Genomic DNA, 72,089 nt, shown 5'->3' on the forward strand with positions numbered 1-72,089 from the left:
TACATTATTGTGCAAAGAAATTAAAAATGTTTGACAACTGAGTTTAAAAGAAATTTAGAATAAAGAATAATTATACAAACTACATGCAGGTATCTTCTAATTGTGCAGATCTGGTAAATGAAAGAAATTAAAAATTGCTGGACAACTGAGCTTAAAAGAAATTTAGAATAAAGGGCTTGATTAACTTATTAAAAAAACTTATTCCTAAAACTCTGTCAAACGGTTCACGTTCCTTATCTATGCTTAAACATTTTGCACACGTCTGCTAAGGCAGTTTCAGCTATATCATCTGCAAAATACCTCTTATCATATATTGTGTGATGGATATCCATACGCTGTTCCGTAGCTCCCATTTTCGCACAGGCTGTGAGGTTAAAGGGAAGGATTCTTTACACCTGCAAATTACATTTGCTTGAAAGTTTTTAGATACTTGTCAACAAACAGATTTTGTGCATTCCTTCAATCGTAGGAGATAAAGATTGTAGCTCAGTCACCACTGAGTTAGCTTGCTGCACTTCTCCTCGATTCCATGTGATACGCAGTGAGGAATAGACTTTGGAGTTCCCATTTTGATATGCGCTCGGAAATAAAAAATTACCACAAGCTGGGATCAAATATTTAATGACAATCACTAAAATTCGGGTGGGAAAAATGTTTGAATTTGAGTGTTAACAGAAACAGAAACGGACTCGGACTAGGGCAGATGCAATGGGCCCACAATTGTCACCTAAACGATCAAAGGCTTAGTGTGTGATGTTTAAGTCAGCCGAAGGAAATAAGTCTAAAATTTGCAATCAACAACCTGGATTGTGGAAATCTGATTCTTCTGAACATTTGTGGAACACTTGCAAATACTTTATTAACTCTATATTGAATTCCTCAATGTGATTCTGATTGGACTTTATCTTTGTCTACAACTGCAACCCAACAGGCTGGCAGGGTCAAATCTCTGATACCACTCTGAGATACCCTTACTGATTTCATCCCATGTCTTTGTAATATATTCCAAACAATTATAACAAACATTTGCAAAATGTCTAATGCTCCAAAAACAATATTTGCAGAGCAGATTTGGTTTGTAACCAGCTTGACATTTTATAAGAACTCAGAGTATTACAACATGGTGCACCTTATCAGACATGTCTTCCAACATATTTGCATTCAATCTTATTCAACTAAACAAAGATATTTGCACATTGAATAGCAACTAAATCATAATAAATGAACAGGTATTACTAGACAGATTTGTAGAAATAACTTTAATAGAGAATTTCATAAATCTAAGTTTGATATAAATATTGACCAATCTGTAGTATTGTGTGCGGATGATTAATATTAATCCCTACAAATATCTCACTTGGAAATGATGCAGAGATATTATGCACTTTGGCAGTGAAATGAACAAAAAATATTTTATTTTTGCCTTTTTTTCACTTGCTTGATGACAGAGTCTAGAGCTTTTGCGTAGACCCAGCCAGACTTGATCGAATCCGAGTCCAGGATCCTCTAGCCTCAGTAGAGGTGACCTGCCTTGGGACTTGCCGAGTCTGGACCAGACTCTGTGAGTCCTGTAACTCATAACCTGCCATCAAGGCATTTTGTCATACAACTCACATACCCTGTCTAAGCTTCCACATTAAGCTTAAAGGTTTGCGCAATGTACATATATTTGTAGAGAGTAATTTATTATTTGGGCTGAGCTTATACCTGATTCCTGTAGCTCATATCAATGGCAGGTTGCTATTGTGGTTTTGACGCTCTTACTGGTTCTCCAGTTCCTTCCTAGTTATGCCATTTTGCGCAGGGGTTTCCTAAACTCCTCTAGTCGCACCAACTAGAACATAATTACTAATGCTAATATACACATCCAAGAGACAACTTCATATTACCGACATCAAAGCTCAAAGATTGCCATTTAGAAGCATAAATGCCATCTTAAATGGTGGATTATATGATTGTTAAAAGTGGTTAATGATTTCCTATTGTTATACTGGTCTTAGTAAGTAATTGGATTGACCTAGATGAAATAAATGGTAAGACTTTTCGGTTTTGCTCATTTGTTAAAGAGAACACTTCCCACTCGTAGAAATAAGTAAAATACAGGTGCCGACTTGTATGGCAATACATGACCATAGGATTAAAGGTTTGTAATGTCTTCTATTTCTCTCCTTATGAGATGATCTGTGAGAATAATCCTATAATCCACTCAAAAATAAGCTCATCACTCTTCTAGCTTTACAGTAGTCAAAGAGTATTTGCAAGTGAAGTGATATAGTCATATCCTGGAATTAGCCGACTATTACATAAACATACAGTTGATGGACGCCAAAAACTATTGCATGGAAGCCATGGAGCCTATGTCATGCAAGTGATGCTGGATGCCATTATCTATTGCTTGTAGTTTAACGATTGTGGAAAGAATAAATAAGAGGCCAGTTGTCCCTTACGAGAGGAGGAGATAGATTAAAGAGTCGATGTTTGTTAGTAGTTTCTCCATCGAACTGCTGCAGGAGCATCCATGGTAATCAACATCAATCGAAAAAAATTTACAGTTTATGCTTGGTTTGATTTTTGGTATTCAATAAGTAAAGTATAAAATACTTTGACAAGGGTTGAAATAGACTTATGGTTGTAATTTCATGTAATTCGGTGACATTTCACATTAACAAAATTCAAAATTTGACTAGGTGGGCACTTCAAATGGAACCTAAATTTCATTCAAATTCAAATTCAAATTCTTGGTAATTTAATATTATGATAAGCATCTAATTTGAAATTGGGCTTACCAAATGAGCTCTGGTTTCTAAGTTTAAGGGTCAAGTGGGACTGAGAGTGGACGTGGACTTACATGGGTGACTAAACCTGGCATGTTGTAAGAGGAAGTGTAAAAAATTTTAATGGAAATTTCAAATGCAAATGAGTGAAAATTTGATTTGGGTGTACTATTTCTTGGTCCCCAAATGAAATGAAATGAAATGCAGGGGTTGGTATATACTTGTTGAATTTTAATTTCATTATGGATCGTTGCATGTGCAGTTTTGATGCTATACAGGGACACAACAACAACTCCCACTCTTATAGTCACACAACCAACACCAATGAATACTTAGAAAAATCAAGAAGACGCCACTAAAATCAGCAACACAATTTATTCTTCTATTCCAAATTCTCCAAATGAGTTGCATAAACTCATACAAAGATTACATAGATATTGCAGCATCATATCATGAATTCTGAAACCAGAATGATTAATAACAACTACAAAAGCTTGTTTCAACAAAACACCCTCACTCAAACCTCTAGCGGCTAGCCCCTGCAACTTGTTTCAACAAAGCACCCTCATTCTCAAGCCTCTAGCCTCTGCAACCTGCAATAACACTCTGCAAACTCTGAACCATGAACTCCCAGACAACTTTCTGTTACAAATACTTTAAAAAACCTACAAACACATACATTTCCAGCTCTTCCAACAAAAAGCTATTATGCCCAATCTTCCATCCTTCCAAAAATCTAAAAGTTTTCTTAACAGAAACCTTTCTTCCAAAACAATCAAACTCCCACTCCAAAGTTGCTGCCCAGAAAATGCTATCTTCCGCCCCTAAAAGAAACCCCAACAAAAACCTTAAAATGTCAATCCAACTACACACTTACAGATTTTTCAAATTTTGCTAATTTTAGAGCCCTTCCGGGACTCCCCTTTCCCAGATGTGGTTCCATTTTTAAACTCTCCATTATTATAAATTAGGAGCCGGCCAGAAGACATCAATACCCAAAGCCTAACGCCTACTACAGGAAGGGAAAATCTGAAATTTCAAAATGAGGCTCCCTCCACTTGGATGCCTCTGCATCAAATTTTGAGAAGAACATTTGAAAAGGAAGAAGGTCATGTTTAAATGCGATATGCTTTTCTAATTCACCAAGGTTGCAGGTCTATATCAGACCAATAGCAGATTAGGAAGATGTATTGTGAAGCCAATAGACTACCTAATTGTATTGAAAGGTTTTTTAAGTTTCAAGGAGGAATCCTCGAGTTTTGTTTCATCAATTTGTTGTTAGAAGGGAGAATATCAGTAGAAGATTATTTGCTGCTGTAGGAATTCATTTTGCAGGTCTTGAACCAGATTGTGATGTGGAGATGAGAAGCCAATAGACTTGGCTCGTTGTTTGGCAAATTTGTTCACAATTTCAATGATAAGTTCTCTAAAGTTTGTTTGCATAGTTTTGGTGTTCAAATCCATCATGTTTGTTTCTGTAGATTAAATTTTTTGACTGTTTTGAAGTGTGTTTCAGATTGTTATTGAGAGGGTAAATCAGATTGAAATGATGTATCAAGAAGCCAATAGGGTTGACTCTTTGTTATGTAAATTTGTTTTTCAATTTTGATAACAATTTTACAAATTTTGGGTGCATAAATTTGATGTCTAAATAAACTTATTTTTCTGATTAAAAATGAGATTTACATAAGTATCCAAGTGTGTTTCAGATGTTGTTGAGGGGTAGGACAGCCCCTTTCATCACGAAACCCCAAAAAACCAAAAAAAGAGTTTTTTCCCTTCTATTTTGTCTGTAGTTGTCTGACATGGAACAGCAAATTCCAAACTGAATTTTTGTATTTGATAGTTGATGCAATAGACTCTCATTGGATGTCTCATGTCAAAAGAAACCTCTTACTGGAAAACTGTTAAAACAAAATTGGTTGTTTTGCTCGCTGTGACTGCTGTGACTGTTTGTATGGCTGAACACTGCCGGTTGATGTGTTGAGGCATAATTTCGACTTGGCTCTACATTTGCATTCTGAAGGTTTTAATAAATTCCGGGTTTCTATTTTCTTTCAATTACTTTCAAGTTTCTGTCGTGTAACTCTGTTTTGCAGGAGTTTGTTGGTTTTTTCCTCATACAAACTGGAAAAAAAAACAATTTGATGCAAACAGATCTCTCAACCTGCAAGAAACAACTCTATTTCTATATCCATAGCCATAGCCACAACTATCTTCTGAATTATTCAGACTTTTTCTCATAAATTCTCCACTTTCATCGTCTTTGGATGCTCTGATACTAAACTGATGCAGACAAATCTTTGAACCTGCAAGTTAAATTCCAAAGATAACCCTGTCCTGGTAATCATTACTCAAGGCTATGGACAGTATCAAAACAACAGAACTAAACGAGGAAGAGTCTGTTAAAGTTAAACGCAAAGAACATACAGCAAAGTTTTAACTCGTGATCAATCATCAAACAAATGAAGTGAAAAAACGCAGGTTATAGGAAGATTTACTGTAGCAAATAATCTACATAAAGCACAGTAACATTCTGTTTAAATCTGAAAGTAGGAAGAAAGAAAAACTGTCGAACTCTTTGCCTTTTTCTCATCTCATGAAAAGCATTACTATATGTAGAAAAAAAGTCCACACAATAGCAAATTCCTAATCGAACTCTTTAAGATGAAAAAACTGTAATTTTTAATTGATATTTGTATCCCCTTCCCCAGAATAGCCCGCAGTTTCAACTAGTACTATTATTTGAAAGTCGATTTCCCTGATTCGGTGGCGAACAGCTTACATCACAATTTAGAAAGTTGACTGCAATGTGGAAGTACTCTGATCCTTCAGTGCAAGATCTCTTGCCCATCTTTTGCTGTTTACCATTTGGTAGAGATCATTATGATATAAAGAATCTGTTGTTCTCCCTTCAAACATGTCCTCAATACATTCCAACAACTCCACAACTTCTGCCATACTTGGTCGATCTTTAGGGAAATCTTTTGAGCACAACAGAGCTACTCGAATCAGCTGAACAAGACAATTGCATGTAGCATCTGTAACAGCTCCATTGCACAAGAGCAAGTGATCGTCAACCACCTCCGAAATCCTATCGGGAAAAGCCATACTAACCCACATGCGCAAGCTGAGTCCATCAACAAACATCTGGTGGGTTGGCCTCTTTCCTGTTAACATCTCCAATAACAGAATTCCGTAGCTGTAAACATCTCGCTTCAGTGAAATCCTTGCACCAACTCCATACTCTGCGTCAAACCCGTGTTAGTTTTCACCATTTAAAATAGTAATAATGAAATTGAAGCAACAGGGCAAATCAAAGAAAAGTAAGTCTTTACCAGGGGCAATGTAGCCTGGAGCACCTTTCACTGTTGATGATGATAATGAATGCATAGAATTTTTAGGCAGTATATGGGCGTTTCCAAAATCAGCTATATGTGCTGCCATATAGAAGTCCAGAAGTACGTTGTTGGGCTTCAAATCACAGTGAACAACTTGAATTGAACAATCATGATGGAGATAGGCCAAGCCATGGGCAACGTCCAAGGCTATCTGTACTAGTGTCTGTAAATCCAATTTATAGACACCCCCAATATTACACTTGCCAGCATCACAATGCAAATGCCTTTCCAGGCTTCCATTAGACATGAACTCAAAAACCAAACCTTTGAAGTCAAGATTAGAGCATGAGGTTATGACTTTTATTATATTTCGGTGTTTGGCTTTACTGAGCACTTGGCATTCAATGCTGAAACTTTTATGAGCTCCTTCATTCTCCAAATTGAGAGCCTTAACAGCTATCAGTGTTCCATTATCCAAAACTCCTTTATATACAGAGCCAACCCCACCAACTCCTAGCAAGCTGCCCTTGCCAAATCCATTAGTTGCAGTACTAAGCTCCTTATATGAGATTCTAGGATGTGGAACTTCTATTGATGGTTCCACATTTTTCTTCGGAAAGAAATATTTGTACAAAAACGAAACATATAAGCAGTATACGACTAGAAAGGAGATAACAAAAATAATGTATTTAAACAATTTCACATGGAAGTGCCAGGGGCCTCCAGATGACCCTCCAGATGATCCTCGAGGTGACCCTACTACACTTGGACATGCTGGGAATGAAAATATCCATTGTCCTGTCCCGCAGAGTCCAGGGTTCCCTCTTAATGATGATGCCGTGAGGTTTGTAAACGGAACTGTTTGAGGAATTTCTCCTATCAAAAATTTGAATGAAACATTCAGAAAGTTCGACAATGAAAGAAATATTCAGATTATTTCACACTATACTGCCACTAAGTTATTAACAGCAAAATTATAGAGATCTTAATAAGTTATTAACGATTAAAAATCACTGTTCAAAACCCAAAGATCAGTATATGCAGAAAAAGAAGATTAAAAATCACTGTTCAAAACCCAAATATCAGTATATGCAGAAAAGGAAGACTATATTAATTATGCATGATGAACAGTTGCAGAAATATATGTTAAATAATACTCTTACAATGCATGCTGCAGCTACAGAAAAAAGAAAATTTAAATCCTAAGCAGAAAAACATTATTGAAAAGTAATATTCATAAGGCCAAAAAAAGTAACAGTATTATGTCCGTTCAACATGCACAGAAAAAGAGATCATGCAGTACTAATTAAAGAATGATCAAACCACTTCAAGCACCTTTAGTGCCTTCACAGAACTTGGTATCGTACCTGATAAATTGTTGTAGGAGAGATCCGCTGTTCGCATCGAGAAATCTAAACCTCGAACTGGGCCTTCAAACATGTTATGAGAGAGGTTGAGATATTGTAGATTACCGCTACTAATACTTGGAATGCCACCAGATAATTGATTCCCTGATAGATCTATTCCTTGGGCCATTCCCATATAGACTTCAGCTGGCAAGCTTCCATTTAGTGAATTCCAAGACAGATTGAAGTAAAACTGTAAATTTTTTAGATCTGCAAATTCTGGTGGTATGCTTCCAGTGAGATTATTATGGGATAGGTCAACTAGTTCTAGTAACCAACATCTGCCGAGAGCGGCAGGTATTTTCCCAACAAATTGGTTGTTATCAAGTTGAAGGCGCCTTAGCTGAGTAAGATTGCCAATAATCTCAGGAATTTGTCCTCTAAGTAGATTAAATGAGAGAGAAAGTAGCCCTAGACTCTTACCAAGGGCACCAATCTCGCTGGGAATTTGTCCCTGCAATTTGTTTTCGCCCAGATACAATCTTTCCAAGTTCTGGAGTATTTCTAATGTAGATGGAATGGATCCAGTCAATGCATTACTGGTGAAATTTATCAATATTATATTGGTGAGATTACCAATTTCTTGAGGTATTCTGCCTCCTATAAGGTTTTGTTGCAAGGACAATACAGAGAGTTTAGTAGACAGCTTGCCAATGGAAGGGGACAAATCCTCAGCGAGATGGTTATAACCCAAGTATAAAGTTTTCAGGGAAGAGCAATTAATAAGAGCTGTGAGAAAGGGCAAAGTCCTTGAGCTGGTGAGGAAGTTATCATACAGTAAAAGACGTTGGAGAGAGCTCAACTTACCCAATTGCAGAGGCGCTGTGGCATTGAGATGGTTGAGGCTGAGGTCAAGAATTTCCAGTTTGGAACAATTTCCTAGAGATGTTGGTATTGGTCCACTAAGCTGATTCCCCCACAGACGCAGTTTTTGCAGATTGCTGAGCTTCTGGCCAAGCTCTGGAATAACTCCATGGAGAGAGTTATTGGAGAGATCTAACACCTCTAAAGAGGAAAGATTCCCCAGGAGAGGAGAAATACGACCCACCAAACCCGAACTCTCAAGATTTATTGAGGACACTCTCATCAATTTATTGCATGAAATGCCTGTCCAATTGCAGACGTTAGTGTTGGCATCCCAAGATGATAACACATTGTATGTATGTATCAGAAGTTATGGACTTCTTGAAGGCAAGGAGAACCTGCTCATCGTTGAAGGAACCATGTGCAGAGGAGCACAGTTGAAGGTAAAAGAGAATGAAATGCACAGCCAACGGAATAATTTTCATGGCTAATTGGTTTGTGACTGAATTGCCTTGTTAGAAGAACAATCTACAATCCCTCCAAACGATAGGCCTTGTAAAGACTAGAGAATATTAGTTTGAAACGTAATTGATCGAATGTAACTTTTCTATCACATAGTTGAAGATTTAGAAGTTGAAAAGAGCTTTGGAATGGAAATTTATCGATGATATTCTATATTTTTATATGGTTAGGATATTTGACCTTTGGAATGGAAATTTATCGATGATATTCTATATTTTTATATGGTTAGGATATTTGACCTTTGGAATGGAAATTTATTAGTTGTTTTGGTGAATGTATTTATTAACAACAGCTGTGCAGCTAGAGTCCCTGCCTTTTGCTAAAAAATTGAGATTTGTTTTATGTTTGTGTTAGAAAATGTCTAAGATACATCGAAGAGGTAATTATTAGTTTCATACTTTTGTGTATTAAATGAGGTCAATTGGTAGGTCATTTAGCATGTGATGTAATTTGTGCAACAAAGGTCTTAATAGAGAAATGATATCTTCAAATCAACTATGCATCCACTTATAAAGATCCATTCAAGTGTGAAATGAAACCGAGGAATCGAGAAGATAGGCTAATGATATGTTCATAGTAGGGAGAGAGGGAGAGGTGGAGTGGGGAAGAGTGAAAGAGGGGGGTAAGGAGATGGAGATAAAAAAAGGTATAGATAAAGATGAAAATGGAGGAAAGAAATATGGAGAGAATACCAGGAGGAGAGGAGAGAGATAAAGAGATGATAGAGATAAATATGTGGTATTAGACTTTTTTCTAAAATGAAAGTGTGGTACTCTAAGTTTAGAACTACTAGTTTTATAACTTTTTTAGCCTCTGTTGTTCGCACAACACAACTCATATTTTCTAAGTTAATTCTTTATTATTTCATTTTGCTATTCAAATGTCTATTTCTAATTTTATTTTTGATTTTTTCGCAATCAACATAATATAAATTTGTAATAAAAAATAGAAAATATAATAATCAATATAACCATTATATTATTTAAAAAAAAAAAATAGATTATGTAAATTGATATCCATTTTTTTTCATTTAATTTTCTTACATATATTTACCTCAATTTTATTATTATTTACATTTTACATTTATTATAACGTTTAAATTATATTTCTTTGACAATTATATTTCTTTTACCTAGATGTTTCAATACATATGAAATTTAGCCACAATGTCTTTTACCTAGATGTTTCGATACATATAAAATTTAGTCACAATGATATATATATATATATATATATATATATAACTATAAAATTTTATTTCTTTCACAATTATATTTTTTTTACCTAGATGCTTCAATACATACGAAATTTAGCCAGAGTGGTTTAATCTGTAAAAATATTATTGGACATCACATCACACACATAAAACAACCATTAGGTAAAGAAAAAACTATATTAAAAATTAACCACCCATAGGGATATTGGTGGTGTAATTGAATATGTAGTATTCATAAACTTAAACTGAAATTCCAAATTATGATATTAATGTTGTTGGATGCCATAATCCTTTTGGCTGAATGGATTACAGAGACTCGGGGATGACATTCTTCAAAACTTTGAAGATAAGTATAGCGTCCTTAAACTCTGTAAAAAAATTATCTGCTTTAACATCCACTGGTTAGATACTTTTTTTTAAATCCTGTTTTAAAAGGGCAAACAGTTAGTTGATATCGATAAATGAGTCTCAGAGTGTGATTGAAAATCCCATGCAAATTTAGGTTTTGATTTAGTTTCTTTAACTACAAATTTTTGGATAAAAACAACACCAACCAAATGAAATGTGGAAATTCTATTGTAGTTACTGATTATTAATCTCCTATATCATACAGATTATTTGCTTCTCAACAAATATTGAAAAATAACACAACTACAACTCCACAAAACACATAAAATACTCAACACAATGAACACGATATTTTCGAACAAATTGTCCCTGGAAAAACCCCAAAGGGAAAACCAGTATTGCAAATGAGAAATATATTAAACTTCAGCAAATTAAGAGATACAAAATTCCTTGCCTCTCACTGGCAGAACCCCGACAATCTCCCAATTCCTCCTACTGATATTCCTCCACTGCTATCTCCCACCGCTATCACTGCACCTCTTGCTAACACTGCAAGACTGTTTGCTATTACTGCAAACACATTTGCTAACACTGCAAATGCTCTCCAAGATGTGTTTTCCAAATGCCCCTAGACCTCCTTTTATACTACCTTCGTTGATAAACCAACGGCCGAGATTGATTCTCAATCAACGGTTGAGATTAAAACAACCCAACAACCAATAACAAAATCGATTTCTAGTTGCTTCCAAAAGTGGTCAATTAATTAACAAATAATTGTCCCTACTCTAACTAATTAGTTAGTAAAACAATTATTTACTAATTAATCACATCTGGACAAACAGCTGTCCAAAGCTAACAAACTAACACTCCCTCTTAGCGAGGAAGTTGTTCTGCATGACACCCAACTTCTCTCTGAAGAAGATGAATTTCGCCTTCCCCAATACCTTTGTTAGAATGTCTGCTACCTGCTGATCTGTAGGTATAAATTGTAGCTGAACAATCCCTCGCTGTACACAATCCCTGATGAAGTGATACCTGATGTCTATATGTTTCGACTTATCATGAAACACTGGATTCTCAGTCAACTTGATGCAACTCTGATTGTCGCAATGTATCACTGTAGTCTCAACCTTCTGACCAAACAAGGCTACTAGCAACTTTCAAAGCCATATAGCTTCACATGTCGCCATGCTAGCTGCTATGTATTCTGACTCTGCAGAACTCAGAGCCACAGACTTCTGCTTCCTACTGAACCAAGAGACAACCCCTGATCCCAAACTGAAACAACACCCTGAAGTGCTTCTCTTGTCCGTTGTACTACCTGCCCAATCTGCATCAGTATAGCCCATCAACCTGATTCCTTCACCTCGAGAATATCTAATCCCATACTCAATTGTACCTCGCAAATAACGCAGCACATGCTTTGCCACTATCCAATGCACTCTCTTTGGCTCTACCATGAACTGACTAAGAGTGTTGACTGCAAAAGCTATATCTGGCCTAGTGTTGACCAAATACATGAGAGAACCAATCAACTGCCTGTATAAGGTGGGATCTACATCCTTCTCCTTGGATGTGTCTACCTTCCTCCAATTTGTGATCATGGGTGTAGACATGGCTTTGCAATCCTCCATCCTGAATCTCTTCAAGATTTCAAAGCAATATTTCCCTTGTCCAAGGAAAATCTCTCCATCTGTCTGCCATACCTCCATGCCTAGAAAGTAGTGCATAAGTCCCAAATCCTTCATCTCGAACTCTGTTGCAAGGTCCCTCTTGCACTCTTCTATGAGCCCCAATGAACCTGTTAAAAACAAAACAAGTCATCCACATATAGAACAAGAATGAGTATCTCACCCCCAACTACAAAGTAGTAGAGATTAGCATCTGCCTCACTCTTCACGAAGCCCATTTCCTGCAAGTAACTATCAATGCGCTCATACCATGCCCTAGGAGCCTGCTTGAGTCCGTACAAAGCTTTCTTCAATCTGCACACGTGGGTCTCTTTGGTGTGTGCTACAAAGCCTTCTGGTTGTTCTATGTATACCTCCTCTTTCAATTCTCCATTAAGGAATGATGTCTTGACATCCATTTGATGGATCTGCCATCCCATCTGCACTGAAAGTGAGATCACGGCTCGTATAGAAGTATACCTAGCCACTGGAGCAAATGTCTCCTCATAGTCTATTCCCTCCTTCTGAGAGAACCCTTTGGCCACAAACCTTGCCTTGTATTTCTCGATGCTACCATCTGCACCATGCTTAATCTTATCCAACGTGATCCAACCACTGCTCTATCTGTTGGTCTAGGCACTACCTCCCACACATCATTCTGCATTATTGAGGTATATTCCTCAACCATCGCATCTCGCCACACTTGATGTTGTGTAGCCTCCTGATAACTAGAAGGCTCACTATCTACCAACTGACTAACTAACGCCACATAGTCATTGAACTTGGCTGGTTGTCTCCTTTCTCTTGTACTCCTCCTAGGAGCTCCCACTAACTCATGAGTATCTCTTTGTTGAACCTCACGATTCTTGCTGCCAACTGTAGAGGATGAAATATCAACCTCCATGTCCTTTTGATGCATCTCTTCTTGCACTTGATGCTCTATACTCTGTGAACACTCTCCACCTGAGCCATTGCTAGTACTAGTAATTGTACTTGAGCTTTGCTGCCCTTGACTTGATTGAGTAATTCTTGGAGCTTCAGTTGATTGTTCACTCTGATCATCTGCTGGCAAATCTCTGGACCTTCTAAATGCCTTGTCCTCCATGAACTTGACATCACGTCGAACAATAATCCGCTTGGTCCCTAGAATGAATATTCGATATGCCTTTGAGGTTTCACTGTACCCCACAAAGTACCCCCTCTCTGCAGTCTGATCTAACTTGGTACGTGTATCACCTGGAACATGGCAATATGCCAAACTTCCAAATATCCTAAAGTGACTGACATCTAGCTTCTTCCTTGTGAAAACCTCTTCTGGTGTCATCTTACCTAGTACCTTATGTGGAACCCTATTCTGTATGTACACTGCTGTACTACATGCCTCTGCCCATAAGTAGCGGGGCATATCCTGGTCATGTAGCATAGCCCTTGCTGCCTCTGATATAGATCGGTTCTTCCTCTCGGCAACTCCATTCTGCTGCGGATTGTAAGGAACAGTCCACTCTCTCTTGATTCCTTCCTTGGTACAGAACTCCTGGAATTCATTCCCTTTGTACTCGCCTCCATTAACTGACCAAAGAACCTTAATCTTCTTTCCTGTCGAGTTCTCCACAAGAGCCTTGAACTCTTGGAAGCGACTGAAAACCTCATCCTTGGTCTTCAAGAAGTATATCTAGGTCTTCCTGGAGAAATCATCAATAAAAGTAACATAGTACTCATATCCTCTGAGAGATTTCGTTGACATAGGTCCACATATATCTGAATATACTAAATCAAGAACACCCTTGGATCTAGTGTCACTCCTTGGAAAAGATGCTTTCGCAAACTTCCCCAACACACATCCTTTACATACGTCATCATGCTCTGTGCTCACCTCAGGAACACCTGTCACTGTCTCACGAAGCAATTTAAGTGCTCCATGATGTATATGGCCCATCCTCCTATGTCATAGCTCTCCAAGATCTCTAGGATTACTGTTGCTCATGAGTGCCTTAGGAGTGTCAAACTGCAGCCTATAAAGGCATCCGCTCCTAACTCCAATAGATACAGGTGATTTCCAATCTTTATGCTTAATCAAAACATGCATCCCTCTAAAGAGAATATTATACCCTTTATCCTGAAGGACAGATATAGAAACCAAATTTATACCTAAGCCTGGCACATGCAACACATCATGAAGGGAAATTACCTTTCCATTCTCTCTCTGAAACTGAACAGTCCCTTTGCCAACTGAGTTGAGCTTGGACAAGTTTCCCATAGAAATCTGGATACTGGTGTTCTCCTCCTTATAACTGGAGAAGTACCCTCTTACTCCTGTCATATGAAATGACGCCCCACTGTCTATATACCAAACACTCTGTGAGGTTGAGCTAACCATACAAGCTATGAGTGCAAACTCATCTTCCAATCTACTAGAGAGCTCATCTGCACTTGCTGAAGCTGCTACCTGCTTCTTGCCCTTATTTTCATTCTTCTTCCTTTCAAGGCAATCACTGACATAGTGGCCAAACTCATGACAACCAAAGCACTTGACCTTAGATAGGTCCTTCTTCTTCTTCTCACCTTGTGAGCTTGATCCTTTGCTAGACCCCTTCTTCGATTTCCCCTTTCCTGCTAGGGCAACATTTTCTTGTTCCACCTCACTTTTCTGACTCTTGTTGTTGGCTCCATTGACAAGACTAAGTCTAAACTCCTCCTGAGTGAAATCACTCCAAAGTCGATCCCAACTCGGTAAGGTGTCTCGTCCACTGATAACTTGAACAAAGGCATCCCATTGTTTAGTAAACCCATTTAGGGCTATTCTGACTAGCTCATCATCACTGGGACTATCTCCAATAGCTGCTAACTCATCCTTGACAAGTCTAAGCCTGGTGAGGTAACTTGTGACATCTTCTCCCTTGTTCATCCGGGTATTCTTCAACTTTTCTCTAAGAATCAGCTTTTGGTTGGTGGTAGCATTCTGGTACAGATTCAGAATGGCGTCCCACATCTTCTTCGCAGTATCTAACTCTGCGATATGTGGAACAATATGATCCTTGACACCATCAAGGATTATCCTCCTCGTCTTGGCATTGTCCTTCTTGTATGTTGCAAGCTGTGTTGCATCTGAGGGAATAGCTACAACACTAGTAACATACTCCTTGATACCACTCTCTTCCAGCAATAAAGAAATTCTGGCTTTCCAGACACCAAAATTCGAGGCACCATCCAATCTGTCCTGATCTCTCAAACCAGCTATGGCCATCTCAAAGAAATAAAAGAAATAACTCGAAAGAGGTCAAACTAGGTTTTATAAACCTTTAATTTCTTTTCTTCCTAGGGTAAACCTTTTCTACCCTCAACTTAGCTCTGATACCATGTGGAAATTCTATTGTAGTTACTGATTATTAATCTCCTATATCATACAGATTATTTGCTTCTCAACAAATATTGAAAAATAACACAACTACAACTCCACAAAACACATAAAATACTCAACACAGTGAACACGATATTTTCGGACAAATTGTCCCTGGAAAAACCCCAAAGGGAAAACCAGTACTGCAAATGAGAAATATATTAAACTTCAACAAATTAAGAGATACAAAATTCCTTGCCTCTCACTGGCAGAACCCCGATAATCTCCTAATTCCTCCTGCTGATATTCCTCCACTGCTATCTCCCAACGCTATCACTGCACCTCTTGCTAACACTGCAAGACTGTTTGCGATTACTGCAAACACATTTGCTAACACTGCAAATGCTCTCCAAGATGTGTTTTCCAAATGCCCCTAGACCTCCTTTTATACTACCCTCGTTGATAAACCAACGGCCGAGATTGATTCTCAATCAACAGTTGAGATTAAAATAACCCAACAACCAATAACAAAATCGGTTTCTAGTTGCTTCCAAAAGTGGTCAATTAATTAACAAATAATTGTCCCTACTCTAACTAATTAGTTAGTAAAACAATTATTTACTAATTAATCACATTTGGACAAACAGCTGTCCAAAGCTAACAAACTAACATGAAACGTGGCTATATAATGAAGTTCACCGTGGACAATGTAGAAGAGTCCACGTACCAGGTACATATGGTTGTAGTAGTCGTATGCCAAAACTCTATATCACCACGTAGTATTAATTAGGAAGTTATAAAACGTCCTCCATAGAAATGGCCAGACATCAAGCGATTTTTTTCTAATTCAGTAGTTTTTTGATGTTTGATTAACCTATGTAAAGCATAGCAATATAAAGAAATGGCATCTGAGCAGGAGCTGTTTGAAAAGGCCAAGAATGGAGACTGTGGTTCCTAAAGGCACACGAGGAAAAATATTGGATTCTTAAGAACGTCTTGTAGAAGATAATCTACTCACCACAGAAATTGGGTTCCTCTAGCCAATAAAGAGAATAAAAAATGAAAATCAGCTAGAGAACATACCTTCCGAGAATGAAAGTAAGCGTTTGGATATGGGTAGATTCAAGATCCTTGCCAGACGTTCTTTTCATGTACAAAATTTGCATGGTGCCTTCATTGCTGGCATTTACTTGCTCCTCTAATTTCTGGTTGTCTGCCATGGCTATCAAGATTGTGAGAAACAAGGTTAACAAGCAAAAGATGAGGTTAAACACTTTTTTGCATTCCATTGTGGCTTGCAGCTCGTCGGGAGTCAATTTGAGAGGCAAAGGAGTTTCAATAAAATTTGGTACTTGGGGCACAAATTTTTGTGGCAAATGAGTTTACCAGGCATATCTATGTGGGAGAATTGGCTATGTCTGAATTTGTGTAAGGAGTAACTTCTTAACTTACATTTTGTAAGATTATCGAAAATCAAATATGCCCATAGCTATTTCTATTCTTAAGAATGTGATCAAATACATGCATATTATGTTTAAATTTTAATCTAATGATTTCATTAAACTATTGTCCAGATAAATTTAATGAACTTCCTATTTATCACATTTACAATTTTTGGAAGCTTGGCTTGCAATTTTGAGGAGGGGTTTCTCATTTATGATATTCAATGGGTCTACATCAGCTTATTTTTTTGAATGATTCCTTGTATAATATCATGGATTTCATTCCAAGGCTTCAGTAACTGTATAATAACTGTATGGGAAAAAATTACATAGTACATAGAGTGGCTAAAATTCCTGACTTCCCGACTTTTTTATGGGGTTTCAGTAATTATGTAACAAGAAAAAAATTACATAGTAAATAGGGTAGCTTAAATTCCACTAACCATTCATGCACACCTAAATGGAGAGGTCGAGCACACCCAAAGAGGGGGGAAAATGTTTTCTAATTTTTCAGAACTAATCCTCCAAAATATTCAAGTTGCTCTGGGAAAATGTTTTCTAATTTATCAGAACTAATCCTCCAAAATATTCAAGTTGCAGAGCAAGCTATCTGAAAATGAAATGGAAAACAAAATCGTCCTTAACAATCTTCTAATAAAAAAAACATCAAAATCGTCCTTAACAATCTTCTAATTAAAAAAACATAAGTTATAGACAAAATATCGTAGACAAAATATCGCAAACCTGTGTGTTGGTTGGATAGACTAATGTTCACCTGTAAATACCATAGAATGGCACGAAAGGTTGGGCACCACAATATTATGCATTCAATATGCATTTAAGGGCAATTAATCTTCTGTAGATGTGTAGTACTATGCATTTAATATTCACTCAAAATGAAATATTTTCTGGAGTCTTCCGATAGATGTGCATTTAATAAGCACTCAAAATGAAAATGCTTGGAAATGTATCTTCTTGGAATGCACATCTTGTCAACTTGCTCAGCGGATCTTATTTTTTCTGATGGCAATAAATGCACAGCCGGCAACAACAAAGGAAAAGACCGGCATCGACAGCCGGCAACAACAAAGGAAAAGACTGGCATCGACATGAGACATTTCCGATAAATGAATGATGCTAAATGTCAGTCTTAATGAAACCTGCTAATGCTCGTACAACGAGTGCAAGGAAATATTTAGAAAAAATAAAACAAAATAAACCCCAGCCAAAAAACAAATATCCAATGATAAATCAGAAAATTGATAAATTTTAAAACAATTTAATAAAAAGAAAAAGAAAACTTTAGCATAAGCTTAAATTTTTTACCTTGCACGACTATCAATGTAAACTAATGCCTATTTTTTGGAGAGATGAAAACATTAGTTCCCTGCTTAAGGCAGGGACTAATAAGTGTCACCATAATCGTTATTATTTCTCATATTTTTATTTTGGTTAGTGTAAAATAGAATGTAGAAGAGGATGAGTATAGATGTATCACATCCCCAACCAAGTGGTCAACAAGGCATGAACATAAATTAAAAAAGAAGAATAGTAAAAGAAAAGTTTTTTTTGATATTTAAAGAGAGGATGAGGGAGACAACATGCATTAAAGAGGAGAGGGCGCTTCCTTGCAGAGCATGGCCATGTAATAAATAAGGTATGGTGCCCAATCATCATGTTAGTCAAAGCTATTGGAACTAGGAGCTAATGAAGAGAAAAAAAACCCACAACCTTTTAGTGTCAACAATGCACAAGGAGACTACAGAGATAATACGAGTAACCAATGAGGAGATGAGAAAGAAGGCAAAGAGCGAAGAAAGAGAGAAAATGTGAAGAGTAAAGGGCAGAGAAGGTTGGATAAAGGAAGACAAGTTGTGCACAGATAGGAATGGATGTCTCAGTCAACAACTTTTGTAACATCCTCCATGTCAATATAGGTCATGGATAACTGTGAAGATGAAAATAATAGAGTGATAGGGAGAGTCTGGTTTTGGACAAGGAAGGGAATGGAATAGAAGTGCTAAGGGTCCCTCAGTTGCATGGGCGAATGCATTGTGGTTGTTGATTTAGTTGTGCCTTGTGATTCGTGGCACCTGTGATATTGATTTGGTTCCCATGTTGTGGGGTGAGGCTCGACCTAAGTGTTTGTGGTAAATGTTGTAGTTACAGTTGTTTTGATAGAGTAGAATGCCACATTCTCTCTCCCCACCCCTATTCTTCCAGAATGTGGAAGCACAGACAAAGCACATAAATTGTTTGATTCAATGACTAAAAAAATTTGGTCTCATGGAGTGCAATGAATGCAGTATACACACAAGATATATTTGTTGAAAAGGCTTTTGAAACTACCAATCAAATGCACTTGGCAAGCGTAAAGACAGATCCTATGCCACACTCCAATCTCTCTTTGCCTGCACAACTTGGAAAAGGGTATGTCACAAATGGATTTGTTAAAAAGGCTTTTGAAATTACCAAGCAAATGCAATTGGTGGGTGTAGATCCAAAATCTACAACCTGTGTTAGCATTCTCCCTGACTATGTTGCCCTTAGAGCGTTGGAACAAGGCAGGGGCATTCCTCGATGTATATGGGTTATACGGATTCTCAATTGACACCAAAGAGGGGATTTTGGAGTAGAAGTTGCAATAACGCCAGAGGAGGAAATATCAAGAGTAGGAAGTGGCGTTAGAATAAGGAACACAATAACAAAGGCACAAGGGGGAAAGCCTGTAGATTTCAACATCAGAATCAGGGTATCTTCAACTCTCCCTAGAGCTAAGTATAACATCTTTCAATGGTTTTGAGTTTGGAGTATTTGTAAAGATTAAAGACGAGCAGAGAAATAAAAAACAAAACAAGAAATAAGAAATAGCAAGAGACGAAACACGATTTACAGTGGTTCGGCAATTGCCTACGTCCACTCTCAAGCAGGGAAATCTTATATTAACTGATATCTCAAATACACACATACATAGACTACACCCAGTCATTTATACATTTATTCAGGCATGAAATAGAAAGCTTGGGGAAGGTAGACAATCATGTGACTGTTGGGCTTCACATCCCAACAATCTCCCCCGTGAAGACCAACCAACACAGCCATGATCAATGATGTTCCTTGCATTCCATTTTGATCCTTACAGAACCAGACCCATGGAAGATTTTAATTTTTCCAGACTTTGTTCCAGCATACTTCAAATGAATCTTCTCCAACCCAAATCTGAATTGAAAACCTCATCTCTTATTACTGCACCCATTAATCTATACTCAATAATAGGTACAAAATACATACTTTCAGCAGAGTCTCCTGCTTCTCCTAAGCTCCTCTATAACAGATTATCTAAAGAATCACCATTACCGAATTCTAATATCCAAACACAAAACTCGGGCCTCATGAGAAACAAAACTATGGCATTATTTTCATCATCAAACAACTCCGTCAGATTCCCAACGCTCATGTGAGAGACACACAAAATATCAACCATTTCCTCCTTCTCCTCCAGTTTCACACGCAGGTAATCATCAATTCTCTGAAACATTACCTCTTGCCAGTAACCGGGAAGTTGGGTCCACTGGTCCTCTTCTAGGCAGTCTGGCAAATCAACTACACTGTCAGCACTAAGCTCGTGAACTTGTTCAAACCCATCATTCTGAAAACGTGCTTCTGTAAAGCGGAAAATCGAACCCTAGGTGTTCCCCCCCCACTCCAAGGAGAGAGAAAGGAGGTCACTAGGGTTGATGGTTTTCACTTAGGAGAGACTTTACATTCAAAAGAGGGGTTGAAATTCACAAGATTCAATCCCACACAATGCAAGATTGAATTCTAAATGAGTTTCAAGGGTTGAGACAGCAAGGATACCCTCTTTTGTAAAGAATGTAGATAGAAGGATTGAACTAGGAGTACATGTGAAGTAGGAAAGATTCGCTTGTAAACGGAGATAGGGACATAGGATGAAGCTACAGACCTGAAATTAGCAGTAAAATGTCGAGACAATGTTGTTCTACAAATTTGAGCAAAAGTTGACGGGACGATGGCGCCCGGAGTGCACACGGTCCTCCGAAAAATCCGCGAAACGAAGGGGGATCTGTTCGTCTTTGCACAAGGATTTCAGATCTTCAATTACAGCCGCGTACCTGCAACCTACACACAAAAAAGAGAGGACGATTGGGGGGTTAGGGATTAGGGGTTTGCCTTTAGGTCAAACCCTAGTTTTGGAATTAACCAAGAAATGAGAATGCTGTAAATGTAAATGTTTGTAATGTAAACAAGTACTGATACCTTGTTGTAAGAATGTTTGTATTCTTACATGTGAAGGTGTAATGATGTTGTATGTTGTATGTTGATCTCCTCTTCAATGGTTGAATCCTTGTCTTGAATGCAACACTTAGCCTTGAATGGAGACTTAGAATGCTCAAATGCTTGAAGGAATGCTTTGAATGCTTGAATGTTTGAATGTTTGAATATCGCTTCCGCCTCTTGCTACTACCACATATGTTTTTCCTCCCTTTTCTGGGAGGGGAAATGTAGTTTATATACTTGTCAATTAGGGTTAGGAGACTGATTTTTCCGACCTTAGGCCGACCTAGAAGCATTATTTTCTGAATTGCAAACTTAAAGACCCGATGCCCAACAAGAGACCGGGCCCAAAAATAGGGCCAGGGACCAGGGCACTGGGCGCCATGGTCCCACCTCCCGGGACAGCAGGGTGCAAGGAGGATCAGGCCAAGGTGCAGAAATATGCAGTTTTTGATGTCGCAAACAGGTTTCGGGGTCTCCATTCAGGTTCAACGTTGCGCCGCCATCGTGAAGACCCAAATGCAGTCGAAATTGCAAGTGTCGCAATTTTAGGACGCTACATTTAGCCCCCACTTTAGCGGGAGTATAAGCGTACGCCCATACTTCCGGTAAAGTACAAGGACACAACATTGAAAGACTTTCACCACGTCAAGGAGGCAAGATACACCAAGCCCCCAGTGGACTAAGGATCTTACAACTTCGATTGACAAAGTAAAAGGGAAGATCATGAGGGAGAACCATGACTGTCAGTAGTAAGGTTCCCTCACTATGAGTCATGTAAGAAAAATATCAAAAATTTTCAAGGCAAAGCTAAATTTGCCAAGAAATTTTCAAGTATCTTGAAGAGATATGAACGGGGTGTATGCCCCCCTACGTTAAAGCGATCGCACACGCCTCATCGGGGGTGATTGCTTTAAGGTAGTGATACATATAGGAAATGAGAAGGGAAAGGAGCATGTTATCACAAGGATTTAGCCCCCAAGTGTGAGATAAGCCCAAGGATAATAGACACAAAACACAAAGCACGAGGTGGGTTCGCTTTCCTTGGGGTCAGTATGCTGTATGATAATTCATGTATATCATATGTATGTAAGCATAATTGTTCTTCATTCCCCAATCAAGGAAGGTCACCTAGAAGAAGGGAACACGTGTGTCTTTTGAGTCAACATGAGAGAGACCAAAAGAGATCTCAATGCTTTGCATCGTCCTCAAGTAGACAACACTAAGGACAACAAATAGAAGAATGGGAATAACACATAGAAGAAGTAATAAAAGAGATCAAGAGAGGAGGAGAGAGTCTGCTATGCTAATGAACTAGTCTAGCACGTCATCTACCCCCCGATCTTGCTGATCAATATTTCGGGAAGGCAGGAAACACGCTAGAGGAGGAACATCCAACACAGCAGATAGAGCTATCACAAGATCCAAACAAGGGTTTTGTTCATGTTCCAAGCCACATTGTTCTTGTCTAGGAGCTAGGATAAGTGCTTTAGAAAATTCGTTAGATAAATGGTTATCAACATCAACATATTCATATTCACTATCAGAATGAAAAGAAGTTACATTTTCATCATGAATAACATTTTCATCTATTTCATCATCAAGATTTATAAAAATAGGATCTTTAACTCGTACAGGATCAAAACCATCATGCATCTTATGTTTAGGAGATTTTGGCTCAATTTTTGGCTGAGGGGAAAATGGAATAATACTAGCTGAAGGTGTTTTTGGGGATTGCAAAGTTTGAGAAGCAGCTGCACAAGCTCTAAGATGACGCTTTCATCGGCGTTCACGCGTAGAACGATTTCGTCTAGTCTTAGTAGGAAGTTGAGAAGATTGAGGAGGAGGAATGTTCTCATCCTTATCACTTGGGTGTTTAGGTTGTGGTCTCTTAGGTTGAATAATAGGAGAAGAGGAAGGTCTCTTCTCTCTATTAGAGGAAGGAGGAGGAACTGCTCCATATAAAGGAGGAATATCTGGTTTAGGAAGGAGACCAAGTCCATTATGACGAGGAGGTATAGGTCTACCTTTAGGAAGTTTATTAGGCATAGACATAGTCACATCCATAGGGATGGGTTGGGAATCTTCTTGAGGAAAGACATTAGTTTTATCTTTCAAAGGAAGAACGTCCTTCTCAAGAATGATAGGAATATCAAGTTTGGGTGTTCTAGGTTCACTTAGAGATAGGATCATATCTTTTTTCCACTTTTGATAAGATTTGAAAAGATGATCACTTCGCGGTGGAAAAGATTGGAATTGTTTAGGCCAAAAATAATCAATAGGAATGCTAGAAGTTCTTTCAGCTGGTTTAAAGAGACTATGATTGCCAGTAACAACTTCACCATTATGGGGAAATTTCAAACACTTGTGAATAGGAGAAGCAATAGCTTTCATGGAAGATAACCAAGGATAGCCTAGCTTCACACGAAATTGTTCGGATGATGGAATAATAGCAAAGCTCACATCAAGGGATTTGTTATGGACCTCAATAGGTAATGTAATAGAACCAATTGCAGGAGAAGAAAATGCATCAAATAATTTCACAACCACATTTGTTTTGTCATAGATCACTTGATTCAATTGCAAAGTAAAAAGAAATTCTTCAGTAATGACATTAACCATGCAAGAAGGATCAATAAGCACTCCACGGCAAGGTGTATTCTTGACTTTTGCAACTATATATAAAGGACCATGAGGTGCCCTGATAGTTTCACTGGAATCAAATGTGATGGAAGGTTCTCTAGGGATTTTATGTTGCTCTACAAAGTTAATCACATTCGGAGTCATAGACACAAGACTATCAGGTGAGAAAGAGGAATCATTAGTCTCAATCACATTAGAGGTATGAGAAGGTAATGGATCAGTAAAAATCTTAAGATTTTGGTTAGGAGGAGCTACAGATGTGTTGCCTTTATCATTCACACCTGAAACAAAGATAGTATTATTATCAATCAAATCTTGAATTTTACCCTTTAAAGCAAAACATTTTTCAGTATCATGCCCAGGTTGACAATGAAATTGACAAAAAGATTTGTTATCAAAATAGGGTGAATTAATCTTTGCAGGATCTATTTGCTTTATAGGAGGGAGAGTAAGCACATTTTGTTCCAATAACTTATTCATAATACTATGCAATGATTCATTCAAAGGAGTAAACTTTCTTTCTTTCTTGAAATACTTAGAAATAGGAGGCACACCTAATGCTGCATTCACATTGTTGTTGATGATGTTTTCATTGAATTTAATGAACTCTCTGTTCGGTTTAAACTTCCCAAATGGTTGTTGACTACTATCACCCTTATCACTCAGAGCCATAGGATTTGCTTGTTCCATTTGACTCACAGTCAGTTGATAATTGTGAAGAGTTGCGCACAACTGTTGGAAAGAAGTAAACTCAGAAAACAGAAGTTTTTCTCTAATATCTTTTTGTAAATTAGAAATAAAGATTCTTTGAATATCATTGTCAGGTACTGGAAAAGAAATTTGAGCATACAAATGCTTATATCTACCAATGAAATCGGTCACTTTTTCTTTAACACCTTGTTTACAATGCATTAAATCAATCAAAGTAACTTTAGGACTTATATTGTTTTGAAATTGTTGAATAAAAGCATTTGCAAGTTGTTGGAAAGAAGTAATAGAATAGGAAGGCAATGAGCAATACCATTGTAGAGCCTTATCTCTTAATGTTCTAGTAAACAGTTTTGCAAGCAACCTTTGGTCATGAGCAAAATCAGTACATATTGTTTGAAAGGTCTTAACATGTGCTAGGGGATCACCTTTACCATTATAAAGCTCCAATTGCGGGACTTCAACATGCTTAGGGGGAATAGCTCGAACAATGTCAAGAGAAAGTGGGCTCGCAACATCAAATGTGGGCACACTAAACTTAGATTGATTCATAGAGGCAATTTGTTGCTGTAAAGAAGAGACAGTTTGTGCAAGATTGTTAATGGTCGCTTCAGTCGAAGAGTTCATATTAGACGTGTTAGATTGTGATGGAGGTATTATGTTGTTGAAAGAAGGTATTGATTGAGAGTAAGGTGGCGGGACACTATGATAGTTAGTCATAGGAGATGATTGGAAAGAAGGAACACTACAAGGAGGAATGGAATGATTAAATGAATTGCCCCCTTGCGTCATGTTCATTTGTGGAGATGTAATAGGGACACTCATTGAAGGAATGAATGAAGAAATCGGATTGAATGAAGGAAGAGGGTTAATTGAAGAAGAAGGATTGCCCCCATGACTGGTGATCATAGGTGGAATGTCTTGTATTGAAGTAGTCATTATGTTTGATGTAAAAGTAGGTATACTAGCAATAGAAGTTGTCAAAGGGATAGAATGATTGACTTGAGTAGGAGGTTGTGTATAACCCAAAGTTTTGGCACAACTCTTCATAGGCATCACATTCGAATCCACAATGTGTGCAATACTACACAAAATATCAATTCCATTCTTATCATTTTGAACCATACGTTTTAGACCCTCAATTAAGGAAAGAGCTTGACTATCGGGGTATTCTTGAGACATCAATTGTCGAAAATCATCAAATTGGTTATCCAATTTTGAAAGTTGTTCTACAGAAACCTCATGGAGAGCTTCTTCATCATTAAGAGGATTAGAGGAATTACCTGTGTCCTCGTTAAAAAGGCCATTCAAATTAGGTTCCATCTCCTCGGTAATTAAACCTTGGAAAGACTTAATTCTAAGGCTTCGTCTAATGGGAATAGTGTAAGTAGGGCTTATTGTTGTAAAACTCATGCACTAAAGAGAGAGAGAAGATTTTGAATTTTAGAGGTAGCAAATTTCAATAAAATCAGTTGATCTCCTAGATTTAAGCTGTTAAATGCGATCAGGACAATCTCCCAAAATTTCGAAAAAAATGTCAGGGACCGTGGCGAACGGAGTGCACACGGTCCTCGCAACTTTTTTCAAAATTTTCAGGGATGAAAGTTATGATGATTTTAAAGCTAATCTGAAAAAATTGAGTGATTTTAAGATCTGTAGATAGGCCAAATTAAAGTTGCAATCTCAAAATTGAACCCTATCAAGATTGTTGAAAAATGCAAAATTTGAATTTTGAAAAAGAGAGGGAAACTGAAATTTTGAATTTTATGATTTTAGAGGCAATACTAAAAGCAATGTAGGCTTTGAAATTTAAAATTTGACTCAATTTCATGCAAAATTCAATTTTGAAAGCGGAAATCAAAGTTGTTGCAATAAAACATTTAATTTCAAAAGTCACAAACTGCAAAAATTTGAATAAAGCACTGAAACTTCAAATGAATGCCAACACACTTTTCAGATTTAGGACAATAAGAAACACAATTTTAACACAAATTTCAATTTCAACAATTTTTAAATGATTAAAAGCCTTAATCCAAGAAATCACTAGACCAACTTTGACTTTAATTTTGAAAGTGTTAGAATTAATGAAATCAGCCAAGATTCTGGATTCTAGCAGAAAAATACAGTAAAATCTAGCTCCCGAAATTTCGAAAAAAATGTCGGGGACAATGGCGCTCGGGGTGCACACGGTCCTCGCAACTTTTTTCAAAATTTTCAGGGATGAGAGATATTATGATTTTGTTGCAGAATCCAAAGTTACAGCCGATTTGGAGGTGTTTTGATCAGTGAAATCATCGGTCAAAGGTTGAATCAAGAGGGTTTTAAAAATTAGGGCTTTGACACTTAACCACTTAATTTTCAGAATTAAAGCACAAATATGAATTGACAATTTGCAATAGGAGGGTAGATCTGAAACAAGCATTAACAATTAAACATTTCACAAGCTTAATTACTAAAAAGAAAATTTAGGGTTTTTATGCAATTAACCTCTAAAATTTGCAAAAAATCAAACATGGAAATGTAATTAAGGAAGCAAAAAAATTTTAGATGTAACCATGAATAATCAGAATTAGGATGTTCATGTCAGGTTCACCAAAATGTAAAGCGGAAAATCGAACCCTAGGTGTTCCCCCCCCCAACTCCAAGGAGAGAGAAAGGAGGTCACTAGGGTTGACGGTTTTCACTTAGGAGAGACTTTACATTCAAAAGAGGGGTTGAAATTCACAAGATTCAATCCCACACAATGCAAGATTGAATTCTAAATGAGTTTCAAGGGTTGAGACAGCAAGGATACCCTCTTTTGTAAAGAATGTAGATAGAAGGATTGAACTAGGAGTACATGTGAAGTAGGAAAGATTCGCTTGTAAACGGAGATAGGGACACAGGATGAAAGTATGGACTTGAAATTAGCAGTAAAATGTTGAGACGATGTTGTTCTACAAATTTGAGCGAAAGTTGACAGGACGATGGTGCCCAGAGTGCACACGGTCCTCCGAAAAATCCGCGAAACGAAGGGGGATCTGTTCGTCTCTGCACAAGGATTCCAGATCTTCAATTACAGCCGCGTACCTGCAACCTACACACAGAAAAGAGAGGATGATTGGGGGGTTTGGGATTAGGGGTTTGCCTTTAGGTCAAACCCCGGTTTTGGAATTAACCAAGAAATGAGAATGTTGTAAATGTAAATGTTTGTAATGTAAACAAGTACTGATACCTTGTTGTAAGAATGTTTGTATTCTTACATGCGAAGGTGTAATGATGTTGTATGTTGTATGTTGATCTCCTCTTCAATGGTTGAATCCTTGTCTTGAATGCAACACTTAGCCTTGAATGGAGACTTAGAATGCTCAATTGCTTGAAGGAATGCTTTGAATGCTTGAATGTTTGAATGTTTGAATATCGCTTCTGCCTCTTGCTACTACCACATATGTTTTTCCTCCCTTTTCTGGGAGGGGAAATGTAGTTTATATACTTGTCAATTAGGGTTAGGAGACTGATTTTTCCGACCTTAGGTCGACCTAGAAGCATTATTTTCCGAATTGCAAACTTAAAGACCCGATGCCCAACAAGAGACCGGGCCCAAAAATAGGGCCAGGGACCAAGGCACTGGGCGCCATGGTCCTGGGGGACCAGGGCGCTAGGCACCATGGTCCTGAAGGACCAGGGCACTGGGCGCCATGTTCCCACCTCCCGGGACAGCAGGGTGCAAGGAGGATCAAGCCAAGGTGCAGAAATATGCAGTTTTTGATGTCGCAAACAAGTTTCAGGGTCTCCATTCAGGTTCAACGTTGCGCCGCCATTGTGAAGACCCAAATGCAGTCGAAATTGCAAGTGTCACAATTTTAGGATGCTACAGCTTCAAGAGCTATCCAAAGAACATCATTGAAGCACCTCTCTACCTTTATTTTTTCAGGATCTACTCCTCTGACCAAAAGTGCAGGATCAACAACCTACCTTGGCCTAGAAAATCAATAGCCCAGACACTAAAATACCTTCCTAGGTAACGGAACTGATTCTCATAATGGAAAGACCCCACACCAAATATAGACAAAAACAATACTGTTGAAGAACCCACATTCAGAGAACCTACCTTGTCATAATTCACTATCCATTGATGGCTCCACTCCCATGAACCACTAGTGATACAAGAACCGTTGTTCTCATCTGCCAGGCCAGGAATTTGAAACACTGAATTATTACAAGCATTTAGTAACGGCTTCACAGGCTCAAAAACACATGTACAAATGTCACCTGGGTCCTCTACAATTATGGTTGCACTTAATTCCATATGTAGAGTAATGGTATCTACGTGTTCTGCCAACAATAGGTAATCCACCGCATGAATACAGTCGAAGGCAACGCAACTACCACTGGGCATGAGCGATGACCCATTCTGTGCCCCTTCCTCACTGAGAGGTCTTATGTCTATGGAGCTTGTGATGATGCTTTCACAGAACCTTCCACCTGGAGGAGTAGTTAAGGGAGAATTTTGTTTTGCTAAGTCAGTCAAAATGTTCTTAGCACTCAGAACACTTTTATAACTCGATAAGCCAAATCTTTTTCCAAGTGTATTTGTTGCAGTGTGGTGATCCATACTCTCCTCCTCAACCAGAATTTCCTCTTTGATAGGAAAACATCTAGCATGCTCTATGTTGATTTGAACTTGCTTTGCAAACAAGTTGGAGTCCGTGTCCGTAGAATTTGTGACAGTTCTATCAAATAACATTGCATCTGCAAGGGTCAATGAACAACGAATGGCCTCCACGACATTGCCATTTCGAATCCCTTCCATTCTTACAGAAACTGTGCCTTCTGCAACTTCCACATTTACTACCTTTTCCCCTACTTCGACTTTTCTCTCAGAAAAATCATATTGACCAAGAGGGTATATACACGAAGTTGTGGTACCAAAAAGGTGTCACACTTCAAAAAAATAAAAATTGTCATAAGGCACGCAAATTATAAGGCGTGTGCCTTATGACCTTTTCAAACTTTAAAAAAACACAAGTCCGCATTTTGGATGCATCCTGCACTCCCAAACCCGCGTTTTGGTGATTTGGGGTGCCATTTTCTTGCGCTCACCCTTTGTAGAAGCTTGATATTGGGCACTAATTTGTCCATCTCTCATCAAAATGTTGCCACGCCATCGAAGAGCTCAAAGAGGTATGTATTTGTGTTTTCTTATTGTCATTTTTTTATTAATTTGAAGATTAAACTAGGTTTCTTGATTTAAATGTATTTTCATTATTCAGGAAATGAGATTAGACAAGAAAATGTTGAAAACACTCAATCACCTCCTCATGAAGACCACATTGAAGAAGAAGAACATCAAGAACCTCCTATAATCCCTAGACATCCCATAGGTACACAATAAAACCTATTAGGTCAAATATAAAATAGCCAAAAAGAGCTTGAGGGTTTAATCACAAGGCTAAAAGATCCCACTAGAACAAACTCCCATAGGACAAACCTTACCATTTCTTTGCAATCTATTGTATCTCGCATACAATCCGTGAGTGGGCAAATAAATTTTTGGTCCAGTAAGAAGGAAGAACAAAAACAATTTTATGCTGACAAATTATCATATGTGGCAGTGAAGAAAAAGAAAATTAATAAATTTGACTTGTGTGCTCATTTTACGGACCCCCAAACGAATCAACCTTTACACCATGGATGTAGGAGATTCCCTATTCATTGGTGTCATCATGAAGGGATTAAGAACAATTTTTGGGATAGGTGGTGGGTGGTATTTGATCAGCCCCCATGCAATAATCATGAGGTACCCCAATACTTTTTGAGAAAACTGTATTGTGAGTTTGTCCTTAATGATCTATACCAAACTATTTTGATTTTCTATATTTCCAAGGTCGAGGTGGGGGTTCCTCACATGATAGAGAGGGTGCACAACGTGACCCAAATCTCCCACCAAGACCCTTGGCCAAACCTATGGTGGAGCATGTTATTATTCCTTCCATTGTGAAGGAGAGTATTGAGGTCGAAACTCTAGACTCCATTAGCTCACTCACTCAGACCCTTATACAGTATGTTAGGCCTCTAGTAGAGGGTGATGCAAGTGATGATGGTGATTCTTCTAGGCATCGAGTTCTAGCTCATTTTTGTCAATCTTGTGGTTCTCTTTTCACTTATGATCCTAATAGTTCTGAGAATGCATGTGTATGAGTGGAGTTTTCTACAAAGAACATTGTCATGACAGAATCCTTGTTGAACGAAACATTTGGCATTGATACCTAGGTGAATTTCATTATAGATTCATTTCATTCTTTTTATTAAATCTTATATGGAAATTTGAGAATATATCTAAATTAGTAAATTATTATGATAAAAAATCAGGGTCAAAGTGTTCACAATACTAGCAACATTCCTGCAGCACACTTTTTCACGACTTCGTTGACTCCACAGGTATACAACGAGTGAAGAAATATAATTATTATATGTAGATAGTTGAACCTTATGTGATTGATTTTCTAATTACTCATTTTGGATGTCAAATAGTTTGATGCTAGAGCTTCAACATCAACACCTCGCAGTGTATTTCATCGACAATCTTTCACCCAGGTAAGCAATTTATCTTTAATGTTGTTATTAAATAATATATATATAGTTTTGGCAATTAATCAATATACTTTGTTTAATTTTCAAATGTTGACATCAGAGACTCCTCATGTTGTTCGCGCGTCAATGGAGCACGGTGTTGTTGCAGCAGTAGCAAGTTCAACTGCTTTGACAGAAGTATGAGACATATTTGTAAATTTAGTAAATTTAGCATTACATTTGTTATCTTAATAATATGTTATTGAGAATTTTAACGACACTTGTATTTAGTTTAATTTATATTGTGATGCTTATAGGAGGGGCTTGTCACTCCAGATCATGAGTGTGCACATATTGTGGATGAACATCATGATTATTTGTATGCGGTAAGTGACTATTCTATTATATGTCATTCTAAATTCAATTTTTGTATATGCTAACATCATTCTTTTCATTGTATCAGGTGGAGTTACAAAAACGTCTAGAGAGGAGGTCAAGTGGGCGTACTCAAAAGACACCTGCATCATATACATCTCCATCCCCTCGATAGGCAAAGATATCTCGTGATCTGTTTCCTTCCCCTAGAGGGAAATGAATAGAATAGGGTCCTATGTTGTATGCCTAAATGGAAATTTTGATCATATGTTTTGTATTACAAATATGTGACATTCTATGTCCATATGGCTTTTGGCAAGCTCCTATTTGACTTTATTGGATACCATGTTGTATGCCTATATGGCAATTTTAAACATATGTTTTGTATTACGAATGTGTGACATTCTATGTCCATATGGCTTTTGGCAAGCTCCTATTTGACTTTATTGGATATCATGTTGTATGCCTTTATAGCAATTTTGAACATATGTTTTGTTTTATGAATACGTGACATTCTATGTCCATATGGCTTTTGGCAAGCCTATTTGTCTGTATTGGATATATTTGATAGTTTTAATGGTATACAATGTTGTATAGATTTGTAGCTTTTCGGTTAATGCAAATCATTTATCATGGTTATCCATAATTGCAATACAAATGATTAAATGAATAATTGCACAAATTTTATTGTTACTTAAGCTTTGAACCTAAATATGTGTTTGTAATCCAAGACACAAGCTTATAGAGATCAACACAAATTCAATAGTTATAGTCGAAATAAGACTATATAAAGGAAACATGGAAAGAACCCAAATTAGACAATGTAAGACACCATTGTACCAATACCCATTCTAAAAAAATTGCATATCCCATACACTTCTATTCATCTAATGCATACCCTAGGGCGATTTCGCTACTAGGGTGTGGCCCGCAACGATCGGACGAGTTGGAGAGAAAAACGAAGGCATTCCTAGCGTAAACCTGACCACCCTGACATGTACAAGCTGACAGTTCGGTGTCGCGATGAGCGGATTGAAAGATGAGGCATTGTGCAACTTTTCATTGAACTCATCTGACGCTTTTTGTCGCAACCGAGAAAGTGTCGCCACGAGCAATTGGATCCAAGTCTACCTAAACCGCAAGAGGATTTTTTAGAGTGCCATAACACGACCTTGTAGGATCAGACAACTCATTCTTATGTTGAATATTGACAACTTTGAGCAACTTGAGTACTTAAGCGATTTTGCTGCTAGGGTGTGCCCACAACGATCAGACGATTTGGAGAGAAAAACGAAGGCATTCCTAGAGTAAACCCGACCACCCCAACGTGTACGAGCTAACGGTTCAGTGCCACGACGAGCAGATTGAAAGATGGGGCATTGTGCAACTTTTCATTTAACTCATCTGACGCTTTTTATCGCAACCGAGAAAGTGTCACCACGAGCAATTGGATCTGATTCTACCTAAACCGAGAGAGGCTTTTTTAGAGCACCATAACATGACTTTGTAGGATCAGACGACTTGTTCTTATGATTAATGGGCGTCGAGAAACGCGATGTCGAATATTGACAACTTTGAGCAACTTGAGCACTTAAGTGATTCCACTGCTAGGGTGTGGCTCGCAATGATCGGATGAGGTGGAGAGAAAAATGAAGGCATTCCTAATGTAAACCCAGCCACCCTGACCCATACGAGCTGACAGTTCGGTGTCGTGACGAGCGGATTGAAAGATGGGGCATTGTGCAACTTTTCATTGAACTCATGTGACGCTTTTTGTCGCAACCAAGAGTCGCCATGAGCAATTGGATCCGAGTCTACCTAAACCAAGAGAGTTTTTTTTAGAGTACCATAACACAACCCCATAGGATCAGACAACTCATTCTTATGGTTAACGGGTGCTAAGAAACGCGATGCCGAATATTGACAACTTTGAGCAACTTGAGCACTTAAGTGATTTCGCTGCTAGGGTGTGGCCCACAACGATCGGACAAGTTGGAGAGCAAGACGAAGGCAGTCTTAGCGTAAAATCATCCACCCCAATGTGTACGAGCTGATGGTTTGGTGTCGTGATGAGCGGATTGAAAGATGAGGCATTGTGCAACTTTTCATTGAACTCATGTGACGTTTTTTATCACAATTGAGAAAGTGTCGCCACGAGCAATTGGATCCAAGTCCACCTAAACTGAGAGAGGCTTTTTTAGAGTGCCATAACATGACCCTGTAGGATCAAATGGATTGTTCTTATGATTAACGGGCTTCGAGAAACACGATGCCAAATATTGACAACTTTTAGCAACTTGAGCACTTAAGTGATTTCGCTGCTAGGGTGTGGCCCGCAATGATCGAACGAGTTGGAGAGAAAAACGAAGGCATTCCTATTATAAACCTGACCACCCTGACGCATACGAGTTGATGGTTCGGTGCCGCGACGAGCGGATTGAAAGATGGGGCATTGTGCAACTTTTCATTGAACTCATGTGACGCTTTTTGTCGCAACCGAGAAAGTGTCACCACGAGCAATTGGATCCGAGTCTACCTAAACCGAGAGAGGATTTTTTAGAGTGCCATAACATGACCCCGTAGGATCAAACAACTTGTTCTTATGATTCATGGGCGCCAAGAAACGCAATGCCGAATTTTGACAATTTTTCACACTTTGAGCACTTTAGGGATTTTGCTGCTAGGGTGTGGCCCACATCGATCAGGTGAGTTTGATAGAGGAATGAAGGAATTACTAGCATAAAATTGACCACCCAGACACATACGCATTGACGGTTTGGTGTCGCGACAAGCGGATTGAAAGATGGGGCATTGTGCAACTTTTCATTGAACTCATGTGACGCTTTTTGTCGCAACCGAGAAAGTGTTGCCAAGAGCAATTGGATTTGATTCTACCTAAACTGAGAGAGGTTTTTTTAGAGTGTCGTAACATGATGTCGTAGGATTGGATGACTCATTCTTATGTTTCACCAAGGTTGAGAAACGTGATGCTAAATTTTGACAATTTTCACACTTTGAGCACTTTAGGGATTTTGCTGCTAGGGTGTGGCCCACATCGATCGGGTGAGTTTGATAGAGGAATGAAGGCATTCCTAGCGTAAACTCGGCCACCCAGACATGTATGTACTAATGGTTCGGTGCCACAACGAGCGGATTGAAAGATGAGGCATTGTGCAACTTTTCATTGAACTCATGTGACACTTTTTGTCGCAACCGAGAAAGTGTCACCACGAGCAATTGGATCCAAGTCCACCTAAACCGAGAGAGGATTTTTTAGAGTTCCATAACATGACCCTGTAGGATCAGATGAATCATTCTTACGTGTCACTAACATTGAGAAAAACGATGCCGAATTTTGATAATTTTTCACACATTGAGTGATTGACAACAAATGAGCAATTTTTACATCTTTTACCATATTAGCCTAAAACTTCACGAAATGATCCCATGTGATCTCTAATGGTCCAAAATGACATTATTTACATAAATTCACACAAAACAAAACAAAAACATAAATTTTTATATTACAATGCCTCGAGTAGTCAAAAAATACAAGTCATGTACATTTATCCAAATATGATTGATATTACAATTTTTTGCATTTACATTTAATCAAATGAACCATGTGGATCTGCTCTACTCTTTATCGTGTCTAGTATGGCCTCATGGTCAGACTCACAAACCTTTCATAGGTTCTTGTTTAGTGGTCTACCCCCATATCTGATCAAATGAACACTTGAAGCTACAACAAGGTTAGATTAATGAAGAATCTTCCTATGTGTCTCAAAGTCCTCGAACAACCACAAGTTAGACTTCTTCACTGGGTACCTTCTAAGCCATGTACCAGTAACAACTATTGATCATGTGGGGTACTCAATATTTTCTCCATCTACCACAAGGCCATCCAATTTATTTTTTGCGTCCACACAACGACACAAGTAATAATATGTTCCTTCTTCATTGTCTTCAGCTGCAATAATTGCATAAACATGCCCTGCAATGATAAAGTGAGAAGAATTTAGCAAACAACTAAGGTAAAATATTAAAGTACATAAAATTGCATGTGGATAATTTATCTAGTTGGACTAAATCTGACACATGGTCAAAGTCAACTGATGCTTCCATCTGTGTTAGTTGTAGTGCACTCGGAGGTCGATATGTCTCAAGTGGGATTAGAGGCCTCATACACCATTCGTCCACCCACTCCTTTGATTCACACTCATTATAGGCACCATCTATACATGAAGAACAATAACATGTCATTCATCACGTATGGATATTCCATGAACCTGCATTAGAGATTTTGAAAGAGTGTAGCTCACTCGATCCAGTCAATGTACAACAATCTTTGAATTTTTCAATGTTAGTATCATCTACCAACCAAAATAATTTGCGAACTGAAGACTTACCTTGATTACCTAGACCAATTGTACCATTGCACCATTGAACAATTGTTTTTGCATCTTTCAAGTTTGCATTCCCTTTGTACTTTAACTCTTCTTGTGCTAAAGCGCTTTTAATACATGCTCCTGCACCATCATGCTCCTCTTTTCCATGCCTAGCCTTAGAGAAATTCCACATATGTTGAATAGCAGTCAACTTATGCATCCTACTCAACCAATAAAACATTTGAGAGTTCTTAAATTACGATGCACAATTATCTGACCATATGATATGTTGACATAATGATATGCCTTGACTAGCCAAATCATCGTAGAATATCTAAAAACAACCTTGCACAAACTGTGTAGAGTGTGAGCGATCATCACTGATGTAAAAATGATACTCCCTCAATATCTTCCTATCCTCTTCCATACTATCATGTGCATGAATGAATGCTATATGCACAAATATAGCAACTTGTGTGGAGTTGTAATATTGTGATTGCACCTCGTTCTATGGTTGTAGTGTGTAGTTCTTTGCAAAGTCAACAATTGAAACGATTGTATGAAGTGGAAATGTGTCCTTGCATAACTTAAATTGTGAGTCCAACCAATGAGCTCGATGGTTATGCCTTGCATACTCATACACTATATTCTCATGAAAGATGCCCATAAATTGATACACTGGAATATTCTCACTAACCAATTCACACCTTTTTGCTTCTTTTCCATCTTTTAGCATGTAGGCCACTGTCTTATATTTTCCAAATTCCACTAATTCACTACCAATTTCTTGTCCAATATCCATATGTTGACAAATCTGTAAATGTCGCAATCCACCACAATGAACACATGTGCCATCCAAGCAACACTTATTGTAATATACTTGACCATTTACTCTTTCACATAAGATGTTATATATGAATTCCCTTGAAGATGTCGGTGGACCATTTATGTTGCATTCCTGCAAAACATTGTTAGCATGCAAATCTATACATATGTGTTGATAAACATCATAATGGTTAAAAAATTCAATATGTACTCTACAACAACAAGTTGTGTGTGTGTGATTTATTTTGACATAAAAAGGCTTTACCATTTCAAAGAATCTTTGACTAATTTTAATTTGAGGATACATACGTTGAAACTTGGCAAAAAATTGTGTTTGAGTCATATCCAAAAAAAGTTTCGGATGTGGATCACGGATTTTACTACCAATCCTCCTTCTTACAACATCTCTTTGATTTGGAGAGACCCTTATGTTATTCTTCTAAAACTCTTCAATTAGGTATCTCAAGGCTTCAACAATTGCTTTATCTTTTCGTGGTAATCTACCGGAAAATGCCCATAACTCATTGTTATATGGATCCTCCGCTCTTTGTCGCCTTCCCATAGCTCTCATTAGAGTTTGTCTACTTATCTTCAATTTTTTACTTGTATTTATAATAAGCCGAGCTTTCTTAGTTTGAGTGCTTACAATTGTTGATGTAATGACACGCCATGTGGCATTACTATCTTTTGTGCGTGAGTTAGAACCAACAGTATCATATGCATTCATCAAATTCTTCACAATAGATTTGTCGCTTGATTCAATCGATGTTCTTAGCCCAAGAATCTTCATTATGGGCCTAAATTTTAGATTTCTCATCATTTCAACAGATAGTTGACATCTTCCCGTCTCATTTAAAGACTCAAAAAATATTTTCCATATCCGGTTAGCATGTCTTTGACAAGTACGCTTCGGAATCTTGTCAACCATTGATTTCAAAACATTAGCATCAATATCAATCAAATGCTTAGGCTTTCTATGCAAAACTCTAGGAGGTGTTCTCAAACTTTGAGTTACCTCAAGATTAGGAATTTCAACAACATTAGGGATAGGTGGCATACCTTCAACCGGAGCTGAAAATGATGACATACCTTTAAATTGAGGTATACAAGATGGTGTAGCTCCAATACCCGATGTCAATCATGAAGTAATTGCAACGTCAAATGTCATAGAGGGAGTGCATGCAATATGAGATGTTGTAGACGCCAACGGTGTGCCAATAAGAGATGGTGTTCCTTCAACTTGAGATGTAAGAGATGGGGTGCCTTCAACTTGAATTGTGGTAGACATGCTCTCAACCTCTGGATTCAATTGTCTCATTGCACAAAGGTTTTGCATCCGTTGCCTTTGTGTGGCCAATTATGTCTCTCTTAGATTGGATGGATATTTCATGTTCCTCTTCAATTGGCACCTCTTCTTCCATGGTATTCAATTTCCTTGGTTTACGAAGTTGCTTTATTCCTTCTCTTTTTTTTGCATTCTTAGCTTCACGCTCTTCCGATGTTACATTTTTTGTTCGTTTCCTCGGCATGATGATGGTAAAAACAAGAAAATATTACCTCAATTATTCAAATTTGATTAAAAAAACTATGTTCTTCCTCTTCAACATTGCCAAATGAAAAAAAGGGTAGTGGAGTGTTGATGGAATGTATAAAATAACCTTGCATAAAATGTCAACACCATGCAAAAAGCATTTTTTTGTCTGATCATGCACAAAAAGTAGACAAAATGAGAGAATGTGGGCTTGGATCACAGGTCAAGGGTCCCATATAACCGTTTTTTAGTGCAGCTCATTTGGCTAGCGCCAAATATGGCGCTAGCCAAATGACTTCCATTGAAATTTTTTAACCTTTGATAAATTTATACTCCATACCCTATAGTTTGATAGCCACAACCATAAAAATTAAACCATTTAAAACCTATAACAAATACCCTAGATCGTATGACCCAATATGCTAAATCCTCGACCCTATACAATAACCATTGACCCTATAACTTGATATGCTAAACCATATGAGGTAAGGACGGAGGGTGAGATATGGAGGGAGGGGGGGAATAAAGGGGGTGAAACACTTATAGAAGGAGGGAGAAAGAAGAGGAGGGATACAAGAACAAAGAGAGAGAAAATGGGGGATTGCAGGAGAGTTAGAGATAGGGGTAAGGAGGGAATGGAGATACCTAGAGAGGGGAAGGAATGAGGAAGAAAGCCAGGGAGATACCTAGAGAGAGGAGAGAGTGAAGAAGAAAGTGAGGGACAAACCTAGAGAGGGAAGGGTGTGAGTAAGAAAGTGAGGTCGACAGATTTGGGTATAAAGGACATAGAGGGGAGAGGGGTGATATGGGGCTTTACGGACGGTGGGTGGCATGAAGAAAGTGTGGGAGAGACCTAGAGAGAGAAGGGAGTGAGGAAGAAACTAAGGGAAAGAAGTGAGAGAGGGAATTAGATGGGTGTAAGGATGGAGAGGGAGATAGCTCGAGGGATAGGGGAATAAGGGAATTGTGAGAGCTAGAGAGGGGAGGGTCATAAGACACAATATGACCTCTAATGACCCCTTAGGGGTTCATGGGACACTATATGACCCCTTAAAACACCATATAGCCCATAACAACACCATATCGTATCTTAAGGGGTCATACAAAACCATATGACCCTTGAGCACATCATACGACCCATAACGACACCATATGGTGTCCTTCATCTAACACTATATGACTCCTTAGGACACCATATGACCCATAACGACACCATATGGTGTCCTATGGGAGCATATGGTGTCCTAAGGGGTCATAGGACACCCTATGACCCCTTAGGACACAATATGACCCCTAACAACACCTAAGGGGTCATATGGTCTCCTAAGGGTTCATAGGACACCATATAACCCCTTAAGACACAATATGACCCCTAATGACACCTAAGGGGTCATATGGTGTCCTAAGGGGTCATATAATGTCCTAAGGGGTCATAGGACACCATATGAACCCTAATGACACCTAAGGGGTTTTATATGGTGCCTTAAGGGTTCATAGGACACTATATGACCCCTTAGGACACCATATGACCCCTTAGGACACCATATGACCCATAACGACACTAAATGGTGTTCTAAGGGGTCACATGATGTCCTAGGGGGTCATAAGACATCTAATGACCACTTATGACACAATACGACCCATACTGACACCATATGGTGTCCTAAGGGATCATAGGACACCATATGACCCTTTAGGACACCATACGACCCCTTAGGACACCATATGGTGTCATTATGGGTTGTATGGTGTCCTAAGTGGTCATTAGGTGTCTTATGACCCCTTAGGACACCATATAGTATTGTTATGGATCATATGGTGTCCTAAGGGGTCATATAGTGTCCTATGACCCCTTAGGACACCATATAACCCCTTACGTGTTGTTAGGGTTCATATTCTGTCCTAAGGGGTCATATGGTGTCCTATGACCCCTTAGGACACTATATGACTCATTAGATGTCATTAGGGGTCATATTGTGTTCTAAAGGGTCATATGGTGTCCTATGACCCCTTAGGACACCATATGACCCCTTAGGACACCATATGACCCCTTAGCACACCATATGGTGTCCTAAGGGGTCATATGGTGTCCTAAGGCCCCTTAGGACACAATATGGGGTTGTTAAGGGTCATAGTGTCGTGAGGGGTCATATTGTGTCCTATGATCCCTTAGGACACCATATGACCCCTTAGGACATAATATGGGGTTGTTAAGGGTCATAGTGTCATAAGGGGTCATATTGTGTCCTATGACCCCTTAGGACACCATATGACCTCTTAGGATACAATATGTTGTCGTTATGGGTCGTATGGTGTCCTAAGGGGCCATATGGTGTCTTATGACCCCTTAGGACACAATATAGTGTCGTTATGGGTTGTATGTTGTCCTAAGGGGTCATATGGTGTCCTATGACCCCTTAAGACACCATATGACCCCTTATGACACAATATGGTGTTGTTATGGGTCGTATGGTGTCCTAAGGGGTCATATGGTGTCTTATGACCCCTAAGGACACCATATGACCCCTTAGGTGTCGTTAGGGATCATATTGTGTATTAACAGGTCATATGGTGTCCTGTGACCCATTAGGACACCATATGGTGTCGTTATGGGTTGTATGGTGTCCTAAGGGGTCATATGGTGTCCTATGACCACTTAGGACACCATATGGTGTCATTATGGGTCCTATGGTAACCCAAGAGGTCATATGGTGTCCTATGACCCCTTAGGACACCATATGACCCCTTAGGTGTCGTTAGGGGTCATATTGTGTCCTAAGGGGTCATATGGTGTCCTATGACCCCTGAGGACCTAGAGAGAGGAGAGAGTGAGGAAGAAACTGAGGGAAAGAGGTGAGAGAGGGAATTAGATGGGTGTAAGGATGGAGAGGGAGATAGCTCAAGGGATAGGGGAAGAAGGAAATTGTGAGAGCTAGAGAAGGGAGGGACAAAGAAGAGTATGTATCTATAAGAATGAAGAGCTCGAGAAGAGGTAAGGGGAGAGAGAGAATATGAGATCTAGTTCATAGAGAGAGATGGAACTACGAGGGGAGGGAGATAAAGATGGGCCAATCTAGGGAGATTTAACTACGGATCTATATATTTTGAGAGGTGAGAAACCTAGAGGGGAGAGGGGTGATATGGGGGTTTAAGGATGGTTGGGGGGATATAGAGGTAAACATTCAAAGGGACTAAGAGACTTGGTGATAAAGGGCATAGAAGGTCCAAGGGAGTTGAGAGGTCTAGAGGGGAGAGATAGGTATTGAGGTTTAAGGAGGGTGGAGGGGATAGAGAGGTAAACATGAAGGGAACGAGAGACTTGGGGATGAAGGAAATAGAGGGAAAGGGAGGTAAAAGGCCATAAGGAGGATGAGGGGGATACAAAGGTAAACATGAAGGGAACGAGATACTTGGGCATAAAGGACATATAGGGGAAGGGAGACCTAAGAGGCTTAGAGGAGAGAGAGAGAGAGAGAGAGAGAGAGAGAGAGAGAGAGAGAGGCGGGATAAAGGAAATGTAGAGGGGAAGGGAGGTGAGAGGCAAAAAGGGGAGAGATATATGAGATGGGGGTTTAAGGAAGGTTGGGGGTGATAGAGAGGTAAGCATGAAGAAAGTGTGGGAGAGACCTAGAGAGAGGAGGGAGTGAGGAAGAAACTGAGGGAAAGAGGTGAGAGAGGGAATTAGATGGGTGTAAGGATGGAGAGGGAGATAGCTTGAGGGATAGGGGAATAAGGGAATTGTGAGAGCTAGAGAGGGGGGGACAAAGAAGAGTATGTATCTATAAGAATGAAGAGCTCGAGAAGAGGTAAGGGGAGAGAGAGAATATGAGATCTAGTTCATAGAGAGAGATGGAACTACGAGGGAAGGGAGATAAAGAAGGGAGAGGTGAGATGGGGGTTTGAGGAGGGTGGGGGGATAGAGATGTAAACATGAAGGAAAAGACATATTTGTGGAAGAACATAGACAAGAAGAGAGGTGAGAGGCATAGATGAGAGATTAAGGAGGACGAGGGGGATACAGAGGTAAACATGAAGGGAATAAGATACTTGGGGATAAAGGAAATAAAGGGGAAGGGAGGTGAGAGGATAGAGGGAAGAGAGAGGTGGGAGACTTTGGGATAAAGGACATAGAGGGGAAGGGAGGTGACAGGCCTAGAGGGGATGGAGAGGAGAGATGGGGGTTTAAGGAGGGTGGGGGTGATAGAGAGGTAAAAATGAATGGAATGAGATACTTAGGGATAAATGACATAGAGGGGAAGGGAGGTGAGAAGCTCAAAGGGGAGAGAGAGGTGAGATGGGGGTTTAAGGAGGGTGGGGGGATAGAGAGGTAAACATGAAGAAAGCGGGGGAGAGACTGAGGGAAAGAGGTGAGAGAGGGAATGAGATGGGTGTAAGGATGGAGAGGGAGATATAGAGGGATAAGGGAATAAGGGAATTATGAGAGCTAGAGAGGGGAGGGACAAATTAGAGTAGGGATATAAGAATGAAGGGAGATAAGAGGTAAGGGGAGAGAGAATAAGAGATCTGGTTCATAGAGAGATATGGAACTACGAGTGAAGGGAGATAAAGGTGGGTAATGGGATATCTATCTCATAGAGGAGGGTAATAGGACATGGATGAATATGGATACCTCGAGAGCTCAATGTGAGATGGATAGACGTGGATACCTCGACAAGTGGAGAGCGAGGAGAGAGAGGCCATAATTGAGAGAGGGGAGTGAGATATAAAATGAGAGACAAAGGAACAAAGAGAAAGAGGGAAGGAGGGGTAGATGGTGATTTTTTGAGATACTTAGAGATGGTAAAGGTAGATATAGGTGAGGGGGAGAGTTCACAAAGCAAAAAAAAGGGGCAAGTACCTGTAGGGTGAGAATTGGAGAGGGAGAGAGAAATATACATAAGGGAAATAGAGGTCATTTACTTAGAGTCTAAGGAGGGATTGATAAGAGACACACATAGGTATAGATAGATATAAAAGGAAAGAGAGATAGCTAATGAGACATTGTTCCAACTAAACATTGTTTCTATGTACACATTTGGCGCTCTCCCTATTTGGCGCGTGCCAAATGTGGAATATGGACCATATTTGGTGCTCTCCCTATTTGGTGTGCGCTAAATGTGGAATATGGACCACATTTGGCGTGCGCCAAATGGGAAAACCCATTGATCACATTTGGCGCACGCCAAATAGGGAGAGCGCCATATTTGGCGTGCGCCAAATGGCTCGCTTTGGGAAACACCAAACCTATGGGTTGGATTTGCCTTGGGCATCCAACCCAAAGGTTTGGATGACCATTTCAGGCTAGAGACGTGTTTTTATTAGAACATTGAAAATTTTGAAATATTTTTGGTCGTGCTCTCCGTCAGGTTTGCACATATTTCAATGAAGTTAAAAAAAATACCGTGGTAAACTTGAGCTCCCTCTTAGCTATCCAACAATGTAATTTATTTCAAATTTTGATTTCGTTAAGTCTTTCATCTATAATTTTTTTTGTCAATGTGTGCGTTTTTTGTAAAAAACCAACATGCACTATTTTGGGTATAGATTTTTACATGTTCATCAGATTTTGAAAAAACTTACATTTTAAGAAACTAGACTCCATTCTACACAATTTTTTTTAAAAAGTTTTGATTTTTGATTAGTTTTCAATGATTTTAGGGGGGAGCGCGCTCAAATTTCTGTTTTTCAAGATGTGTCCACTTCGAAAATTAGTGAAAAATCATATACTCATTAAAAAATTAGCTGAAAAATATGGTATAAACTACAAGGTGTTAGCTAATTTCTCACTGAAGCAATTTTAAAAATTCAAAAATAAAGTTAACATTTTAGGGGGGCCATAACAGATGCTATGTTATGTTTTTTGCATTAAAAAAGGACCACTTTTTGTGGCCCCCCTTTTTGAAGCCCTTAATCTCCACCATTTTCAAAATAAATTAGTAGTTTAGAAAGTAGACTCGAAGAACTCTGACTCTTGTTCTTGTTGCATCTTCAAATTTGGAGTGTAATTATGTTCAATTTGTCGTTGAAGTTCAGACTATGTTGATTTCAGAAAAAAAAAGAAAAAAAAGAAAAAAAAAAGTGACATCTTAAGACCCTCTTTTGGTACCACAACTTGGTGCATATACCCAAGACCATGATCTTCATCCTTGGAATTGAAGGAAAAATTGTTGTGTTCATCTGCAGGGCTTAAAAACTCGCTCTTATCCCTGTTGTGGGTGGTTATCTCTATGGCCAACAGAGAAGCCTCCTTTCCAAACTTGCCTCTATCACATCTTCCACCATTGTCCACTACAACCACAAGTTGTCTCATAGGATTCTCTTGCAACATTAATTCACAGTCTTCTCTTATGCATGAAAACTCGTCTATTTCTCTCAAATCATTCATGACTTGATCAATATCTTCTCTGTTATCGCCTCTGACACCATGAGCCTTCATCTCCTCAGACATCATGCAACGCAACAGAGCCCCGCCTTCAAATAATCGACAGGGAGTCTTCTCATGTAAATTGAAGTCTTAGAGCCTTCTTGAATTTAAACTTAGTTGAGGCAAATATGGAGTTGTTTCTTTTGACAGACCTTTAGGCTTCCCAAGGTTAAAATTTAAATATTCTGACGATTCTTCCTCCCGCACCATCAATATATCGTGACTATCAAATTCCTCAATGACAAGCTCATCGTTATTTTGATCTTCCCAAGAATCTTCATCTTCCGATGATCCTTCCTTCATTCCAAGCTCATAATCGACACAATCATCCACATCCATCCAGTCAAGTTGGTGAATCATATCTTTCTTCTCTGCCTGTGACATCTAAAACCGCTTGGGGCGATGCCCATTGTCCTCCACTCCTATCAATGACCACTTCTGCTTCATACTAGAAAACTATCTTTTATCTTGCACTTCTTTATCTATGTCCATAGGTTCGTGGTCTTCTATGAAATTTTGTGCAAAGGTTGTCCTCAGCATCATGGAAGTGCCTCTTTATTTTTGCCAAGGTCATACCATCTGCAGAGCTCTACTCTGCTACCTCCCTCCAATTTGCACCCTCCTCATCATGGGAGTCAACAACAGATTCAACTTGGGTCTCTGATGGCATACAATCTTCCTCCCACAATATCTTGAGCTCATCCTCTTCAACAACAACCTCTTTTGCAATATTTTTCTACTCAGAAATTCCAATGTCTATACAGGGACTATCTTCAACTCCAACTGAGGCATCATGGTGTTCAACCTTCACCACACGAATGCCAATAACTTCCTAGCCATTAACAGTTTGGCCAATAAGTGCCAAAGCTGGCCCAAGAGGAGAGAAAATGAGAATCCTAACATCCTTCTCTTTTGCTAGATTCTCCTCTTCAACTGAGTTCCCCTCTTTCTTCCAACCATCCCACCAATGTACGCAACACTTGAAGCATAGTTTTACATGGAACGTAAATCTGCCATAGAAGTTATAAATTTTACCTTCTCCTTCTTCCTCCATCTCTGCTCAAGCCAACATGGCTCTGATACCAATTGCAAAGATTAAAGACGAGCAAAGAAATGAAAAACAGAACAGAATAAGAAATAGCAAGAGATGAAACACGATTTATAGTGGTTCGACAATTTCCTACGTCCACTCTCAAGCAGGGAAATCTTATATTAACTGATATCTCAAATACACAAATACATAGACTGCACCCAATCATTTATACATTTATTCAGGCGTGAAGCAAAGAGTTTGGGGAAGGTAGACAGTCATGTGACTGTTGGGCTTCGCATCCCAATAGTATTTACTTTTCTAGTGGTTATGTAAGGATTTTCAAGATTTATAATAAAGGATATGATACAAGTAGAAAATGGCCAAAAGGTAATGTTATTGACTTCAAGTAATATTTTCATGTGTTTTTTTAGGCTTGTCAATTGATAATATTATTTGGCATTTGATTTTAGTAGTGAGGAAGTTATTCATTTTTCCTATGGCATGTAGAATGTTGAATGATAAAAGAATATTTTCCAAGGACTTACTTTAGTTGTAAAATAAGTAGTATGTAAGGTGTTGTGATTGTCTTTCTTATGAGTATCATTACTGTAGTCACACAAATCTGTCCAGCTTAATTAAATAAATATTCGCTATTTATTTGATTAAAAATCCACTAGCCATCAGTTAATTAAATTAATATTTAATTAATTCATCTCCAAAACATTCTTCTATTAATTAAATAAATTATCCAATTTATCTTAATTAATTCATTAAATCAAATTCAAATCAATTAAATAAATAAAATCTATTTATTTAATTAAATTCCCCTTTTCCTCTTTTAAATAAATTAAATAAAACATTTATTTAAATCATTATCCCCACCCCACTTGCATTTTCCTACAAATGCAACTTGCACACATTTATTGAAATAAATGAATTTTTATTTTAATAAAATCTTATTTTCCCTCACCCACCAAATCCACTTGCAAAATCTAATCTCCTTCTAGATTCTTCTAACCCCTTCCTAATTAGCCTAATCCATCTCCTAATTATTGTCACATTCCTAAGCAAAATGGAGTCACTTCTCAAAGACTCCAAAGTCTTTGAAAAGCATTTAATGCTTTGTGTGTTCAACAAATTAACCCCCAAAGTCTTCAAAAACCACTAATGGCTCTTACATGACCATTTATGGCTCTTACATAGCCATTTATGGTTATTTCAAAACTTGTCCCCCCAAACATTTATTGTTTTGACCATATTCATCCATTTCACATTTGCACAAGAGTTTATCCATTGGATAAAAGTTTTTATTCTTTGAATAAAGAGTTTATTCATTCAACCAACCTTGACTCTAAATCTCAAAGTCATATCAGGCATTTAATGCTTATTCCCTCCCCTCTCAACCTATCTCACATTGACACTTGTCATCCTGGGATTGGGTTGAAAGCCCTCACATGGATTGGAAATCATTTAATCCTAACCCTTGTTGAGATTGCTCAATCTCAACCATCCATTGCTCCATTTTTCCTATAAATAGAGCCCATTTCTTCATAATCCAGATCCTGAAAACTTGCATGCATTTAAGCTATAGGCATTTTTAGAGAGCATTTTAGCATAATCAACTAATATCTTGTCATTTTGGATAAAATAAATCATTTTAGCATCAATAGCATAGTATTAGTTTTTCATTTCACATTTAGAGCTATACTACAATCTCAATCCTCCATAAGCATCCAGAGTGCAAAAAGCTGCTGAGAGCTACACTATTTTGGAACTTGGAGAGGAGAGGAACAAGGGAGAAAGAAACTAAGAGCATGTTAGGAGGTATTTGGAGATGCCTCATCATGTTTTCTTTGATAGTTAAATATGCTTGCATGTTTTTAGTATCTCTCTTGGTATGCCTTTTTAGATTAGTTTTTGATTGACTAACACTAACGGTTTCGTGTCTTTTGTGTTATTTATCATTTGCTAACCTTGTGCCATTTAGGAGGGCATCAATTACTAATGCTACTTGTTTTGACATTAACCAATCAACTTAAGAGCAATTCTATTGGACCTATTAGTTAGTAGAAGGATGATTTGTGATTACCCCTTCATTGTCAATTACCAATATGTTCACTTGCATATAGAAGCTTGCACCCATATTCTAAAGGATGACTTTGTTTAGTGTTACTATATCCATACTTTACTAAACATATCTCTAATGCTAAAACTTCATGCTTTGATAATTAGTTGATACCGTGGTAAAAGATTTATATGATTGAAAGGTTTATCAACCTCTTAAAGACTAGAACCTGGATATAAGAGTTATCATGTGAAGTAAAAGAAGGATACTATAACTAAATTAGATTTATTTTATATTAACTATGCTATTATGTCTAATTTATGTGTGCATCTTTTTTTTGGACAAGTTGTCCTTATAAGTGCTTGTTGCCTAGGGCGTGTTATTAATGTTTAGTGATGGTTCAATACTTAGTTAAATATAAGATGTTTGACAATTGTGACCATTGAACCTAAAGAAGTTTGGAGATCTTGACCCTAGTAATGCTCATTGTAGGACATCAACTAATTCATTATGGTAACGCCATATATGTTCTTATCATTTTCTTACACAGTCTTCATTCATTAAGACCACCTTTGATTTCTCAAGGGTAACTAAATGTCAAGATTGGGAAGCCTCGAGATATATATCTTATCATGTATGAGACGAAATGGTTCTCTAGTATCTATATAAATTTTGTTAACTGGGGAATAGGGTTGGCTTTCCCCGCATCATGTTAAACACTAATCATAGTTAGAAATAGTAAATGGAATCATAATAGGTAGATGACTAATTTTAATTAATAAGATTGGATATGATGTGGATATTAATATAAATTGAGTTGTATGTATATATCTATATATCAACTTTTGTCTTATTAAGTCTCTAGGTAAGTTTATACAAAAAAATTGGCATATGTGATGATATTAATAAATATAGCATTATGCCCCTTGTGGGAAACTCTAAATGGTTTGTACTCCTACATTGGGGTATATGTGACTAATAAACTATTTTAGTTGGAAAAGTATTGGAGACAACCATATTGGTCAATTAAGCATAGGGAAATCTATTGTAGTGGCAATAGGTTTAATAAGTTCTTCAATGTCATTTTATCTTCCTTTCTTAATACAATAATAAGACATACTATATAATTATAGAATGGTATTTGGGTGTTGGGGTAAAGACTTTTATTGACCCTTGAGTATGATAACCTTAATATATAAAATATTATATGTATTTCAAGTGGAGTTGCTTTCCTATGAGTTTGTATAAACCAATTTGTGTTGTGTAGTAAACCTAGCCCTTAAATCAATATGATGAAACCTTGGGAAATATGTGTAGGTGTTCTGTGAGAGACCTTGTAAGGAGAACTACCTGTGACTTTGACCCATTTGGAAGTGGGAACATAGGTGGTCCTTGGGTGAAGGATGCTCCTGTGATCTCAAGTCTGTAGGGGTAGGGTCTACGGGGGGATAACTCCGAGGTTTGGGGTTGTTCCTAACCTGTCGACCTTTCCTTTTTAGTAGGCTTCAAATGAGGCCGAAAATGCATTAGAAGATTATGGAAGAGTTAAGAAAGCCTTATAGCTCGTATTTAATATATATTGTGTTTTTGAATGACAAGTTGATAAAGTGAAAGGGTAGACCACCTTATAGTCAATTTGTTTATCTATTGAGTAGAGGCCATCTTGAGTTGTATCGAAGTGAACTTTAATCTTCGACCTATAAGACTTGATGTAAGTACTCCTTGATCTATCTTGATTATAATCGACTACATTTTCTAAATTAGGAACCTCTCTTCTAGTTATAGTGCTAAGCCATGTATAGGCACCGACTTTTACGACAACGGATGGAGATAGGACCCTATGAGGGCATAGGTAGAGGTTTTTATTCCTCTAGCATGTAGACTAGTCCTCTGTATCCAAGGTGATCACCGAAGGATAAATCTTATGGTCCGTTGAAGATAAGCTTATCTGCTCGAGATTTCAGTACCCAAGGAGAGTACTATGCCAAGGACAAGTGCAAGGTTATCAATTTTAGAAGATTGTGATCTTGATATAGCATATGACTTTATTTACGTTATATTTGTTAGTCTACTAAAATTTAAGAATTAAATGATCAAATCTTGATTTGGGGTTCTCAAAAGAAACACGATCATTTTCTCTTACTTTCAACATTTAAAAAAGAGAGGATACTTAAAATAGATATATCTATAATTCTGATTTACCATTATACTATATTTATCTATTCAATGACTTGTTAACATCTAGATGAATAATGAGATACTAATGTCTTATCATTTTATAATAATATTAACTTAATTCAATATTATTGTAACAAGTTTCTACTCGTGATTTTAATAAAAGACCTACAAGACTATTTATAGATCATCCATACTTAACCATGATCTAACTATTTATGATAAAATAAAAAGACATTAGAACCAACACCTAAACTATAATAGCATTATCATACATACATAAATATTATAACCAAAAAGATAACATAACATCTTATAATGTGTTGAACACCTGAATCCTCTGTTGGGCATCCTTGCCTTTTTCGAGATTCCAACATGAACGCAGGAAGGGAGAGTGCTGAATTGCATTTGATTAAAACTTTCTAACGCTTTATCAAGAAAAAAAACCCCGTTTTGAACATAACCTGCCATCAAGGCATTCCCCAAGGCCACATTTCTTTCAAGCATTTTGTCATACAACTCACGTGCACTATCCAAGCTTTCATATTAAGCATATAGGCTTTCGCTACGTAGTAATTTTATAATTTGGGCTGAGAAGATGCCTGATTCCCGTAGCTCCTATCAATGGCAGGTTGCTACAGTGGTTTTGACACCCTTACTGGTCCTCCAGTTCCTTCCTATTTATGCCATTTTGCGCAGGGGTTTCCTAAACTCCTCTCAATCGCTAGGTACATGAGCAAGAACTAGAACATAAATAGTAATGCTAATATACGCATCCAAGAGACAACTGCACAGCACCCACATCGAAGCTGAAAGATTACCCATCTAGAGACACCTACACCATTGTCAAAAGATTGTATGTCCTGCTCAGAATACCCTTGCTGAAAACCTTTAACACTTTTACCGTAACTTATGCCATCAAAGTAGAATCCTTCAAATTAGCAAACTGAATCCTTCTTATGACCTCTGCCTGTTTCACAAACCATCTATAGATTTTGGGACAAATCCATCAGAATTCCCACATCCCTTCTTGACACTTGGAAGTCCTCAACCGAGTTCATGCCTTTGGAATTCGCTAGCAGAAAAGGGAAATGGAAACGCAATCGTTGCACAGAAGGCGACACTAAATCTGGGCTTCCACTGTGGCGCAGACATGGAGGAAGTGGACCAAGGTTGTGGAGTCTGGATTTAACATCTATTAATTGTGTTTGCTTAAAAGTTTTTAATGCTTTTGGTTACATCATAATGTTGTGACTTTGGAATAAACTTGTCAATTATTTGTTTGTTTTTTTTGGAATAAACTTGTTAATTATTTGTTTTTCTTTCTATAAGAAAATATTTGAGATTTTAATGTTGCTCATCATTTATATAAGAAGATATTCGGGATTTCAATTTTTTTTAATAGGTTTCATGACTGAAAATATGAGTTGAACATCAAGTATAAAGAATTTCTTATATTTGTGTAATCATCAGATTCATCAGAGTTATCCATGAAAATTTGTATTTCTAAAAATTGGATTTTTTTAAAGATTAGAAATGACTTGCCTCTTCACATTTCCATTATCTTCTACTTAAGGAAACATAGTTTCATTTTCAGTCTCTTTGGAAGATCTTTCCTATCTCAATCATAAATGGAAATGTAAATTTAGTGTTAAAAGGTGGACAAAAATGAGTGCACAAATATAAAATTTCAAAATTAGTGTTGCAACTCATTTGTTGGTCTGGAAAGTCTTACATCATAAGTTGCCCAATGAAAATAGACTAAGATGCATTAAAGTTCAGTTAGCTAACTACCCTTTTCATTTATGCATTGAGAATATGAAGCACATATTTTGGGATTGCCCCTTCATTAAAAAACAATGGAATGCTATTTTTAATAAAAACATTTGTTATTTTTCATCATAAGTTGAATTGAAAAGAAACACTCTTTGACTTTAATTTGCATGATGATATCACTGTTGGTTCTATCAAACAAGTTATTTTAAGACATATTTGAAAGGCCAGGTCTATTGTTGTGTTCTCAAGCAATTATATTTAAGAAATCAATATTTTAATGCTTTACTCTAACATAGCTTTGCAAGTTGTTTTTTTGTTCTCATAGCTTATTTAGCCAAGAAAAATGTCACTCATTGCACAACTTCAGCAAATTTAAGATTAGGCTAATCAGCCCTTGAACAACTGCAATATGGATCTTTGTAAAATATTTCAGCTACATAATGCCCTTTTTGTATTATGTCATTTGTTGGCTTTAACAATTTCAAATCAGTAGTAGTCATGATTTATGTAATGTGTTCCAGTTCAATTGTTCTATTGTAAGAACTTTGTAATGTTTGTTCATTCTGTGAACTTGATTTCTTTTGAGAACTGTATTTTATTTCTTTTCAACTACCTATCTGTAGCTTATATTCTTTATAAATTTACTTTATTCAATATAAAAAAAATTAGAACTACTAAATATTTATTTTGAAAGATCTATTTATGACCTCGCCGATTTATTACTCTTATAAAAACATTTATCTTCAATTTTAAAAGAAACACTTTTGAGCTATTCTATTCAATTGAATTGTGATGCTCTTTCATCACTCCTATTTAATTTAAGCCTTTATAGAAAAATGTGATGCAAGACTATTTAAGCCTTATTCAAATTTTTGCTTTTCTTAGATAATGTCATTAATTTTGTTTAAATATCTCATCATCAAGATCTAATTGTAAATTGTATGGTCCTACCATCTTTTACCATGGTCTGTCCTTTCAAGCATATATACCTTCTTAAATTGTGGATCATATGATTAAAAATGGCTATCCAGTTCCTATTGTTATGTTGGTCTTAGTAAGTTATTGGACAGATCTAGATGAAATAAATCATACGACTTTCAGATGAAATAAACCATAAGACTTTTGGTTTTGTTTATCTTGTTATAAGAGAACCCTACATTTATAGAACTGAGCAGGTACTAACTTGTATGGCAATCCATGACCGTTGGAGTTGAGGATTATATAAAGGAATAGGTAGCGGTTTGTAATGACATTCCTTAAGGTATGATTACTGATAGAGTAACTCCTATGACCCACTCAAAAAAAGCTTATATCACTCTTCTAGCTTGACAGTAGTCAGAGAGCATACTTTGCAAGCAGAAGTGATGTAGTCGTATCCTGGAACTAACTGACTATCACATAAACTTACAGCTGATGGACGCCAAAAACTATCCATAGAATATGGATGGCTTTTGCCATTAGCATGGAAGCCATGAAGCCTATGTCATACAAGTGATGGATGCCACTATCTACTACTTGTAGTTTAGGGATTGTGGAAATAGTCATAATGGAAGATGAATAAGAATAAATGAGAGACCAGGTTGTCCCCTGCGTGAGGAGGAGATACATCGAGTTTCTTTATCGAACCCTCAAAAAACACGTTTTTTTTTCCTTTTTGTTTAGTCTGTAGATTTCCACAGTCTATAACGCTAGCTTTTTTTTATGCCAAAAAAGCTCACGAAATAGCTAGCCTGCAGTTGTCTGACATGGAACAGTGAATTACAAACAGGAAACTTTTTATTTGATAGTTGACGCAATAGACTCTCGTTGTTTGTCTCATATCAAAATAAACCTCTGATTGGAGAGCTGTTAAAACAAATCACATTTGCTTATTTCAATCCAGAATTCAAGAAGGTTCCGAGCGGTGGAAACAGGGCTTTATATGTAAGTATCTGTGAAAACAGAAAAAAAGAAAGGTAGCTTCTTCTGACTGCAATTAGAAGATTAGCTTTTTCCTGGGTCTACAACAGTGATCAGCAGAAAAGTAGACTGGTTGTATAATTGATCAGCAGGAGTACTTCAGTAGTGCTGTGAGCTAAGGTTACCGGATTTGCTTTCAGATTGGTTGTTTTGTTCACACTGACTGCTGTCACTGCTGGTGTGGCTGAATACTGACTGTTTTTGTATTTAGGCATACCTCAACTTGACTCTGTATTTGAAGTCTGAAGATTTTAATAAATTTTGAGTTTCTAGTTTCTTTTAATTATTTTCAAGTTTCTGCTGTGTAACTCTGGTTTGCAAGAGTTTGTTGGTTTTTTCCTGAGTCACTCTAGCTACTGCATAAGTTTACTTCACAGAGTATTCTAGTTTATCCGCGAAACTGAAAAAACAAAACAATTTGATGCAAACAGATCTCTGAACCTGCATTAAAGAACTCTATTTCTATATCCATAGCAATAGCCACAACTATCTTCTGAACTATTCAGATCTTTTCTCATAAATTCTCTACTTTGAGCATATTTGGATGCTCTGGTACTAAATTGATGCAGACAAATCTTTGAACCTGCAAGTGAAATTCCAAAAGATAACCCTGTCCTGGTAATCATTATTCAACAAGACTACGAACAGTAGTAAAACAACAGAACTAAATGAGGAAGAGTCTCTTAAACTTATATGCGAAGAACATACAGCAAAGTTTTAACTCATGATAAATCATCAAAACAATGAAGCGAAAGAACGCAGCTTATATGAAGATTTACTGTAGCAAATCATCTACATACAGCACAGTTAACAATCTGTTTAGATCTGAAAGCAGGAATAAATAATAACACTCAAAACTTTCTCCCTTTTTCCCATCTCATGCAAAGCAGTCCTAAATATAGGAAAAAGACGTCCACGCAGTAGCAAATTCCTGATCAATATCTCTAACATGAAAAAACGGTAACTTTTAATTGATATTTGTATCCCCTTTCCCAGAATAGCAGGCAGTTTCAACTATTACTATTATTTGAAAGTCGATTTCGCTGGCGAACAGTTTACATCACAATTTAGGAAGTTGACTGTAATGTGGAAGTACTCTGATCCTGGACTGCAAGATCTCTTGCCCATCTTTTGCTGTTTACCATTTGGTAGAGATCATGTTGATATATAGATTCCATTGTTCTCCCTTCAAACATGTCCTCAATAGATTCCAACAACTCCACAACTTCTGCCATACTTGGTCGATCTTTAGGTGAATCTTTTGAGCACAACAAAGCTACTCGAATCAATTGAATCAGACAACTGCATGTAGCATATGTAAAGGGTTCATTGGACAACATCAAGCTATCATCAACCACCTCTGAAATCCTATCATGGAAAGCCATAATAACCCACGTGCGCAAGCTGAGTCCATCAACAAACATCTGGTGGGTCGGCCTTTTTCCTGTTAACATCTCCAATAACAAAATTCCATAGCTGTATACATCTCCCTTAGCTGAGATCCTTGCACCAACTCCATACTCTGCATCAAACCTATGTTAGTTTCCAGTTCCACCAATTAAAACAGTAATAGTGAAATTAAAACAGTATGGTAAGCCAAGAAAAAGAAATGTTTACCAGGGGCAATGTAGCCTAAAGCACCTTTCAGTGTTGTTGATGCTGGAAATGAATGCATAGAACTTTCAGTTAGTATATGGGCGTTTCCAAAATCAGCTATATGTGCTGTCATATAGAAGTCCAGAAGTACATTGTTGGGCTTCAAATCACAGTGAGCAATTTGAACTGAACAATCATGATGGAGATATGCCAAACCACAGGCAATGTCCTTGGCTATCTGTAATCGTGTCTGTAATTTCATTTTACCTACACCCCCGATATTACACTTGCGAGTATCACAATGCAAATGCTTTTCCAGGTTTCCATTAGGCATGAACTCAAAAACCAAACCTTTGAAGTCGAGATTAGAGCATGAGGTTAGGACTTTTATTATATTGCGGTGTTTGGCCTTACTGAGCATTTGACACTCAATGCTGAAACTTTTATGAGCTGCTTCATTCTCCAAATTGAGAGCCTTAACAGCTATCAATGTTCCATTATCCAAAACTCCTTTATATACAGAGCCAACGCTACCAACTCCTAACAAGTTGCTCTTGCCAAATCCATTAGTTTAAGTTCCTTATATGAGATTCGAGGATGTGGAAACTCTATTGACGGTTCGACATACCCCTTCAGAGAGAAATATTTGTACAATAGCAAAACATATAAGCTGAACACGACTAGAGAGGGGATAGCATAAATCATGTATTTAAAAAATTTATGCAAGTGCCTGAGGCCACCAGTTGACCCTCCAGATGATCCTCCAGGTGGCCCTGCACTTGGACATCCTGGAAATGAAAAATTCCCTTGCCCACAGCCAGGGACTCCTTTGAATGGTGGCGCCGTGAGGTTTGTAAACGGTTCCTTTTTAGGAATTTCTCCTATCAAACAAATTGTATGAAACATTCAGAAAGTTCAGCACTGAAAGAAATATTATGAGCAATGACACTATACTGCCTTAAATATTAACAGCACAATTACGGAGCTGTAAATGCATTGTTAACAATTAAAAGCCACTGCACAAGAATGAGCAATCGGCATAGGCAGAGAAGAGAGGCTACATTAATTATGTATTAATTTGCTTATTGAAGCTGTTGAAATATATAATATTCTCTTATAATGCATGCTGCAGTTACAGAAAAAGAAAGTTTATCCTGTGCAGAAAAAAACTATAACAAATTAATAAGCGAAAAAAAAAAAAAGAAAAGAAACATCTCTGCGTAAAAACTACAGTTGCATAGTACCAGATAATTTGTTGTTGTAGGAGAGATCCACTATTTCGAGATATTGCAGTCTGGAAATTGAATGCGGAATTGGGCCTTCAAACATATTATGTGAGAGGTTGAGATATTCTAGATTAGTACAACTTCCAATAGCAGCTGGAATTTCACCAGATAACTGATTTTCGGATAGATCCATTCCTTGAACCATTACCATTTTAGCAATTTCAGCTGGCAGGCTTCCACGCAGTGAATTCCAAGACAGATTGAAGTAAAATTGTAAATTTTTAAGACCTGCAACTTCTGGTGGTATGTTTCCAGTGAGATTATTATGGGATAGGTCAACTAGTTCTAGTAACTGACAGTTGCCAAGACTGAGGGGTATCGTTCCATTAAATTTGTTGTTATCAAGATGAAGGTGCCTCAGCTGATTAAGGTTGCCAATAGTGGGAGGAATTTGTCCACTAAGTTGGTTGAACGAGAGAGAAAGTAGCCCTAGACTCCTACTAAAGTGACCAATCTCCCAGGGAATGGGCCCCTGTAATTTGTTTTGGCCTAGATACAATCTTTCCAAGTCCTCTAGCATTTTAAATTCAGACGGAATGGAGCCAGTTAATGCATTTCCAGTGAAGTTTATCATTATCAATTTGGTTAGATTGCCAATTTCTTGAGGTATTCTTCCTCTATAAGGTTTTGTTGTAAGGACAATACACAGAGTTGGGTAGACAGATTGCCAATGGAAGGGGACAAATCCTCTACGAGATGGTTAAACCCAAGTATAAAGTTTTCAGAGAAGAGCAATTAATAAGAGCTGTAAGAAAGGGCAAAGTCCTTGAGCTGGTGAGGAAGTTATCATACAGTAAAAGACGTTGGAGAGAGCTCAACTTACCCAATTGGTGAGGCACTCTGCCATTGAGATTGTTGAGACTGAGGTCAAGAAGTTTCAGTTTGGAACAATTTCCTAGAGATGTTGGTATTGGCCCACTAAGCTGATTCCCCCACAGATGCAGTTCTTTCAGATTGCTGAGCTTCTGGCCGAGATCTGGAATAACACCATGGAAAGAGTTATTGGACATAACTAACACCTCTAACGAGGAAAGATTCCCCAAAACAGGGGAAATATGACCCACCAAACCCGAATTCTCAAGATTTATTGTGGACACTCTCATTCATTTATTGCATGAAATGCCTGCCCAATTGCAGACGCTAGTGTTGGCATCCCAAGACGATAACACTTTGTTTGGGTCAGAAGTGAGGGAATTCTTGAAGGCAAGGAGAGCATGCTTATCATTAAAGGAACCATTTCCACTGTCATGTGCAGAGGAGCACAATTGAAGATAGAAGAGAAGAAAATAAGCATCCAATGGATTAATTTGCATGGCTAATTAGTTTGTGACTGAAAACCTTGTTAGAAAGAACAATCAACAACCACTTAAAAACCATGACTTTAGGACTCGTTGGATATTTGATGAAGCTTCTCTGAAGATTAGAGAAGTATTTTACTGTTTGGTCAAATACAAACTTCTCTACCTAAACCTCTGTTGCCAGAAACGGGACGGCACCCTGCCGTTTCCCGTTTCAACGGAGGAAACCGGTTTCAACGCGGAGGAAACCGGTTTCAACGCGGAGAAACGGGTTTCTTGGTGGTGCCAGCATATGAAAAAAAAAAAATTTAACTTTTTTTAAATAGATTTTTGAACTTTCTGTTTTAATATTTGACTACATGTTTCTCATGTTTCTGCACAGCACATATTTTTTGATTTTTTCAATTTTTTTCTAAAATTAACACGGGAGATTATAAAGAAGATTTTCTTACATATTATTTTAGTTTAGAAATTTACTATATTATTTTTGTTTTTTCTAAATCAAGTTAGAAAGTAATTTTCAGATTTACTAGTTTTTTTTAAACAATCAAAAACACTTGTTAATGATATATTTTGATATTTTAATTATATAATTGCAAACATTATGATATATGTATTTTTGTTTTCTAACTAAAATTCATTTTAAATTATATAGAAATGATCTATAATATTCTTGATCTTTATTTTGATTATGTTTTGTATTTTACTTACAAAAATATATATATATATACGTTTCTAGTCACATTGCCGCTTCTATTTCGCTTCTATTTCCTTTCTCGTTTAAACGCGTCTTATTTTCTCTGACTGACTTGACTTACTGATAAATGGATAGGTAAAGATTTAATGAATTCCTTGTACATGAAAATATCCACTCAAACTTTACTAACATGTCTTAGAAAACACTGTAAGAACCGCTGCAAGAATCTGAGGGACCAACGGAGCTATGGCAGATAAATTCATAAGGCTAGTTAGTTGTGAGGGGTCACTGTGCTGTTGAATGAGTAATTTTACTGTTTTCAGCCGTTGCATCCTGCTCGGCTTGGTGTTTTTTCCCTATTCTGTGTTGGGGTAGGCCCACCCATTCTTTTCTTATGGTCGTTCTTCACTGTTCGCTATGCGAGTTATTTACATCTCTAAGGAAGGTCGGAGGGCGAGGGTTCGAATTCTCCCAAGCATGCATGCATCTCCCACATGTTGCCTATAGTAAATTGAGCGCCCTGAATCATGCTCAATATTCTGCGTGCTTTAATTTATGCTCTACATTTTGCGTCTCTGAATGTGCCCTAGCAACATTTTGTCTTTATTTCCCTGCACAACACATCCATTTCATGGATTTTTTCATCCATTTCATTGCAAAATGTATCTGTCTCCTGGTATTTTGTTTCCGTCTCCTGCAAAGCTCGTCCTATCTTCGCGATTTGGATGAGATTTCTTCACAAAATGCATTGCAGAGGATTGTTTATTTACGATTTGCGAGTCTTCAGGGACTGTGAATACCTTACATGTCTCCCTGTGTGCTGCAATAAACCCTTTCTTCTATCTTCACAGACTTCGAAATTTGATGAGTTTTATGGGAGGCAATTTAAGAGTCATTATTAGGGGAAGAGCACCAATAGATAACATAGTTCTAATAACTATCAATGTCTTGTCATGTTGACTCTCTAATAGTCGTCATAGTGAAAACATCATTAATAAATTTGTTTTGTATCAATAACCAATCATTTTTTGTAATTTTTTTCAATAATTGGTCCATTTGTGCACCACTATTGGGACATTTGTTACTAACGTGCATCGTTACTACTCAGAAGCCAAATCAATAGCTATAAGCAGTTAAGTCACATACAAAGACAACTACAAAACAAAATCAAAATCCGATCTACTGTTTAGGATCTGTGGGTGCGCGAAGTTAGCTATGACGGCTACTGGTACTCTTCCCCTATGGAACAACGCAAATTCGAAGGATATTTAAGTTTAAAGATTTATTACCGGTTATTTATTTAAAATATAGTCAAAGACAACTACAAAACAAAATCAAAATCCGATGTACTGTTTAGGATCTGTGGGTGCGCGAAGTTAGCTATGACTGCTACTGGTACTCTTCCCCTATGGGACAACGCAAATTCGAAGGATATTTAAGTTTAAAGATTTATTACCGGTTATTTATTTAAAATATAGTCAAACAAGTTATTTTATGTAAATAGAAATTAAATTAAATTTTATAAATTTAAAAGAATCATAATATTTGTTTTATGTGATGTTTTGGTTCATATTTATAGTTCAAGTTATCATGATTGAATCATTGCACGTCTAATATTTAATGTAGTTGCAATAATGATATTTGTACAAAGAATTATGAATATATAGGGAAGTTATGATGTGTACAAAGAATTTTCTAAGCAACTGTTGTTGATAGGATGAATCATTTACACATGTTCTTAAGTGTTATATACTACAACGCTCTCATGTGTTTTAACATTCCTTTCATATACTTATTGAGAATAAGATGAAGCAAATTGCAAAAACAACTTCAACAAAGTGCTTGCAAATTTGGAAACAAAGATTACTTAAGTGGATAGTGTGATTGTACATTCAACACAAAAGTATAAAAACAACAATACCAAAGATAACATCAAATTTATATGGAGAAATCTTTGGAAAAAAAATTCTCAAGAAATTTCTTTAATACAATTAGATCAAGAATTTTTTAAACTATTTTTGGTTCTATCCCTACATTTGTGATACACAAAATAGGATTTTGATCTTACAAACCATGGTGTAAAGATTGTAAATGGTATCTTGATACTCCATTTAGAAATTGCAAAGCTCACAAGGGTGTTTCTTAGCTTTTTCTCATGTTCTTATGTTGTCTACCTTAAATGAAAGATGGTTTTGTAATCTCTATTAATTGTTTGGCTCTACAAATTCTGCACCATTTGGGTATCCATTCTTGGGCCAAAGCTTACTCATTTTGCTTAGTGTATTCTTTTCCAAGGGCTTCCTAGCGATCCCATGCTAACCTATTTGGGGATTCTAGATCTCTGGTGCCCTTTTGTGGTTATCGAGAATCTTTGAAATATTTTTTTTGGATTTTTCCTAGATCTCAAGTTTCTTGGATTTGGATTCATGAATTTTTTTTGTCTTTTTAACCTAAGTCTTTTCTTGGCAAATGGTGTTTGTCAGGTGATTAGCCTAGAATCTCTTTTTAGATATAGTCTGATTCGACATGCTTTTAAGATGAAAATTATTTTTAGCATTTGGACAGACAAAAATGTTGCTATTTTTGGGGGGGTTTTGTTCATCATAATTTCTTGTTTTATTCATTTTAATATGGTTATGTTTATTCAAATGCAAACCAACAAGGTTATAGTTGAGGTTTCTCACCTCCAATGTTGCTTAATCATTATGATAATACCTTATATATTGTTCTCAGAGTTCCTTTGATTCCTACCTCTAGTTGAAATTGATCTTTGCATCATGGGGGTTGTTGAGGTTGTAACCAAACTACTCATGGAAATCAAGATGTTCATTCTTGTTCCTATTTTCCTTTTGTGAGAAGAGATCGTGCTCAACTAGGATGGTTGTTGCCTTGTCATTGGTTTGTCTCTCCCCCGATCTTTAGTTGTGGGGTTTTGGATAGCCTAACACTTGCAAGTTACATCAATTAACTCTTTCTATTTCTCCTATTATTGATGTTCGAGAAAAAAATATGCTATAATAAAATAATACCATAATCATACTATTATAAATAATAATAATATAATGCATAAGCTATTACTTTTAGTTTTACCAAGAGGGCCTATAATTCTCGCTCTTTAGGTAAAATTATTAATCAAGGAAATACAAATTCATACCTAAAGTTGGGGACCCAGAGGATATCTACAATTGGGGGCCCACCACACTCCTTAATGTTTCTTATAAAATTATTGCAAAGGCCTTGACTCTGAAATTTGACACATCCTCCCCCAGATTATGAGGCTAGAACAAACTCGGTTCATTAAATCCAGATTCATTCTTAATAATATTATTCTTGTTTGGGAGGTATGGAGTGGGCTTGCTGCTCGAAGCATAATGCAATCTTTCTCAAGATTGATTTTGCTAAAGCTTATGATAGAAATGAATGGCCTTTCATTCTTGCCATGCTTCGGGCTATTTGTTTTGGTCCCCATTTCGTTCAATCTGTTCATATGATATTTAGGGGTGCCTCTATGTGTATCACTATCAATGATTTCCAATCTTCTGCTTTTGGTTTGTTTTGATCTATTCGGTAGGGTTGCCCTCTCACTCCCTCCTTGTATGTTTTGGCGGTTAAGGTTTTTGGCTATTTGCTTGATAATGCCATTACAGGTGGTAGAGTTAGGGGTATTGCCTTGCTTGAGTCACCTTCTTTGGGGACCCATGTTAACCCTCCTTCTCAATTAACCAATGGCCATTTCGCAGATGACTCCTTTCTCACCCTCATTGAGGATGAACAGAATGTTGAGGGGGCCCTTTGTTGCCTCAACATCTTTTGTCTAGTCTTTGGGTTTGCCATTCAGTGGCACAGTACGCAATTCTACATGCAGTCTTTTATGCCTATTCCTTCATGGCTTCTCCAGTTTGGTTGGAAGTGGTTAGATCATGGTGAAGTTTTCAAATTCTTGGGCATCCCTTTTGCTTTTCAGGGTTCCCCGATGGACCTGTGGAATGCGGTTCTTGCTAGGATTGAGAAAATTTTATCCTATTGGCTCACCAAGCCCCTTTCTCTTGCGAGGAAATTTCAATTTTTCTCTAAAATGTTGGCAACCACCCATTTTTACTACTCCTCTTGTTGGGCTCCTCCGAAAGCTTCATATTTGAAACTTGGGAGGATTTTGTGGGATTTTTTGTGGGCTTCTTCTCCTACTCACTTGGAATTTCACTAAGTTGTGTGGGAATTTTGTTGTCTCCCTCAGGAATCTGGTGGTCTTGGTTTGTTTTCTACCAAAAAACAAGGACTTTCTCTATGTGCCAAGTGGGTCATATGAGCCATCTCTAGCTCAAAGGCCCAAAAAGTTATTCTTAGGCATTGTATTTCTTCAGGATATCTGGTTAATAAACCTTCTTGGAATGGGAGTGGCTTTCAAACCCTTCTTATTATGAAGTATGGTATTCACATCGAAGGCACTTTTGTTGCTAAAAGCAAATGGTGTGCTTGGGAGGCCATCAAGTCGTGGCTTAGATGGAATGGCTCTGGTTTTCGTGATGGTCTTTCTTTTAATCATCACAATCTTTGGTGTTCACCCCTCATTTAAATCCAAGGCTATCCTTTGGCTAAAGTCCTTGGAGTGAGTGCTTCATGCTTTCACAAGTGTCGCATTCGTACTTCTAAAAATCTCTTTTCTAGAGCTTCCATGAGCATTCGCTCTTGGGAAGATTTACGGGTGCAATTTCGTCTCATTCAACAAGATCGACAGACATTTGATATTGTCTTATCGGCTCTTCCCATGGAGATGATTCATAAGTTAGGCATTCACTTTATGAAACCCTGGTGGAAAGATTGGTTATGGTACCCCTAGACTTCATTTTTCCGATACAAACCCTCTCTAGGTTACAAATGGCTTTCTTCCCACCTTCCTATGGTGCCTGCTTTGAATTTCAAATGGCACTTATAGTCGACTTCTACCACTTGATGACACATATTTATTTATATCTGGTCTACCATTGTGGAGCCAAATTTTGCCCATTTTTCTTGGTGTATTCTTTTCCAAGGCTTGCCTCTTGGCTCTCGCCTACAACACATGGGGGTTTTGGATCCATGTTGCCCTTTTTATAGGCAAACTTTTATGCATCTCTTTTGGTATTGTCATCGAGCTCAAACTTTCTAGAGATGGATTCATGATTTCTTCAGACCTTTTAGGCCAATTTTTTTCTCTTGCCACATGGACTTGCTCAGATATCCTCCTGATCTCCCTCATTCCTTTACCCAGATATGACATTCTTTTAGGATGGAAATTCTCTTTGTTTTATGGAAAGACATAAATGTTGTTTCATTCTCACGACTCTATTGATACTCAAATTTTGCTTTATGCTAAAGCTTGTATATGTAATAATGTTATGATGTAGATCTAGGTACAAGCCAACAAGGTCATCCTTGAGGTGGACCACCTCCAGGATCTTCTTAGGGTAATGCCCCTTGTAAAGTTTCTAGAGCTCCTCCTAATCATCCCCCTTCACGGGGTCAATTGCCACCTCATGGGTAGTGTCGTGGGTGTAGTTCTGCTTCCCGCCGCTCTCAAACCCCACAGTCTTAAGCTTGTCGATGGTCTAGTGGTCATGATTTCCACCATCAGCATTTTCCTTTGCCTACTCCTAGTGGGTGGGAATCTGGAGGTGCCACTCCTTTTGTTGGTGGTGGTAACTTGGGTGGCCTACTAGAGATGATAGTGCTTGGCCCAATACATCCAAGGTTTTTCCTCGCTTAGCTCTAGCCATTTCCCCATGTGTGGAGAAGAGAATACAAAGGAGGTTGTTGTTGCTGATAAGGGTTGGACCCTCCTGGGTGATGTTCTTAACCCCGCTAATGTATGGGGTCCTAAAAATGGTAAGGATCCACCTCCGCCTCCCACTGGAATTACTTAGCCACATAGCAGTTGTTATGAAATTTTTTGCTATGTTTTCGGGCGTTGCCCACGTTTGATGGTTTTTTCAGGCTCTAGGGATGATCCTGTATCCCCTTACTTTTTTTTGGTGAATAGTGTAACTTTTTTATTAATTTAATAGAATCTGACTGCCTATTCATAAAAATAAATAAATAAAATTATAATAATATTAACAATATAATAATCATCTAATATGTATCTTAATTAAAAAATATTATAATAATTAAAGTACAATAATATAAAAATTCTAGTGTTTATCTATATGACATTGACTCTAATATAATATTAAATCTAACCATGTCTCTAATTGAACCTTACCATAACCATAAATTAAAGATTTAACCTAACCTAACAGCAACTTTAAACATTACCCTAACTTAACCATAATATTATCTCAAATTGAACTATAAATTTAATAATAATAACATATTAAATAAATTTAAAGATTTAAATTTAATATAAATCTTTCAAATCTTTTGAAATATTAATATAATATATATAAAGATATATTAATAATATTATTTTAGCTAGGTTAGGATTATCTTCATGCAATTTAATAATATAAAAAAATGATAATAAAATAATATTATTAATCTAATATAAAAATAATATTGTATTTAAAATAACAATATTTTAGTTATTACAATATTGAAATTATTTATTTTATTTAGTTTCGGATTATCCTTATTATTTTTAATATTCTATTAGTAGAATATAATTAGATAATATTGCAATATCTTATTATTTCTATAACCTCATTTCTCAAAATCAAAATTAAAATAAAATTACAATACATATAATTTTAACCCAAAATGTATATATTTATAAGTTACAATTATAATTCAAATCAAATTTACTATTTCTATTTCTAAATTACATAATTTCAACCTTTTGATTTCACTTTCATAAACCTTTACTAATAGACTAATAATCTAATAATTTAAATAACCATTCTTATTCTTATTATTAAAAGATAATAATAGTTAAAAAATAATAATCCTAGGTACTGATTTTATTGCATTATTACCTCTGTTATAATATTAAAATAGCAAGTACTCTCACTACGTGCCACTTATGATTTATATACAACATTTCACACATTTGAGATACTAAAAAGAGCTTAGTTTTTAATAAAAGGTGAATGTGTATTAAATTAAGTAATTTAGCATTTTAAAAAAAAAAAATTTAAATAGTTTTTATTTAAATCTTATTTTTTAATTAAATTTTTTCATTTATTAGATAGATAAATGAAATGATTAAATAAAGTTAAATGTAGTATTCACATTTATTTAAAAACACATGGTATTCTTTACAAACATAATCATTTTTAAGAATGTTAATTTTTAGATAATTCAATGTATAAATATTTCCTTCAAGATTTATACCCTCCAATATATTATTTAAAATATATTTTACTATAGACCTAACTATTCGAACTTGTATGATAAAAATACTAATTGATAAAAAATTAAATACTCTATCTATTTAAAGTCTTAATGTTGGAGAGTTGTGCATTATATTCCTTGGTAGAAGAAAGCGAAATGAATGAATGAATGTTTTTAATAACGTCCATGAGGCCAAAAGAGAAAAACATGTTAAGGCATTGAGTTGGAAAGTTTGTTGCATCAAATGTATTGTAAGAGATTCATTACCTGTCCAATCTGTGTGCAAAATGGCATACAAAAATTGTATGGTTACCTTTCAAAGATTTAGACATTGCATGTTAAATTAATTGGAAAACGATTGAAGTCATGTTTTACCTTCCCATGCCTATTCAATAAATGCTAAGAAATTTCTTTCTACAGGTTAACATCATTCACAAGGCCCTCAAATTTCAAACTCTAATGACATAGTCTAATTGCCTGTGATATTAGACTAGCTTACATATATTTGATTTTAATCACATATATATAATACACCGAGAGATATCCTTCTTTAGGCGTCTATTAGAGTTCGGGGTACATGATAAAAATAGGCGCCTCGAGAAGGATATCTCTCGGCGTATTGTGTGTGTGTGTGTGTGTGTGTGTGTGTGTGTGTGTGTGTGTGTGTGTGTGTGTGTGTGTGTGTGTGTGTGTGTGATTAAAATCAAATATATGTAAGCTAGTAGCAGTCGCAGTGCAACATGGGAAACAATAAAAAAATTCAAAATAGAACTATATAATATTATATTATTAATGTTTGTTGCAATAATATGTAATATTATTACTGCAATTATTATTATTATTTTCTATTTCTCTGTACTAAAATAAATTAGTTTATAATATTATTATATTATTACGTAGAGATATATGAAATTTTAAATATCTATTTAGACTATTTTATATAATATATATGTGTTGCAAGATCAAAGCAAATACTAAAATCTAAGATATATTAAACTTTATTTAATCGTGAGTATTATGCTTATGGTTAGCATTAGGGTTAAGATTAGTGTTATGGTTAGGGTTAAGGTTTACATCATGGTTCAGGTTAGATTTATGATTAGGGTTAGGGTTATGATAATGGGTAGGGTTTATATCATTGTTAAGGTTAGCATCAACGTTAGGGTTTGATTTTGGTTTAGGATTATGGTTAGCATTAAGGTTTAAGATTACAGTTAGGATTATGGTTATGGTTAGGGTTAGGGTTAGGGTTTAATATTAAGGTTAAATTTATGGTTAAGGTTAGGGTTTAGTGTCAGGGTTACAATTATAACTAGGAGTATGGTTAGGATTAGGATTTGGTTTATGGTTATGTTTTGGATTAGGCTTAAGGTTAGTATTATGGTCAAGGTTAAGGTTTATATCATGGTTAGGGTTTAGGGTTAGGAATATGATAACGATTAGGGTGTATATCATGGTTAGGGTTAGCATCAAGTTTTGGTTTTGGTATAGGGTCATGGTCAGGGTTAGGGTTAATATTGGGGTTAGTCTTAGTGATTATAATTAGGGTAAGGTTTAAAGATTATAATTAGGGTAAGGTTTAAAGATTATAATTAATGATTATAATTAAAATTAGGGCTAGGGCTAGGGTTAGGGTTAGGGTTAGAATTATAAAGAGTTAGGGTTGGGGTTAATATTGCAATGAAAGATAGTATGTGATGATAGCTATAAGAGTTAGGATTAGGGTTGTTAGGGTTAGGGTCTAGATTAGAGGGAGCTATAGTATTATAGATAAAATAATAGTTATAATTGGTTTTAGTTAACAATCTTAGAGTTATTATTGTAGGATAATGCTTGGGGTAAGGGTTCAGGTTCAATTAGAATCGGTATTAGGGTTAGGGATATAGTTTAATTAAGATTAGGGTTAGCATTACAACTAAATTAAGGTTAGAGTTAGTGTTATGACTCAGGAAGGGTAAGGATTTAAGGATAAAGCATGTTGTTAGGTTTAGGGTTATATAATAGAGCTTTGTTTGAAGGTTCGCGTTAGAATTTAATTAGGGTTATGGGTTATGTTAGCATAAAGATTGCAGATAACATCAAGCATAGGTTGGATTTACAATCAAGGTTACTTTAGGGTTATGGTTGACGTTCAAAATAGGGTTTCAATAGTAATTACGGTTAAGGTTAATTTTAGGGTTAGGATTATGGTTAGGGTTAAGGTTTACTGTTAAGGAACTTAAGTTTATGGTTAGGGTTAAAGTTTACTATTAAGGAACTTAAGTTTATGGTTAGGGTTTATTGTCAGGGTTATGTAATTATGTTTAGGGTTTACATCAAAGTTAGGGTTAGAATTAGGGTTATGGTTAAATTACATTAAGGTTAGGGTTAAATTGGTATTAAAGTTCTATTAGGATTAGGGTTTAGGCTAGCTTAAGGTTAGGAATAGATTAGGATAAAAGTTCAATTTGAATTAGGGTTATGTTTAGGGCAAGATTGTTGTTAGGGTTAGGGTTTAGGACTATGGTTAGGTTAGAGTTAGGATAAGGGTTAGGGTTGGGATTATGATTAGGGTTATGGTTAAGTTTATCATTTACATAATGGTTGGCATTAAGGTTAGGTTCAGGATTATGGTTAGGCTTAGGGTTAGGGTCATAGTTAGGATTATGGTTAGGGTTAGGGTTTAAATCAAGCGAGGGTCAAGGTTAAGATTAGGGTTTGGGTCAAGGTTAGGGTTAGGATTCAGGTTAGGGTCATTATTAATATCATGGTTTGGATTAGGTTTAGGCTTAGGGTTAGGGTGAGGATTATGGTTAAGGTTAGGGTTTAAGATTAAGAATGTGGTTCGGGTAATGGTTTGAGTTAGGGTTTAGGGTTAGGATTAGGATTAGGATTAGGATTATGGATAGGATTTACTTTTAGGATTAGGGATAGGTTTTGGGTTTTGATTAAGGTTAGGGTTTGGGTTAGGGTTAGGGTTATGGTGAGGATTAGGTTTTAGGGTTAAGACTAAGTATTGTTGTTAGGGTTATGGTTAGGGTTTAGTGTTATGGTTATGGTTAGGGTTAGGGTTAGAATTAGGGTTAAGATTAGGGTTATAATTATAATTAGCATTAGGGTTAAATATTATAATTAGTGATTATAATTAAAATTAGGGTTAGGGTTAGGGTTAGGGTTATAATTAGGGATAGGGTTATAATTAGGGTTAGGGCTAGGATTATTATTGGGGTTAGTCTCAGTGATTATAATTAGGGTAAGGTTTAAAGATTATAAATAGTGATTATAATTAAAATTAGGGTTAGGGTTAGGTTAAGATTGCATTGAAAGATAGTATGTGATGATAGCTATAAGAGTTAGGTTTGGGTCAGGATTAGGGTTGTTAGGGTTAGGGTTAGGTTTTGGGTTAGATATATTTTTAGGTTTAGAGTCATTATCAGGTTTGGGTTAGGGTTAGGGTCTAGATTAGAGGGAGTTATAGTATTATAGATAAAATAATAGTTATAATTGGTTTTAGTAATGATTAGAGTTATTATTGTAGGATAATGCTTGGGGTAAGGGTTCAGGTTCAATTAGAATCAATATTAGGGTTAGGGATAGGGTTTAATTGGGATTAGGGTTAGCATTACAACTAAATTAAGGTTAGAGTTAGTATTATGACCTAGGAAGGGTTAGGATTTAAAGATAAAGCATTTGGTTAGGTTTAGGGTTATTTAATAGAGCTTTGCTTGAAGGTTAGCATTCGAATTTAATTAGGGTTATGGGTTATGTTAGCATAAATATTGGGGATAATGTCAAGCATAGGTTGGATTTACAATCAAGGTTACTTCAGGGTTATGATTGACGTTCAAAATAGGGTTTAAATAGTAATTACGGTTAAGGTTAATTTTAGAGTTAGAATTATGGTTAGGGTTAAGGTTTACTGTTAAGGTACTTAAGTTTATGGTTAGGGTTTAGTGTCAGAGTTACAATTATGTTTAAGGTTTAAAGTCAGGGTTATGGTTCAATTACATTAAGGTTAGCGTTAAATTGGTATTAATATTCTATTAGGATTAGGGTTTGGGATAGGTTAAGGTTAGGAATAGATTAGGATAAAAGTTCAATTTGAGTTATGGTTACATTTAGGGCAGGATTGTTGTTAGGGTTTGGGTTAGGGTTATGATAATGGTTAGCGTTTATATCATGGTTAGGGTTAGCATCAACACTGGCATTTGGTTCTGGTTTAGGATTATGGTTAGGGTTAGAATTGTGGTTATAGTTTAATATTACGATTAAATTTATGGTTAGGGTTAGGGTTAGGGTTAGGGTTAGTGTTAGCGTTACAATTATGTTTATGGTTTACATCAAAGGTAGGGTTAGGGTGAGCATAATTACAGTTAGGGTTAGGGTTAGAATTATAACTAGGGGTGTGGTTAGGATTAGGATTTGGTTTATAGCTGTATTTTGGATCAAAGTTATGGGTAGTATTATGGCCAAGGTTAAGGTTTACATCATGGCTAGTGTTATGATTAGGGTTAGGGTTTAAGGTTAGGGTTATGATAATGGTTAGGGTGTATATCATGGTCAAGGTTCACATCAAGGTTAGGGTTTGGTTTTGGTTTAAGATTATGGTTAGGGTTAGGGTTTAGTGTTAAGGTTAACTTTATGCTTAGGGTGTAGTGTTAGGGTTACAATAACATTTAGGGTTTACATCAAAGTTAGGTTTAGAATTAGGGTTATGATTCAATTACATCAAGGTTAGGATTAAACTAGTATTAAAGTTTAATTAGGATTAGGGTTTGGGCTAGATTAATGTTAGTAATAGATAAGGATTAAAGTTCAATTTTGGGTTAGGGTTAAGTTTAGGGTAGGATTATTGTTATGGTTAAGGCTTAGGATTATGGTTAGGCTAGTGTTATGATTGGTGTTGGGGTAAGGATTATGGTTAGAGTTATGGTTAGGTTTATTGTTTACATCATGGTTGGGGTTAAGGTTAGGTTTAGGATTATGGTTATGGTCATAGTTAGGATTATGGATAGGGTTAGGGTTTACATCATAGCTAGGCTTAGGGTTAAGGTTAGGGTTAGGGCTAGGGTTTACATCATAGCTAGGGTTAGGGTTAAGGTTAGGATTAGATTTAGGGTTAGGTTTAGGCTTAGACTTAGGATTTACATCATGCTTAGGGTTAAGGTGAGGATTATGGTCAGGGTTAGGGTTTAAGATTAAGGATAGGGTTAGGGTTATTGTTTGTGTTAGGGTTTAAGGTTAGAATTAGGATTAGGGATAGGTTTCAAGTTATGGTTAGGGTTAGGTTTATGGTTATGGTTAGGTTAGGGTTAAGGTATAGGGTTATAGTTAGGATTATGGTTATGGTTATGGTTTACATCATGGTTGATGCTGGAGTTAGGGTTGGGTTTATGGTTAGGCTTAGGATTACATTTATGGTCAGGGTTATGGATAGGGTTAGGTTTTACATCATGGTTAGGGTTAGGTTTAAGGGTTAGTGTTAGGATTAATGTTAGTGTTTATGTCATGGATATGGTTATGGTTAAGATTTTCATAATGGTTATTATAGTCACATAAATCTGTCCATTTTAATTAAATGAATATTTCCTATTTATTTGATTAAAAACCAACTAGCCAACAATTAGTTAAATTAATATTTAATTAATTCATCTTCAAACATTCTCCTATTAATTAAATAAATTATTCAATTTATTTTAATTAATTCATTAAACCAAATTCACAATCAATTAAATGAATAAATTCTATTTATTCAATTAAATCCCCTTTCTTCTTTTAAATAAATTAAATAAAACATTTATTTAAATCATTAAATCCCCCCCACTTGCATTTTCCTACAAATGCAACTTGCACACACAAATTAAAATAAATGAATTTTATTTTAATAAAAATCCTATTTTCTCTCACCCACCAAATCCACTTACATTCCTAAAACCCCCTTCTAGATTCTTCTAAGTCGTTCCTAATTAACCTAATCCATCCCCTAATTATTGTCACATTCCTAAGCAACTTGGAGTCACTTCTCAAAGACTTCAAAGTCTTTGAAAAGCATTTAATGCTTTGTGTGTTCAACAAACTAACCTCTAAAGTCTCCCAAACCACTAATGGCTCTTACATGACCATTAATGACTCTTACATAGCCATTTATGGTTAATTCAACTTGCACCCATGTGTCTCCTCAAGCATTTATTGCTTTGACCATGGTTATCCCTTTTACCTTTGCACAAGAGTTTATCCATTGGATAAAAGCTTTATTCTTTGAATAAAGAATTTATTCACTTAACCAAACCTTGACCTTAACTCCCAAGTTAACTCTCA

The 72,089-nt window shown here is 36.9% G+C and overlaps 2 protein-coding genes across 3 annotated transcripts; both read right to left on the reverse strand.

Annotated features, from left to right (window-relative positions):
* Nucleotides 1-5,442: 5,442 nt before the first annotated feature.
* LOC131054759 (putative leucine-rich repeat receptor-like serine/threonine-protein kinase At2g24130) lies at nucleotides 5,443-8,903 on the reverse strand. Its single transcript, XM_057989349.2, has 3 exons — nucleotides 7,483-8,903; nucleotides 6,113-6,991; nucleotides 5,443-6,022 (listed from the first exon to the last, which is right to left on the reverse strand). Exons 1-3 carry the CDS (start codon nucleotides 8,606-8,608, stop codon nucleotides 5,568-5,570), a joined length of 2,460 nt encoding a protein of 819 aa, XP_057845332.2. The 5' UTR covers nucleotides 8,609-8,903; the 3' UTR covers nucleotides 5,443-5,567.
* A 45,444-nt stretch (nucleotides 8,904-54,347) lies between these two features.
* On the reverse strand, nucleotides 54,348-57,983 carry LOC131054747 (putative receptor-like protein kinase At3g47110). 2 transcript variants are annotated; one of them, XM_057989338.2, is made up of 3 exons: nucleotides 56,451-57,983; nucleotides 55,228-56,087; nucleotides 54,348-55,132 (listed from the first exon to the last, which is right to left on the reverse strand). In XM_057989338.2, exons 2-3 carry the CDS (start codon nucleotides 55,625-55,627, stop codon nucleotides 54,678-54,680), a joined length of 855 nt encoding a protein of 284 aa, XP_057845321.2. In that variant the 5' UTR covers nucleotides 55,628-56,087; nucleotides 56,451-57,983; the 3' UTR covers nucleotides 54,348-54,677. Both variants share the same exon structure in this region; 1 of them encodes a protein (XP_057845321.2).
* Nucleotides 57,984-72,089: the final 14,106 nt, after the last annotated feature.

This window comes from Cryptomeria japonica, chromosome 2 (assembly GCF_030272615.1).
Source record: "Cryptomeria japonica chromosome 2, Sugi_1.0, whole genome shotgun sequence".
Classification (NCBI taxonomy): Eukaryota; Viridiplantae; Streptophyta; class Pinopsida; order Cupressales; family Cupressaceae; genus Cryptomeria; species Cryptomeria japonica.

Bases quoted from the DNA above. Each gene is read 5' to 3' on its own strand.
- LOC131054759 (XM_057989349.2), bottom strand. From the start codon at position 8,608: ATGAGAGTGTCCTCAATAAATCTTGAGAGTTCGGGTTTGGTGGGTCGT. The intron at 6,992-7,482 runs GTACGATACCAA...AATTTTTGATAG, and splicing joins CTCCTACAACAATTTATCAG to GAGAAATTCCTCAAACAGTT. The intron at 6,023-6,112 runs GTAAAGACTTAC...GGTTTGACGCAG, and splicing joins TCCAGGCTACATTGCCCCTG to AGTATGGAGTTGGTGCAAGG.
- LOC131054747 (XM_057989338.2), bottom strand. From the start codon at position 55,627: ATGCTCAGTAAGGCCAAACACCGCAATATAATAAAAGTCCTAACCTCA. The intron at 55,133-55,227 runs GTAAACATTTCT...GGTTTGATGCAG, and splicing joins TTTAGGCTACATTGCCCCTG to AGTATGGAGTTGGTGCAAGG.